Source organism: Meleagris gallopavo, chromosome 2 (assembly GCF_000146605.3).
Source record: "Meleagris gallopavo isolate NT-WF06-2002-E0010 breed Aviagen turkey brand Nicholas breeding stock chromosome 2, Turkey_5.1, whole genome shotgun sequence".
Classification (NCBI taxonomy): Eukaryota; Metazoa; Chordata; class Aves; order Galliformes; family Phasianidae; genus Meleagris; species Meleagris gallopavo.
This window is the reverse complement of record NC_015012.2, coordinates 89,703,995-89,761,692: the sequence shown is the minus strand read 5'-3', so window position 1 is coordinate 89,761,692 and position 57,698 is coordinate 89,703,995. Positions and strand designations below refer to the sequence as shown.

Genomic DNA, 57,698 nt, shown 5'->3' with positions numbered 1-57,698 from the left:
TAAAACATCTTGTGGCAGCTCCATTGCCTTGCCCTTCAGCTCATCTCTGAGTCATCCTTGACAGTTGGCAACAAGTTCCTTGCCATCTGGTTATGTGGAAACTGATGTGTGTCACCTGGTTTTGCTGTGCCTGTTGTCACTGTTCCTGACCTGCTTTACAGGAGGGAGAAAACAAATCAGAAATAGTTGCTTGTTCCTGATCATTGCCCACTGTGGATTTCATTTCCATGTGAGAAAGTGATGGTTAATCATGTGCTATTCAGCACGTTCACATAGTAAAAAAAAAAAAAAGATAGCAATTCAGTATTATTATTTCTACATATTTTATTTATACAGCAATTCAGCAGTCAAATGAGAAATACAAATGCCATCACAAATCTTATGCTTAAGCAGATTAAGATATAACTTTATTTGTTTTTATTGGTGACTGAAGCGTAGAATATAACAGCTTTTTCAGAAAGAATAAAGCTTTTGCATTTTATTTATTGAAGAACTCTATTTACTTTTGAGATTAAAAATTCATGCAAAATGTAGTCATGGAAATTCAATTTACAGTGGCTAAGAATTTGTCTAGTAAAATTTTAAAATCTCATTTAGAGGGATAAAAGCCAAAAGTGTATAGCTAAAGCAGAGCAGTTGCTTGACAAAAAAGCTGTTAGTAAGAGAAGTTTACTTGTAGGCAGACTGCCAACTGTCCCAGATTCCAGCTGAGACATTATTTATGGTCAAACGTGGGAGACCCCTGGTGGAGAGAAACAGTAGACTATTTTTTTGCCTGAGTGTACATAAGCTTGTTTTTCTGCTCAGTAATTGAAATACCTTTTTTTGCCTCTAAAAGAGAATGATTTTAAACATAATATTTTAGCATGAAAACAGTATCAAGTTTTGCTTTTTTACATAATGTAATGGATAGCAACTCAGAAGGTAGGGAGAGCAACTTCATTACCTGGAATAGAGTCTCTGTGGACTTACTAAGTGAATACAAATGATGTTATTTTTATAAACATGCACATTTAGCCCCAGATAGATATACGTTTTTTCCACCTACAAATGTCAGATGTTACTCTTAATCATAAAACTGCAATATTAGAAAAGAGAAGCTGTGCATACTAATGAAATGTAGCTTTTTCTCCAAAACTAAGTTGTCCTTGTTCACAAACAATACTAGATTGACAACCATCCATCTGCAAAGTACAAAACTAGCCCCAGCTTACTGAAAATAAATAAATAAAAAAATCAGACTTCATTATTTTAAAATAAATACTAAAGAGTATATATAAATAGGAGTAAATTAAAAATTCTGGCCACATTTTAAGTATGTTATTAATACCTATCATTAAAACAGAAAAAAAATTACAAACAATTTCATTTATTTTGGTTCACAAATTCTAGATTGTCAGTTTAATACAAGAGGCAGTACAAAAATGAAATGTATCACTTTTAAGGAATCTTAATTAGTTCTTCAATTAATTTCTATGATCTCCAGTATGAACATTATAGCCTTCTCCTTTCATGAGCTGAATCTTTTTAGAATCTTGGAAGAGTGCAATGTCTTTCATTTTACCAATGAATTCCTTCTGAAAGAGCCCTACAGTGACTATACGGACTTCTCTGCCAATTTCAAATCCACCAAAATAACAAATTCCACCATAGTTTAAAGCAGTGTATTTTCTGTGTGGATCGATATCTTCAAAAATAATTAGCTCCTCATCAAGATACACCTTCACACACGTTTGATTTTGAATTACGGTAACAAAATGCCATCTTTCATCAGAACAGGTGAAATCTTTGCTATGAATCATTGGAACAGAGATTCTTTCTCCAAGATTAATCACAACTTTTAATGCTCCATTGGCGAGGCCAATGGCAAGGAAATCATTGTCTTCATCTTCAGCTTTTCCCAGCCACACCATTAAGCCCTCAATTTGATTGGTAGTAAAGTTTAAAGAAATACGGCTGTACTGAAGGTCTCTTTTTTCATAAAGGGGATCTATGTATTTGATGTAGGAATTACCAACAAACTTTGCTGTGAAAAAGCTGATTTTGCTGTCACAGTGCTTACCTGACCAGCCTAGTGCACATACACAGGTGTATGAAAGCAAAGTGGGCTGGGGAATACAGAGAGCTTGAGACCTACATCTGTTCTGTGAGCAGTGAATAGATTCTTCACATGTGTTCCCTATCCATCCTTGTGGGCAGGAACAAGAAAAGCCCGAGCTTTCAACTTGACACGTTCCATTATTTTTGCATACTGAATATCCACAGGCTGTTCCGTCACAGTCACCAATATTAGCTCCACCTTTGGGATCCGTCGCAGTCAGCTTCAGTTCTTTGTCATTTATAACAATCTCTCGTATACAGCCACTGAAACCTGTGGGTTCATTTTCTGTTGCCATTGAATTCACAAGATTTAGAGAAGATACCCCTCCAACATAAAAATCTGTGTGCGTGTCCAGCACATTCATCCCAGCACTGGCTGTATGGGTAACATTGATGCCATCCAGATCCAGGTAGCCTTCATTACCAACTCTTCCTACTCTGAGTACATGCCAGGTCTGTCCATCAGCATGGACCTTCTGAATAGCCTGTAGAACAATTGTTTTGTCTCCAAGATTGTAGCGTAGCTGTATAAATCCATTTACTAATGATATACATAGAAAGTCACCTGTAGAAAAAAGTATGAAATAAACTTACTTTCAGAGGCAGCATGCTGAAGAATAATCCTGATGCTTTCATGCCTGCATTTCTCAATTCCATAACTTATTTCTAGTAGCTCTACAGCATCATTCTTCTGGAGGCTGCCATAGCAGGAAGTGTTAGGCTGAAGTGTCTTTTCATGTACTAGTGGTGTTTTTGGCCTTACAGGCAATATAAAAGGCTTTGAACTATTATAAGCATGAAGGAAAATATCTGGGAATGTTTAGGAAGCAGGAGCTGAAAGGAAGGTATGAAGGGCAGAGATAGACTCCAACAGGGAAAGACAACAGAGGCAGAAGAGGAGAGCAGCAGGGTGTGAAAGTGCATTTTCTAACTTGTAAATGTTTGCCCTCGGAAATTAGTGTGGTTTTTTTTTTTTTTTAAAGGAAAGCTAACTAACTAACTAAATTGATAAATAAGCTTATTAAATTCACATATACTTTCCCTCCTTGTAGTTATCACTAAAAGTTAGATTTTTATGTAATTTCCCAATGAAGTGGAAAGTACAACTTCCTTAAAGATTCAACATTCTTAAGGGTGGACCTGTTTGTAAAATTAATGACATTTGCTTTTGTTGCTGATTGCTCACCTGTCTTGTAATCAAGAGCTGGAGAAGTTGGAACTTCTTCAAGACCTCCTGGCCTACAAGGAAGTTTTTGATAGCTATGCACTGTGACAGTCGTCTGTCTGAGATGACATTAGAGGAGAGTGGTTTACACAGTTTCAGCAGGCTTAAGTTAACCACAGTAACTCTGATGCAAAGCTATTGCTGCCTGCTGCTAATGTACTGTAGTTAACTTTGGAGCTCTACATTACTGCTGAAGCAGATCTGTGTTACTGCATCCGCTTTTAGTGTAAGCTGAGCATTCTGGATTGTTTAACACAGGTTTGAGACCTCTCTTCAGATACAAGTAACTCACTTATGCTACTTGAGAACAGAAAAAAAAAAAGAAAGAAAAAAAAAAAACAAAAACAACTTTCTACCTCCATCTCCCTCCAAAGTTCTCAGGGCACTGTGCTACTTCTCAGGTTGTGTTTTGTCCTTTTCAGATGACGATTTGTCATCTTAGCCTTTGGAGAACAGCACTTTTAGTACAAACTTTATGATGCGCATGCTGATCCCGGAGTTCAGCTCAGTATTTCTCCATGAAGTTCAGGTACTGCGTAGGGACAAATGTCTGAAAATATTTTAGGGCTGGAATATAAGGTTTTCCTGGAGGTAAACTATGGGCTTGTCTTGGTTACTTTTCACTTTGACATTTGACATTTTCAACAAGGGAACTGTTGATCTGCCCTATCTCTGAGGGATGAGTTGCACAGCTGAAGTTTGTGTGGGCTTATGCCATTTTAAGGCTTGCATCACCATTTTAAATGAATAGAAAGCATCCTGACCACTGAATTTCCTCTCTCAGCAGTCTTAGTATGGAACAACACGAAGCAAAGTAGTTGCAACTGTTTTAGGTTAAGCATTATCCCAATTCATCCCATAAAACACTAGCTGGGGCCAAAGACCTGAAGAAGCTTGCTTTTTTAAGTGGAAAGGTGAAGACATCTATGGTTTTTCCAGGACTAGACTTCAGGGCTGGTTCCTACTTTCTAGAAAATACAAGACAAGACACAATTTTGCTTCCACCTTTTCAGATTAGTATCTAATCTAGTATGACTATTTATTAGTATTATCACAAAAGAGCAGAGACTCCTGAGGTAGGCACTTACATTCATCATTTTGCTGTGCATTCAAGCCTTTGCACAACCTGTTGGAGACTGTAAGACAATCTGTCTCAATAAGTTTACATCTTTGGAAATAGGCTCTTTAAGTTCAACTGTAGCCTGAAACAACATGCAGGACCCTGGGTGCTGGACAGAATTTTTGACAATTACAGCTTTCAGTTCTGTTCTGATATACCTTGCCCCATCATCTTCCCAGTTTAGGAAAACAGAACAACAAAATTAAAAAATGGAAGAGGTTTTTGTTGCAGGTGTTGCCTCAAGCAAGAAACTGGGTTTCAAACACTTTTACTTGCATACCAAATTCAGAATTGTCACCAAATTAATGACAGTCAAAGTTGCTCCACTTTAAAGTGAATATTTTCTCTTTTCCATAGAGGAAGTGAGCACCCCATAATAGATATCAACCTTACTTCATTTTGATTTTCAGGGTTTCATCATGAAGGTGTTCAAGTCTTGCCCGCTCCATGTTCAATATCCAAGTTCCCAGAGGCCAAGTCAACTGTGTCCTAAGCAGCCAGTTGCTAAATCTAGGAGTTAATGAGAAGTCTCACATAGGTTTGTCCAGCTACGGCTGTGATATCTGGATTATCCACAGTTGCATCTACTTATGTGACTTCTTATGACAGACTCTGAATGCATCACAAAAATATTCAACTTCTACTATGAGTAAGTATGTAAATCTGTAAGTAGGTTAGAGTCACACAGGCAGGTTTTAAACTCTCCCAGACAGTAGCAATGCTCTTTCATGTTCAGCCTCTATCTAAACAAGCAGGTGTCTCTCTTTATCCCTATCTTAAGTGGGGAGTATGCTTAAGCAGTATCAGGTCACCACAGGAAACTCATCTACATAGTAATGTGTCAAGGCTGTATATTAGGAATGCTTGCTAGCAGTGCCTCACTCTGAGATATCATATGCATGCAGAAGGATTTCAGTGTGCAAAATGCTATGATAGGATTAAGTTTGCACAGCAGCATTGGCCAAAGATCTCTTCAGTAGCAGAATTCACTACCAAATCTGCCTAATGATGATGCATTTCCTAGAAGGACTGAATGTACTATCAGGGGACACTGGGCTGACTGACCAAGGGTAGGGAATCACAGGTGGTATTTTTAGCTCTTCTCTTTTAGGGTGTCTTCCCCACCATGACTCAAAGTCCACCCTTCTGCTCCATACGTACGTGAATGAAGCAAAGCCTCTCTTATCAGAGTATATGAATTTATTCCTATACTTCACTGTAAATTAACGTATGCAGACAGATTTAAGTCTGAGCTCTTACATGAGGGGTTGTCACTCCATTAAGAGTAAAGAGGATTTCCCAATGTTTTTTTAAGGCTGAAGAGGTTTCCAAAGCATCCTTTCAATCATTTCAGTGACATCTACCTTTTTCATGCAGTTGTCATGTGCCTCAGCAATAGAGAGATGCAAATAGAGAGATGACTCCTTGCTTGTCAGAAACTCACTGATAAGTTTTTGTAGTACTGAAGATCTAGGCTTCTTTGCCGAGACTCCTAAGACATCTGACACTTCCTTCATTCTTGAGCAGAAGCCTCCACAGCATGATTTTCTGCTGGGAACAGAGGCTTCAATGATCTCAGTGCTTCATCAGTATCTGGAGGGTACAATTCTCAAGAGCTCCAGTCAATGGTTGCAGAACACTTGTGGTCTTAATTCCTTCAGATCTCTAATGCAGCATTTCTGTTTGCTGCCCTCAGTCTGTGACTTGTATTGCTTTGTTTCCCCTAATTGAGGGCAAGAATGCCAGTTTGCATGGTTGTGATATGAGGGAACACTGTTTCTTACCCCTCTCTTTCCACCTTCTATTTCAGGAACATTTACCTTTTCCTTTCTCCTTTGTCTTGCCTTGCCTGCTCTGCCCTCCCCACTTCCCATCTTATTATTAACTGATCACTGGCACTGTGAGTCCCAGAGCTATGGAGGGAAGGAAAAGCAAAAGAGGGAGGGCTAGAAAGAGGCTTCATACAGGAACAAAGGACAGAGAAGAGATGAGCATGATTCCCACCCTTCTGCAGTCTCTGCTACTAGTTACCAGCCTCAGTAAGGTTGAAGTTTTTACTCTTGTTGGCTTCATGAGCTTGTTAGTTCGACACTGTCTTTTGTCATATCCCTGCATGCACACAGCTAAGCATCAGTCAGATGACAGGTTACAGCAGCTTCTTGCATCTCTTGTAACTTGAACCTAGTGATGACCATAGCACAGTGCCCTTAATGTCTAGACATTCCTTTATAGGAATTACTCCACATACATATAAACTTTTATGGATTATTAGAAAATTATTATACTCCCTGTTCAGAGCTATATTTCATGGAATATGCAAGTCTGAGAACAAGTATCAAGCCAAGACCACTAATCTCTTGATTCAGATAAAAGTCTCCACGTCAGTCGGTATATTCTACGTCTGCTTGGAGCACCATCCCAGAGCAGAGGGACGCAGACAGGATCCAGAGCAACCTTCAGATACCATGATGTTCATTCATCCACAAGGAGTGGGCTATTTTCTCTTTGTAAGCTAAACTTTTCAGTCTCGCATTTCAAAAATGCTGTTCTTAATGAAGATATTTTTCTGTTTCACTTTCACACGTCACACTAGCATATTTCAGCAGCTAGCACAAGTCACCTTTGTTGAGCAATCTCAGTTTGCTTGGTTCTTTTTTGCTTTGGTTGTATAAAGCTATAATACAATGCTGTAATGCTATGATGCAATGGAAAGCCCAACAATGATAGCAGGGTAGCAAAGTTCTAGGCTACAGCAAGTGAGGATGACCCCAAACGTAGCAGCCAGAGATATAGAATAAAAGGAAGAAAATCTACTCACCCTTAAAAGGTCTCAGGCAGGACCTCCAGCAAGGCACTCTTACCTCCTCTACCAACCCTTACATGAGGTCAGGGAAGAGGTGGATCCTGGCTCCACCCCTGGTCACTCAGCAGCATTGCATGCACCTGAGCTCCCCTGGTTTGGCCCTGCCTTTCCACCAGGTGCTCAATTGCTGATTCAAGCTGGGACTTTGCATTTCCGCTACAGCTGGCTATGAGTCCTCATATACAACAGACATAAGGACAATGGGAATGACTGTTCTATCACATAAGCATGTGAATAATTCTGCTTCATAGACTGCTAATTTAGTCTATGTGAACCACCTTAAAATCAGATAAAAAGCAGAAATTATGCCCCTGTTGGCTACAGAAACATGGACACCAACAGCCAACCTAGCCATTGTAAGATACTTTTCTACTCTTCTTTGTCTAAGTATTCCAGCAATTCTGAGTATTTTCAAAGGATTTTAGTCCAATAGCATGATTGAATTTTCACCATAAAAATGTCTTAGGAAATGATGTAGACATCACACACCATACTCACTTTCTCTTAGTTTAGGTTCTTAAAATGAAATGCCTTAAATATCAGGAATTGAGGTTTTTCAGACCAGGCAGGTAGCATATCCTGATAAAAGGAGACAGCACTGTTGTTGCAAATGTTGAGTATTAAATTTAGTGTGAGTCACCCTATTCTGTTTATTAACCTGACTTCCTTCTTAGTCACCCAGCATAACTGTTCTTTCTCATCTCATCACAGAACCTTTCCAGCTCCTTGGCCTCAACTCTTGAGTTGTGTAGGCAGTCTGCAGCATATTTCACTTTTATGAACAAATATAAAGCTTCAGTAGTGGTATGACTTAATGAAAAATGAATGTTCTATGTTTTTTACCCAGAGTGCCAAGGTCTTTGAGTATGCAGAGTGGTTTCCATGTAAATGACTAAATTATACACTCTTCAAGCATCTGCTGGGCATCCAGATGAATTAAAAGCTATTAAATGGGGCTCTGGCACCTTCATTAGTAGAAATGGGACACATTGTACTTGCAAAATGTAAAGTGGGCTGGCCTTCTACTGACACTTAGCTGAAGTCCAAATGCTGTATTATTTGCAGAGATATCACTCAGAAGCAGCACATACAGCTATCTACATCTTCCATGTATTTACCTTGCTGGCATACAACAAGTAATCAAAGCAGGGGAAAAAGCTCTTTGTCTTCCTATCTGCAAGTTTCCAAACTAAAATATGCACATACAGTTCACTTATTCTGGACCTTCACTTCTTCCTTTTTCCTTTTTCCTTTTCCTTGCCTTGCCTGCTTTGCTCTCCCCACTTCCCATCTTATTATTAACAACTATCTATTTAAAATATTGCTAGACTTTGGAACAACTTTCTTAAGAACTGCAGAAATTAGTTAGTTATTAATAATATTAATATTAGTACTGAGTCAAGAAACAGTTGTCAAAGCAAGAAGGCCCATGACTGACAGAATTATGGGAACTTCTGCTAACAGATTGGTGAGATGTCTTCTATTTATGATAATTTATCCAGTGCTTTAAATGGGTATGTTGAAGTAATCACTTTGTTAGAAGAGTGGAGACTAGAATCAGAAGATCAAGTTTTGAGTAAAGACACTATCCACCCTTTTCTAGAGATGCGTGTAATATTTTTTGAAAAGAACAAAACAAGAAGGAAATATTTCAAGGAGAGACTGGTGGTTAGTTCTTTAACTACTAATGCATTTTTCTGATGAGAATATATGCCCTTGAAGTCCCTTGCAGGAAAAGTCCCAGTGTACTATTCACACCGGGTCAGTGTGACATGCTGCAACTCAGTATCATTCCTAAATCAGCTGCGTAGTCAGATCTCCTTTCTTTTACAAAGCAGACTTTGTTGAGTGAGAAAAGAGGAAAAAAGGAGAAAAAAAAAAACAACAAAAAAGGAAAGGAAATGAAAGGAAAAGGAAAAGAATAAAGAAGGATAAAAATAGAAAAGAAAAGAAAGGAAAGAAGGAAAAAGAAGTAGAAAAAGGAAGAAAAATATTCTAATTATTCCCTATTAAGAAATTTAGAAAAAGATCTTGTGGTTTGGACAATCAGTTTATTAAATCTTACATAACTGCACAGAAGAAAAGGATTTATACAAAGTGCTTTGTAAACTAATCCCCACCAGAAAGCTCTTTCACATCTGTTGGCTGCTAAGAATACTTCTGAGTCTTTCATCAGCCTAATTCTGTCTGGATTTGACAGGATTAGATTAAGGCAAATATCAAGGGCCACACGATTAGCTTTTCCTAAATCTTTTAAAACTTTGGGGCAGTGAAAAAAATGTGTAAAGAAAGTAAATGACTCTACAGAAGACATTTTTGTTTTGAAATGAAATTCATACGGTTCTAGAGAGTGATTTTAAGAAAATATACTTTTCTGCACAAACTAAATGTTCCTGAAGGGCAATAGAATGGGGGCACGCAGATGCTAAACCACTCCTGGCCCAAGTTAAACAGGCTGAGCTCTCTCTTTGATGCTGCCAAAGAGATATTTAATTTCTTTATATGCTAGCTGCTTCCATGACCTCTGACTATTCCAGGGTTCTTTTGAAAGAGATCCTTTTTTTCTCATCTATTTTTCATGGCCCATGTAATGATTTAGTTTACACAGGAGACAACTATGCACTGAGAGTCTCAGAATTTGGCCTGTGAGTGATAGAATTATAAAAGATTCATTGTAGAAGACAGAGTTCTTTGAAAATAAATGTATTTATATTACAGATGTGCCATCTATTTTTCTTTAAAGCTGCTTCTTTGTATGCAGTTGTAATTGGAACAAGACAAACCAGCACTTTATGATATATTATCAACCTTACCTAATAGCAGCCTGCCAAAACAGGTGTGCATAGAATAGGAAGGTGGTAAATTGGGTATATGTTTTCATATATATGCACACCTGAGGATGCTAATTCAATTGCCTCAAGGCTCTGGGCCTTGAATGAAGAAATAAAAAAATATATGATCAATAGTTGCATACTTTTTTATCACACAAAGCCCCGTTGTGGCATAACATTCTGCTTAATACAACGGAGCATTTGCTCTCACATCACATTATGAACGATTTGTGATGCTTCTGTTTAAAAACATGCAAAACATTACATAAATGCAATATAAAGATGAGATACATTAATAAAATATAATGCAGAAAATTTACATCTAAAAGACCAAATTTTAAAATATATCTGCACTGGTCGGTAAATTACATTTTTGACATGAAGTTTTAGGAATGTTTGCTCAGTAAAATTCAAAAGACATTTATAAACAGTGGAAATCTTTTATTTACATTTGTTTTTCACTCTGTATATCTGGAAAATGCAGAACTTTGATTTTTTTTTGCATAGTGCGCCAGCAAACTTTTCAGTATTATAGAAGAAATAGTTAAACGTCTGATGAACCTTAGTGCTCTTTCACAGCTCGCTTTTGCATATTTTCAGTTTGATCTGTTTTTATATTGCTTTAGTTTTGTTCATTCTAAACTACTGGGCCAAACTCTCAGCTTGTGAATCCTAGTGCAGCTGCACTACAACTATGGAAGCAGAACCAGTAAACACCTGTTGAAGATCTGGCTACAATTGCTTTTCAGGAGAAAATGATTTGTTGAATCAACTTTGTTAAATCCTTGTTGGCTTTGGACTCATCTAAAATTTTCTTATATGTGTTTGTTCTCATGAACATGATTATTCACAATGAGTTACAGGGTCTTAACATCTCCATCACTTCACAGAATTCATAATATGACTAATGTTGGAAAAGGCCTCCAAGATCACCAAGTCCAACCATCCACCTACCAACAATATTGCCCACTAAACCATGTCCCTCAGTACAACATCTAAACATTCTTTGAACACCCCCAAGGAACGGTGACTCCTCCTCCTCCCTGGGTGGCCCATTCCAGTGCCTGACCACTCTTTTGAAGAAGAAACTTTTCCTAAAATCCAACCTTAAGCTCCTCTGGTGCAACTTCAAGACATTCCCTCTAGCCTCATCGCTAGTAGAAGAGGCTGACTTCTACCTCGCCACAACCTTTCAGGTAGTTGTAGGGAGTAATAAGGTCTCCCCTGAGCCTCCTCCAGACTAAACAGTCCCAGTTTCCTCAGTCACTCTTCATAAGACTTGTGCTGCTTTTTCAGAAAAGCAACTGGGTATATAATTCTAGCAAACTGGGAGTATCCTTACCTGACTGAGTACCCAAACGCTGTGCAGTGTAAAACAGGATACCATCTGGAGAAAGAGGCTGAAACTGAAGTTTGATATGGGTCTTATGTCGGATGTAAAAGGGTGCAAATGACATCCATGATGATTCGTTACTTCGGAAAGATGGATCACTAATGGAAATATCTGAAAATATAGAAGGAAATGTCTTCTTATGAAAGATACTTGAGAATACTGCATCATTGTCACACTAGTTGCCTACAGATATTCTGTGTAGTTCACATATGCTGACATATACTTCCAGTTCTTTCCTTCCTGAAGACTAAAAAGAAGATGCAGAATAAAAGTCACGTAACAACAGGTGAATGCCATTTTGTTTTCTGGGTGCCCTATTTTCATTGACAATCTAACTTGCAGTTTTCATGCAAACAAAATGTGATCTGATTAGTGTTCATTTACATAGAAATGCAAGTGTTATTTTTACATTTTTTAAAAGTTTAAGCAAAAGTACTTTTGTGAGAGTCAAAATAAACAGTCATTTATTTACTATGCAGGCAAAAAGAGCTGAGTCTGTTCAGCCTGGAGAAGAAGAAGCTCCTCTAAACTAATTTATTATTATTGTGTGGTTGTTAGCTTCCTGTATTTGTGGCTTAGTGGAACACCGCAACAGTAGTGGTGACCACAATAGTCAAGCTATTCAGATGTGCAGAGTACTTTCAGATCTTTGTTTGATAAGCTCTTTTCACTATTTAGTTAACAGCAGTACTAAATGTATGAACAGTAAGCGCTGCCCCACACTTTTCTCACAGTTTTTCCACTGAAAACCTGTGTTCCTTCTTGTCTGAAAGACCAACATCTTTTCTCATTTTGATGCTGCAGATTTCCTAGAACTTTTATAGAAACTTGCTTGTGTTATTTTTCCATATTTAATTTTTCTCCATAGCATCTGCCTCTGAATTCAATTCTCATCCAGTTGCACCCTGAACTGCCTATCACAGATGGGCCTTAATTGTTAGACTGGTATACAGGTAGCACGCTGCAAGACGTAATTTGTCTGTTTGTCATACAGCCTCCCTCAGAACAGGATTCAAGGTGTTCCTGGTGGATTGTTTCCAGCAGACAGATGCACCATTATGCAGGATTCAGATCTCTCGTCTGTTGTCAGTACTTGATGATGCCTCAGAAAGTAACCACACAGCTGGCCTTTTAGTTATTTTTCCCCCTCGGTTACAGCTAATACTTCCAAGGAATGTGCATAGATTTAAAATCATGCAATCTCAGTTAAGTCTAAAAGTTTCAACCTTTGTAAAACTGATTATAGTGGATTTATGAAATGGCCTAATGATTCAAACAGAACTTCTGAAGATCTGCTACTAAACCTACACACACGTTCTCACACAAACACCTTGCATTTACAAACCACTCCCATTTTATGCATCGAATAGCAGTTATGATATCAAGGCTACACAATGTCCTTAGTAATAAATTTTGTCAGAAATGTGAATTTTCTGGTATCTATACTTAAAAATGATAGTACTAAAAATACTGTCCTAACAGCAGCAATTACTGAGTAAGATAAATATTAACAAAATTTGTTAAGCAGATTAAGTGATTCAATGTATACCATTAAAATTTTAAAAGCACTATCAGTTACAAAAGACAAAACAAAACTTAGTAATTTTCATACATTTTTATGTGCTTGTATTTTTTTTTTTTATTTGATAAGAGACAGTATTCTCCAGTAGCAGTTAAAGATTCACTCCATACATTGGGCTTCATGTTTAAAAATCACTCTGAAATAATAATTCATTTTGTTCATAGACACTATTGCTTTCTGCAGCAGTCAATCAGTCTTCTACCAATTTTTTTGCACAGCAAGACTAACATATGGAATAAATGTGCCACAGCACAGTCAATCTTATACTGAAATATGTTGTTGCTTATGAGGTCAGACTAAGCGGAGTATACAATGAGGCATCTTCAGGTCTTCATGGCAGATTCAGTTTTACTTTGGTAGTGTAGTTAATTCTTTACAGCTTATGAAGGAAGCATGGACAACAATTAGTGTGAAAGCAAAATGCAGCAGGTGAAATGCTATATTGCTTATCATTAGCGGGTATATGGAATGATGACTGGCATGATAAAAAGCCATGGAGCAGAGGGAGAACAAAGATGAAAAAAAGTGATTTTATAGTATCAATCAGAGTGAATTAAATTCATGTATTTATTGCAAGCAATATTAAAAAACCTCAGCAACAAATGCCAAAATGCCTTAGAAAAGCAGTATCACTATCCTGATGGATATCAAGTAAAATACTCAATTGAATATACTTTATTACTAAAGCTTACTTTATAAACTTGAAAGATGTAGATATTTTATTTCCATTTTGCTAAAAAATGTTGCTATTCTCAATAAAACTATCTGGACAAATGTCAGAGAACAACATATTTTGCAACAAGACTAACTACAGAAAGTATCAGAATAACTTTTAATTTGCATGTGAATTATCCTGTAGATCCTGTAAATATTGACTGAATGCATGAAAAAGGATCTGACTTGACATGCAAGGGAAAAGTCTCAAAACCAAAGGCTGGAATTCTACTGCATACAGTGATGATCAGAATAAAATCTCATTTTTTTTGCAACGCTGCATCTATAAATAGACAAGCTTGTAAGCTGAAAGCTAAGACAATTTAAGATTTTCTATTTGCTTTTATGGCAGACAAGTTCAAAACTAACATGTTAAGTCAAAAGCTGAGATGATACTTCAGCTTTGTTTTCTTGGCAAAAACCTTTCCCCCTAAGATAAGAAAATAAGAAGTTTGGCAAAACTTGCACACCACAATTGCTCCAGAGAAACTCTGCTAAAACAACTGAGATAAATGGATGCCTTCGCCAGTTCAGTAAGCTAAATCTGTAGGACCTCTACTGTGTAACTTTTGTATTACTCGCTATTGCAGTCAGCACTGCATGGTATATGTAAGCACAACAGGCAATTAAGCAAACCTTTTTGTTCTGTATCAGACCACTTCTTGAAACTGAGTACTGGCATTCAATGAAGCTATGCATCTCTGAATAACACCAACAGAATTGAACTCTAAATCCCTTCAGATCAACTAGGGCTATAGGAAGACACAGCAAGTTTCTGCAAGTACTGTTGTTGAAGTTTGCATTTGTTTCCATCCAATCCATTTGGTGTCCCTCCTGCTGCTCTCCCTGAAGTAACCATGCTCATCTGTCCTAAGGAACTGCTGTTATGAACAAAGGTTTTAGGTTATTCTTGCAGCTCAGTTCCCACCATCGAAGAAGTGCTTGTACACATCCCAACCTATTGCCTCAGGAATTACACTGTGATAACTTATTCATGCAGCTTGCTGCCTCAAAACTTACAGCAAGTACATTCTGTCATACAGTCCATGAAGAAGTTCTGCAGCAGAAGATGTAACCATCAACATGAAAAAGTGAGATAAAACATCAAGAAGAAAGCACAGAGGATGTGAAAGCAGGGATGGGCTACCCAACAGGATTACAGAGCCAGCACCTGAGCGTAACAGGTGCTGTAACACCTGTAACAGGAATTAGGAGTCTGCAGGAATAGAAACTGGCATGGGTTATGGAGGAAAACAAGAAAGACTTTCAACAAGAAGACTAAGGAAAATGTGAAGCCACTCCTCAATGGAGTAGGGACCTACTGACATAAGACATGGAATAAGCCAAAATACTCAAAGCCTTGTTTGCCTTTTAGAACTGGTAAGGTCCCTGAGTCTGGTAGCAAAGCCTGGGGAAGTGAAACATACTCTGTGGCAGGGGAAGAATATGGGAGCATGTCAGTCAATTGGGCAAGCAAGGGCAGGGAATTGCTTGGAAATATCCCTGAGAAGTCCAATAACACCACAATGCTTCTTGCAATTGATAAGCTTTGAAAGATCACAGTGATTACAAGAGATTCCTCATGATTCATGGAAAGAAAAACATCACATTCTCTAACAAAGGCAAGAAAGATGATACAGGGACTTTTTGCCTAGTCAACCTCATTTCGCTTAGCAACTATAACGGAGAAAAATCTTTCTAAATGCAATATCAAAGCACATAAAGGACAAGATATTGACAAGGCTAAATTATGAACAACCAGCATGATAGCTTTCTTTGAGGAGATGAATGTCCTTGTGACAAGCCAAGATGAATGAATGCTTGCCTTGGGTTTGGCAAGGCCAACGCTATATCAGCTATACTCGTTTGCCATACTAGTTTGTTTTTCTTCATTCTCCTTTTGCAACTAAATAATCCAAACAAGATTTTTCATAGCAATCTATCACTTATCAACATAAATATACTGTCCTGATCACACCATAATTTTTGCTTCAGTATTTATTTTGTTTTAGTACCTTTAAAAGTCAGGCTTGCTGTCAGGGAGCAGTGAGAGTCTGGAGTGATAACATGGCTATCAAAACTGAGGCCTCACCAGCCAGGGTGAGGTCTGTAAGCCCCAAGTGAGGTGAGCAGGAAAGATCTGGAGGAGCAGTCCTGGTCAGCTCTGGATTCCAGATCCAGGCTGGGCCAGATTGATGAGGCAGAGCTAAGGTCAAGGCCATAAGTCAGCCTGGAATTGGGGTCCAGGTCCAGATCAACACGGCCCACTACAAGGTAAGGCATGGATGTTGTGCTGCTGCAGTTCAACCAGAGATCAAGAGCAAGAGCCTCTATTTAAAAGCTATTCCTGAGCAAAGTGGAAGGATACTCCTGCTGAGGCTTCTTAGCAGAGCTGCCTTCGAGGCTGGACACCTCTAGGAGGTCTGATACCAAGAAGACAAACCACCAGGAAGTAGAGGAAGGATGCACTCAGGAACCTGGCATATAGAGTGCAGCACTAGCACTTCATTGGCATTAAACAGTTGACTGAAACCTTTAAAGTAACAGATGTTCGATGTTCTGATTCCTTAATAGAGTGAGAAGCTTGACCAGGCACTTTTATTTTCATTTTGCAAATAAACAAGTGTGGCTGTACTTCATCTTGAGCTGCTATTTGTTTAAGGTTGCAGCTGAAAGATTACTGATCCTTCCTTCTCTGTCTTTCTATCTTTCTTTCTCTCTTTCCTTTGTGTAGCTATTTGAATGAAGTAAAAAAAAAATAAAAAAATTGTAATTTATCTAAACTGAAATGTGTTTTTCTTTTCAGTTATCACTGTTCATTTAATTTTTGAGGAGCTAACATATACATAGCCAACAAACTAATTCATGTACCAAAAAAACCCCAAACAGTTTAACTTCCACTTTTAGTGCATTAACAGGAATTAGATCATGTTCACAAAAAGTACTGATTACTAGCACAACTCTAATATAAGAGTTAGAAAAACAAATTCACAAATTTTGCCGGACCTGCAGCCATTAGTAAGCCTTGTCTCTGAAGAGATGACTGAGGTAATCATTATTCTCAACAACACTGAACAAGAGATGGCAATTTTATAAGTGAAGTCTGCAGTTATATTTGTTGCAGTGGAGTTGTAATCTCTACTGCTCCCTAACTATGTGTCTAGTTAGAAAGTAACATCTGGAAGCATAGGGTTAAATCCCCAAAGAAACCCCTGGTTTTCTGTAGACTTCCATATGATACATAGTAAGAGAGGAGTGCTTTAGAATAAGCTAAGGGGGCCAGCAAACTATACTGTACTGCATTTCAGTGGTTATAGAAAATTTTCCTACAAGAGATTAGAGGCCATAGGGGATTAATGAAAAAAACATTTAGATGCAATAGGGCAGGTACAAAAAAAAAAAAAAAAGAAAAAGAAAGAAAACCTTACATACCCAATAGCTCAGTGGTACTATGTTTTTAGAGATATGGTTTCAAGCATTTGTTTGACAATGAAAGTGAATGCCCGATCACTAGATATGTGATGAAAGCAAGAGCTACACATGTTTAAGCCATGCCTAGCTTTGATACCAAGCTTCCTCCAGACACTGTGAAGCTCTGAAGATGCTTTCAAGATTAAACTTGCAAGAAGAAACACCCAGTTTGAGAGTCCTCCAATGGAACCATTTCTGCGGTGGAAGCCTTCAGTTGTCTAATGACTAAAGACTAGGGTATTAAGCAGCACTGTGTCTCAGTGCAGCCTGATAAAGTAATTGATAAAGAACAAAATATCTAAAGCTTTATGAGCCTGTTTCCAAACTGAGATCTTCACTTAATCATATCTTGAACTAGATTTAGTTGATAACAGATTGCTATCAACCAAGCCTACAAGTCATTCTGCTCAATCTGGAGCATCCTCCTCCAAGGTTCCATTTGGTTTCCTAAACATAGACACCCATTGCTATTTCACAGCCACTTTTGCCTTACTTTCCTGTGCCATTCCAGAATGGCATAAATGTCCAATAGGTCTTATAGCATACCAGTGAACCCTAATTGGACGCTTTTGGATACACATTCAAATGCCAGAGCATCTCAAGCAACACTAAGTATCTGCCTTTAGACAAATTTCTGAGCAGCTAAATAGCACCATTTCCTCAGCTGACTAGATGTTCATCAACTAATTATGGTAACTAAGCTAATCATAGAATGGACATGCAGATACTCAAATGTAGGTGTCATGTTTATAGGAAATGTTCTACCCTTGTCACAGTTTCTATCTCTGAACACTTCCACAGATTAAGGTGCTTATCGTATTTTCAGCTAATCATTCATTCTTGCTGAGGAAGTCTGAAAATAATTCCAGAGCCATCCTGTTATGTAGTTAGCTGGCTACACTTTGTTTGTACTACTCTGGGTATCTTGCAGGAATCATAGCTGCATAACTGAATTTTTATTGTACTATCACATTACTCTTGGCTGATTTAGTGGCATTACTTTTGTACTGTAGATCACTTCCTTCTCAAGAATAGTTTCCACTAGGGTTTGGATATGATTAATCCAGGACACATTTAAATACACAACTTAGTGTATTCTACTTCATAGTTTGAACTATACAGTTAAATATTACAAACACATATATACTTGTGTCTATGGCCAGCGTTAGCTTTACTATTACTGACAAATCAGAAAGTTCAGATTTTTCTGATTTTGATCTCGATGACTTAACAAGCTAGTAAGTGCCTGTGGTTGTCCTTAAAATGGTTAAAAATTGAAACACAGTAATATTAAAATAGTTTGTATGTAACACCAGTAAGTCTAATTACACTGTCAGATAAATCAAGCAGATCATGCATGTGTTTATACTAAGTTCCCTAGTTGAGCTAAATCACACTGTGAATTAATATTTCTTTCGATAACATTAAATATACATTAAGAAATATTCTAGGCTATGTAGAAAGATCTTTATAGTAAGCAGTATTCTAAAGCCAGTTTCTTCCATTTTATTCCTCCTTTGTGGCGATGAAGATGAAATAGAGACAGAATTCTCTTTAGTTATTTTACAATTGGGTTCTTGGGTGTTTGCAAAATAGTGCTGCATTTTTGTATTGAACAATGGAATTTGACATCAGAATGTCTAGAAAATTTACTTCAACTGGTAAACACTAACAAGGGAAATTTTCGTTTGTTCATCAAGGAAATTGTTTTACTGCTTGATAAGTATCCTATTAAACTGTGAATAAGAACAATAAATATTTCTTTTGCATTTCCTTTCCTTTCAAGAGCTGTGCAGAACGCAGCTGTGGAATTCAGAAGATGAGGTGTAGTAGAATAAATCTATTTTACTCTTATTTCTTTGTTTAAATGGTAGTAGCATTCTAGTATGATGCTTTGAAGTCAAGAGAATTTATTTTAATTGATGTTGTAGAAGTATATGATACAAACAACCCTTTAAATTTGAATGTGGCAGTTTCAGTAAGTCCACTTAAAATTAGTGTTGTCGATATACATGCGAATTGATCAGCAACTGTTTAACAGTACCCAAAGCTTCCTTGCTAAGAAGAGAATTGCTGAGTAATTTAAAATTCACAGAAATGAGATGAAAACTGCTTATTTTAGCTATTGCAATTCTTTACCAATGCTGCCATCTACAGAATCTTTCAAATATTACATTGCTGTCCCCTTAAAAGAGAATATTATCAGTTCTGTGAAATCTTTCAATTAACTCCTCTGAAATTACAGATCTTAATTCCTCGACAAAACCAAGTAAATTATATAGGATATAAATTTCATATGCTTAGTATCTAGTGGAATTCTAGCTTACAAAGAAAGATGATTCCAAATTAATTTTTGTTGACGTTTTCTACTACCTTATTTGATAGTGTTTATGTCAAGATGAGATATTTGTTTTATTAAAAACATGAAAAGAAAATAAAAAATAAAGAAATAGGAGCTCAAATTTCTTTTGATACTAGAAGACTACTTCAGGGAGATGTCATATACAGTTGCTGTATTAATCTTTTCTCTGACAAAACCTTCATTATTGGCCACTACTCGAGACAGGATTAATAAGACTCACAGAGGGTCACTGTTGATATATGAGGAATAAACAGCTGAGGTGCAATTTAGTAAAGAGTGAAATATAAACGCAGAGAGCCATTATCAATAATAAGTATGTTAGGATGGAATACTTGGCTTGAGGAGGTGATCCTTGAATCAGCTTTCTTGGGCCTCTCTTCCATCGAGGGCTTTATCTTAGGATACTTTATTAAGGAGATCCTTGAGAAGGTCAAAACCTTCTCTCCTGAAGTCCAGAGCTGTAAGCTTCTTATGCACCTCCTCACTGTCCTAAGGATTTTGAACTCCACCATGTCATTGTCAAGGTAGCAGAGGCCAAGGATCCTCACATTCCCCAAAAGCCCAAACTTGTTAATGAGAACAAGATTCTGCATAGCACCTCCCCTTGTTGGCTCTTCTATCACTTGGAGAAAGAAGTTATCATCAGTGCATTCCAAGAACCCCCTGGATTTCTTGTACCCTTCTGTGTTGTCCCTCCAGCAGGTATCGGGGTGGTTGAAATTCCCCTGAAGACCTGGGCTTATGAATGTGAAGCTGTTCCTATCTGCTTTTACAGGACTTTATCTGCTGTCTCTGTGGTCAGGTATCCTGGGGCAAACATCTACTGTAATATCTTCTAGCCTAATGTAATAATAACTCATAGAGTCTTGGCCAGCTCCTCATCCGTCCCCAGGCAGAGCTTCATGCACTCCAGTCGGTCATCAACACAGAAGGCAACACCACTCCTCATCTTCCCTGCCTGTCTTTCCTAAAGAGCCTGTATCCTTCCATTACAACACTGCAGTCATTGGAGCCATCCCACCCCATCTCTGTGATCCCAATAAAAGCATCACCTTCCAAACATATGCACATCTCAAACTCATCTTGTTTGTCCCCCATATTGCATGCATTACTTGCCAGATACTTGAGAAAAGCATTCCAACGTGTTGTGCTCCTAGAAAGTGTTTGGAGGATTTCTCCATAATGATGGCTTGTGGGTATTTCCTGGCTAAACAGCAAATGCTGGAAGTGACCTTATTTAATCCCTCTTTTGCTGATTTTGTGATTCCTCCCTAACACTACATGCCACATCCTTTGTGCACTGCTTTGCATCACTCTTTCACAGAACTTTCTATTTACCGTCTCCATCTCCATTTACTTCTAGTTTACTGCCTTCCTTATGAGGCCATCAACAAAAACATCTTTGTTCCTCTTTGTGAGGTACAAGCAATCTCCCAAGCAGATGCTGATCCCAGGGTCACAAAATCCAAAACTCTATCACTTACACCAGTTCTGTAGCCAATTATTGTCCTGTCTGACCAGTGCCCTAGAATCATAGAATCAAAGAATATCCCAAATTGGAAGGACCCACAAAGATTATTGACTCCAATTCTTGGCTCCATACAGGACCACCAAAAAAATCAGATTATATTTCTGTAAGCATTGTCCAAATGTTTCTTGAACTCTAGCAAGCTTGGGGTGAAGGAGCCTGTTCCAGTGTTTGACCACCCTCCCAGTGAAGAATCTTCTCTTAATATCCAATTTGAACCTTATTCTATGATTCTATGACTATGATTCAGGAGATAGTAGTTAGAGGGTGTTTCATCTCTCATGTGAGTATTTTCATAAAGAACCAATATATATTTTAAATGCTTGTTAGGCGGGTTATTATTTTATTTCTGTCTGTCAATATTTATTTACCTCTAACTTCTGAAGTCAGAGTACTATCTCTCATTATTGTGGTTCTAGCTCTACTGCTCTGTTTAGTCATTTCACCTGATCTATTGCTGTGCAATCCACATCATTATACTGTATTTTCCAGTTGCTATTATTTGTAAAACCTGCATTTGTTCTTACTCTTTGTTATTCTCCTCTGATTTTTTTTTTCTTTTTTTCCCCTCATAAATCTCTTCTGTCCTTTTCTCATACTTCTTTCCTTCTTTTGTGCACATTCATTAGTCTCCATCATTCAATTTCCCTCCATTCTCTTCTGGTCCCTTGGGCCATTCATTCCTCTCTGTCTCCTTTTCTTTTGGCTCCAGTAACCACCATAAATCCAGAGATAAGATGTTCAATCTTGATAAACAGCTGTTTTTTTAGCAATTTGCTATCCACTAAAAGTGCAAAATGGGCTTCGAAAAATCTCATGATAATTAATTACTCTGCCAGAGTAAGGTTAAATGCAGGGCAAAGAGTTTATTGAGGACCAACAGACCCTATTTGCATAAAGAAAGCTTTTAAATAAAACAGAGAGGAACCCTCTGATTGCATATGTACCCAACCCACTTGTTTTATGTTTCTGTTACTCTTTTTTGTTTTAACATGTATCTACAAATAAGTTCTGTTACTTATATACATCAACTCTATTATATATTTTATGTGTAGTCGAAGACAATTCCTCTTCACTCATTGTGGCCCAAGCAAGCCAAAAAACTGGACATCATGCAGTGTGCTTACCAGGTGAAGGAATTACTAAGAGAATGACAATCTTCTTTTAAGCTATTGTGGCCATGGATTAAAAATTTTAGAAACCAGAAGCTATATTCTCTTTGATTTCGGCCTACAGACAGCAAATGCTGTCTTTAATGGGATTTTTAAACCGTATCAATGGGTGAGGACTAAACATCAAGTCAGAAACAGTTCAACTCAATTTTGTGTTTGAAGCTTGCACTATGGATACAACAACAAGAGTGGCTGGACCTTGGCAGGCAGATTGAAATGGGAGCTATTTAACAGTAACCAGAGTTCTTCAAAAGATGTGAAGAGAGCATTTTGAAAGAAATTTACATTTCTGCAATACTATCTTGAACCTAAAAGCCTGAACCTTCAGAATAGAAGATGCAACTCTTACTACACCTCTTTGCACACAGAAGCACTTCACACTCTTAGAGGAAAAGTCCCTGAACGTGTAGCACTTGTGTACCCACAGAGTTGGATACTCATTTGTACAATTTCTTATAGAAGAAAACATCTTGATAAAGAATTCCTATAAGTAAGTGTAAGAGACAAAAGGCAGATTGAGGACACATTTCAATGGTGATACACTGAAAGAAAACCAGGGAGAGCAGACAACTGAAGATTATCACAGGGATATAACAGGAAACATTCTGAGCATCCCTATCGAATACCTAGTGAAGTGAACAGCTGCCTTTCCACTAATTTCAGTGGAGGTTGGATAAGATCCCAGATGCTTAGAGTTTCTGGTGTACTTCTGATCTCTTAAGTATATGTCTCAATGTACTTCATTAAGGTGAGCTTGGGAATTGAATTAAGGAAAGAATCTTTTTAACATTGCTCTGGAATGCGTCCTGTCCCCTCCAACAATGTACCCAACAATGCCTAGCTGTCTCTGAGTTTGGTTAATTTGGAAAAAAAACAAAAAGAAAACAAACAAAAAAAAACAAACAAAAAATCAAACAAAAACAAACAAAAAAAAGAGGGAAAAAAAGGTGATGAAAATAAGCGAAGTCAGAAAGCAATATCTAATATTTCATAGTTTTAAATGACTTGTTTTTTTAATAGAAAAGAGCACCACTTACTTTATTAAATAAAATCTGTTTTGTACTGTGTGAATTTATTTCACATTGCATTCATATGCAATGTTTTTTATCTGCCTGGACATTATTATCAAGCAACTCTATGTACAGCATGCTATTCACTTGACATACCTTGTTCACAATAGGTACCACTTGTTCCTAGAGGACAGTGACACATGTAGCCATTAGGCAATGGCACACAGGTACCGCCTTGCTTGCACAGATGTGGAGGATCATGCTCTGGATCACATACTGTCACCATTTCTGTGCAAAATGCACCTTTCCATCCAGCCAGACAGTCACAACTATGGTGGTGAAGTGAAAGGAAAGAATGCAGCATTATTACCAAAAGAAATCAATATTTCAGTAACAAAGTAATGAAGATTTTCAAACCTTGTGTGCCTATATTTAATCTTCTGCTCCAAAACAGCTAACAAAAGAACATAGTAACAAAGCTTATCATTTATCTTTTTTGATGTCTTATTGCAAGAAAACTGTATATAATACAGAACACATTATTTTTAATATTTGAATTATTGTCTCAATATCCACAAGAAACAATAATACTTGTGGATTTTTACAGTGTTTTGCTCCACAAATAACTCAAGAAAGCTTTGGTTGCATAAACTAGGATGAGTCAAAGTGCAAAGTGTCAAATCAAACAAATTTCCTTATATCAGTAAACCAGGGATTCAACCCTGCAGATTCACACACCTAAATCTGTGAAGGTGCACCTGAGAGCAGGTGTCCACATTTAAGATGAGTATCTATTCAATGGAGATGAGAGGCTCAATTAATTTGCCTAATGAGTTAGGCCAACAGAGATGAGGCAGATGTTTAGTGCCAACTAACGCTCGCTGGGGTATCCCATCTGGCCTCTGACTACTGGTCCAGAAGGACAGTAGTCAGGTTCATAAAGGCTTGTATTGGCCATACCAGGCCAGCCCAAGCTACTGGAGATTTCTGGGTATATTTCTTCAGTTTCCCATGTATTGGATCTTAAAGATGCTGAGTAATAGAGGAGATCTCTTAATAAAAGTGACTTTAAACAAAGGCACTGGGAAACTAGAGCATTATGAAATACAGTTTATCTTCATGTTATAAGGCAAAAGTGGAGTGTGAAAAAAATTAAGATTGGAATAAAATTAATGGTATTTAAACAAAGAGTACAGTAATTCGCTGCAAAAGTCATATCTGTCATATATAAGGCTGTCATATCTCACTGATCTAAAACAAAATAAATACAGAAATGCCTTTTCTTCTTACAAACTATAAAAGCATGTCCTTTCACTGAAAATTGATTCTATCCTTGCATTGAAATTTGTTTTGAATGAAATCCAATCTAATAATAAAAAACCAGCTTATTTCATGGGTTATCACTGTACCATATGAAGATAGGATTTAATTTCCTGAGCCCAGGCTGCTAGTGCCATTTGAAATGCTATAGAATACTGAGAAATCCACACGTGTCTCAGACATACGACAGAAAACTTACATAAATCCTGAGCTGTTCAAAGATGCAGCTGAAGGACAAGTGGCCTACTCAAGGGTACCTAAAGTGCCAGTACAGGCTTACATTCAGCAAACCCAAACCTACCCATGATGTATGATGTTCTTTTCAAAGTATAGAGAAAACACACTTTCTCTCTCACTTCAGGAACATGGAATAACCATAACACTTCATAAAATATCTTGTTAGATGTATGTGAGCTGCCCTGAAAGGAATGCCTCCTATTTTATTATGTTAGCCCACAACATCAGAGGCAGAAATTTGTGCTATGGCAGCAGAGGTTTAACCTTCCCACCAATATTCCATTACACTGTTGTTGTGTGACAGATGGCAGCAGAGGGGCAGTCTGAGCAAATGGAGTTTGACACGGAAGCAAAGATGTGTATGTAACAGAATTCCTCCATGTGGAAAAAATTGCACCCACTGATATTCACTGATGCTTGCTGAACATTTATGGAGACCAAACAGTGGATGTGTGCACAGTGAGGCATTGGGTGGTATGTTTCAGCAGTGGTGACAGCAACATGAAACATAAGCCATGATTTGGACAGCCATGCAGATTTTTATGAGCATGGCATGCAGACTCTTGTTCATTGCCAGTGAAAATGCATAGATAACGGTGGTGGCTATGTTGAAAAATAGTGTTTTGTAGCAGGAAATTTTCTCTATCAAATAGTACTATTAAGCTCTTTGTATATGTCGTAGTTTTCATGGAAATAAATAGGAGACATTACTTTTGGAGAAACAATTTTTTGTTGTGTATAATTTCGTGCTATAAATGAAATAGTGGAGGATATTGTTTCTTGAACATAAAATTCTTTACTTTATTATTCAAATATTTCCTCTTAATTCGTTAAACAATGTAGCTTTGCTCAGATGCTGGCCAGAATGTAAAGTTTAATGCTGTATATTACTGCTTTTATTTAAATCAAAGCATTTTCCCTCTAGAAACTGAATCTACAGCTTAATGGCACTGCTCACTTTCTGACAGAGTGATGGAAGCAAGACATAAAAATAGTTCAACGCAGCAAGAAAAACTTCTGAGGAAATCTCATTTCAGGACAAAAATGTCTGAACTCAAATTGAGGACAATGCTTTACGGAGGAACACAGATGATTTAAGAACAGAGGTAAATTCTGCTGAAAAACGCAAGACGTTACCGACAGCTACTATACATCATAGAAGTCATATGCCTGCTACATTCACAGGTTTTTGACAACTAAAAAAAATTTTTTTTAATCGAATTTTTATTTATTTATCTTGTGAGAAGTGAAACTGGTCATTACTGGTATATACATGCCTGTATAAATATAGTCTGTGACAATATAGCTGCCCTGAAATATGAGGGCAGGAGTATAACACAGTAGGAGATCAGTACAGATCAAAAACAAGCAAACAGCTCACCAAACTAAATGCAAATAACCTCCCAATTTTACAACAATCCCTAAAGAAGTCTGCAATAGAAAATATTAATCTATATGAAAACAAGCTTTATCTGCAATTTTAAAGGTTCCAGTACAGCTCAGTCACCAACTGCTACTTTAGGTTGTCACCTGTATTCCAGATGTTCTCTTGATCTTGCTAGTGGTAGTTTTGTGTACCTCACAGACATGGATGGTGCTGGATAAGTTCCTGAAGCCAGGACTTATGCTGGTACAGGAAGACACATGGGAGGTGCATACTTCAGTCTATGTTTCTGCTATTTCTGGTTGCAATTTTGATTTTGTGACTTCTCTAATATCGCTATAAATGTCTTCTCCTTTCTTTTTACTCAGAAAGATCTAACAGGCTGAAAGTTAAGGATTTAATAGTTCTGAAAGGAACATGCAAGATCCAACAGTTGTGACATTGTATAACTCAACAGTTGGAAAGTAATTCCAAATTGTACTTTTCAGAACTTTCAAAGCATATCTTCACTATTGTATTTAAAAGCATATAAATATTTCTTAAGAGAAATGGGGAAGGGAACTGAAGGCTGTGTCTCAGGAGTTAATTTTGCAATATGTACTAAAGCCTTGATAGCTTTAGAACCTGTTTTTTTTCTTCCCAGGAGCTTGAACAGCCCACTGAATTTCTAAAACAGATCCCCAGCAAATGTCCTATCAGTTTTCAAATGTTGGGTTTGGTTTTCATAGAATTGTATCTTAGAATTGGGTTGAATGAGACCTTAAAGCCCACCCAATTCTAAAGCACTGTCACAGGCAGGGATGCTACCCACCACATCAGTCTGCCCAGGGCCACATCCAACCTGGCCTTGAACTCCTCCAGGAATGGGAGTATCGAAATGAAATGAAACCCTTCAATGATTTTCTTCCTTTCTCATATGATAGATATCTGAAGATTTCTGTCATCAAGCAACTAAATTATCATAGTTACTAAGTCTAGTGATCAGTCTGTGCTGTAGCCTAAAAAGAAATTTTTTATACTTACTAAACAGTAGAGCCACTTTCCATGCACTTCCCACCATTTCTGCATTTTATTAAACTGCATGGAGAAGCTTTACATTGCCCAACACTGCGACCAGAATTGGGGTGACCTTCTGGAGTCCCTGGTGATTTGAACTCCTGATTCACGTCAGTGCGAACTTGCACATCAAAAATGCAGCCTTAGAGGTAAAAAGGAGAAAGAAATGGATTTTAAAAAAGGTACAGGAAGACAAAACAAATCAAACAACAGTACTCTGTAATTTGTCACTGAATAGGTTCCACCAGAATGTCTTCAATTGATGGATGGGCAATCATACCATCTCCAAAAGCTGAAGTTATGCTGGCTATTTTCTCTTCAGTACATGGGTGAATGATTATAAGACCCTACATTAATGGCATGTAAAAACAGCAGAAGTAATTTCTCAAGGAGCAGACAGAATGATAAATCAGAGACTAATGAATGATGTGGGTCTAAATTTGTATTTATACACAATCGTGCTTTTACAAAAATGCAACTACATCAGATAAAAATGGTCTTAAAAAAAAGTAGGACAGAGGACAGTAAACCTGTCCAGTGTCAAATATATAGGAATCCAGACTAACAGACTGCAGGCAGAGAACATGGACTTGAATTGCTGAAAAGGGCCTCTTAAGGGGGGTGAATGCTTCAATCCCTGTAATACAGAGATCATATGGAATATGACTAAAACATTTTACAGTATGTATACGCTGCTCCTCTTGGAACTTACTCTCAGAAAATGATTCAGAAGTTTAATCCATAGTAGTTAAGCTAAGCAATGCCAGGGCCTGTTCCTTGGTCCTGTGGGCAACTGACCTTGTGTAGCCACAACTATAACATCAAACTTTAACTAGCTTCCAGAACAGTATAGCTACAACCAGGATGGGAAACGGACCCTGGATTATGTTGTCCCTAAATACATCTACTGATTGTTTTGTCACAGACATCCATGTCAGAGGCCATTGTTAGAATTTATTTGTTGAAATGATTGAGTGTTATTGACTGGATCCATAGGCTGACATTATTTTAATCTGTTAATGCACTGGTATCCTAAGTTAAAAGAGTCAGAGCTTCAGATTGAAGTCCCTTCAGAGAGTCTGTTCTTTTTAGTGAATGCTCCCATTGGGATAGTGATCCTGAAAGGTCTAGCACTCCATCAGCACTTCTGAACCAATATTCTAGGTCCATGTGCTTATTTATATTCTGCTAATCTGAATATTATGGCTATATATATATCTTTTTGGATCAAATTCCAAGTCATTTCTCAAAATATACCTGGACAAGTGATTTAGACCTATATGTAAGGCACCTTTAAGCACTTCTGAAATGTCATCCAGATCTACACACTAATATATACAATTTAAAACTAAAAATCAGATTTTAATCCACTTTACAAGGATTTAAACAGTACAATAATGTATCTGGATATCCAGTGTATAATGGAAATACTCATACATTCCCACACTTGATTTATAACATTTAGCTGAGATTCGAATTGCTCAGAATCTTTAAGAATAGTAGTTATTCAGCAGTGCACGGAAGAAGCTTTCTGTTTAATATTGAACATGGAAAAAGGATGTGATAGGAAGACTGCAACTAATTGCACTTATTTTTTAAAATTCACTTGATACCAGTGTTTTCATAATTCACTGAAATCACTTAAGAAACAAACTTGCATGTGAAAGGCATAAGAAATGCCTAATAATGGGTTTTTCTTCAGCTCCTAATAGAAAAAAAGAATATATGGACTTTTTCTATTATTTATTTCATAGTCAAGGACTTCAAATTAATTATTAAGTCATGTGAGAATTCTGGAAAAAGATGATTGCTTTGTGCCTCACTGTTTATTGATAGAATTCTGATTTTGTTAAGAATGTTGGAACATTTATCGAGATGGTTGATTTGCAAATGCTTTGACTTGCTATAATTTTGGGACTCCTTCCTTTGACCATATTATCTTTATGCAAAGAAGTATTAAAATAGCAGTCTTTTCACCTTTCACTGACATCCTTCACTGACATGAACTTTTGCTGACACTTAATATAACAGTAAAATAAGACAAGTGTGATTTTCACCATCATCTAAAAAGTAATGTTTCCAGAGTGGCTTGACAAATCCTAATACACTTAAAGCTCATTGAACCTAGCTTTACGTAATAGGCCATCTTCTATGGCAATGTTGTTTGAATTTATTTACAAAAAATTTCGAACTTGTATTTATATACATTTGACATGGTGACAAATTATTGATATGTAAGGTACAAACTGGACAACGTGTGGCTTTTTAGTCCCTCAGGGAATTACTAAGTAAGGCACGTTCATAGCAGCTATGAAAAACAAATGCATCTTCTTTAGATATCAAAATACTGAAATATGTATCTAAATCTTATAGCCCTACTTTTCTGTTTTTTTTTCTTTTTTCCCTTCTACTTTTGGAAAACTTGTCATTAGATTACCAGAGTAATCTGCAGAAGATATATTTTTTTAATATAATCATAACTTAGTTTGAACAAAATGTAGCAAGATAACTATTTTAACAACAGTTAGAAGAACTTCAGAATAGGAAGCTTTCTTAAATAGGATTTTTTCTTATTGCATACATTTTGTAGTTTTGTTTATACTGTCACATAATAATTTAAAAACTCACGTTAAGCAATTCAAAAAACATACAACCAAGTTTGATGTTTATTTATTCGTAATCTTCATATGATATTCCTTCTCCTTTTAATGGTGTTGGTTTTAGGCCACCACATAACTCAGTATATCCTAACTTTTCATCTGTTTAGCAGATAAAGCATGTTCTGTTCTCTTGAGTCTTGCTAGAATGCTAAGAAAAAGCCACCCAGAGCTCTGTGTAAACAATGGAAAGCACAGTGAGTACCCAAGAACTGCTGAGGCCATAATGGAAAATTATGACATTCATGACTATGACTTATTTGATTGTCCCAGCAGAAAACTTAGGTCAGAAACTGTTCTCCAGCATTTATAAATAAAGCATATAGTACGTATTAGAGAGATTTTTGGCAGAACTTTATGAATTCAACTGTTTTTTTTCATTTAATTTTCTTATTTCTTCTAACTGTTGGTCAGTGAGATATGAATGAAGGACTTTAAGAGCAATGATTTGTGCAAGCACCATACAACCCTCTATGGGGGGATCAGCTGATGAATGTGCCTTCTTTCTGACCTTTTTTACTCTGGGACAGTTCTGGGCCTCTTCTAATGAGATGCTGCCAAATATTCTGAATAGTGGAGAGGTTTTCTGTCACAGACAAGTTTGCAACAGGAACTCAGAAGAAGAAGTTTCTGACTGTGAGTTGAACTCAGTTTCATCCCAAAGATCAGCATTTGATGCAAGTTAGCTGAAATCAGATGCATTAAGACAGTGAACTCACAGAGGATATATTTCCTACTTTTGTGATTGTAATCTTTCGCCTCATGGCTCCTTAGACCACACTAGCAGCTTTCTATCAACAAATTTTTTACTCTAAATTTAATTAATAGTTTTCATCCCAGTCAAACAGTTTACAAATCACAGACCTTTTTTTGACTCCCCCACCTACAGTGCTATCTGCCACTGCTGTTCATCACATCTTAAGTGGTGCCCCATCCAGCCTGGCTTTGAATGCTTCCAGAGAGGGGGCATTCACAACTTTGCTGGGCAACCTGTTCCAGTATCTCATCACCCAGTAAAGAATTTCTTCCTAATGTCTAATCTAAATCTACCCTCTTCCAGTTTAAAGCCATTTCCCCTCATCCTGTCACTACATGCACTTGTAAGAAGTCCCTCCTCAGCTTTCCTGTAGCCCCCTTCAGGTACTGGAAGGGACAGTTACCAAGCAGATACACTGTCTTTTAAGTCACCCTTGCATTCAGACTTTGTGTTCAGAAGTGATGAGAAGCTCCTCACTATTTGCCATATATTATTATGGCATAATAATTAGCACACAAGAACAGACCTAAAGTTTGTCCTGCCTTTGTAGTCCACTGTCTAGGTTGCATTTTTAGCTCTGGTCTCTATTGTCTTCTCATTTTTCTGGTTTCTTCCTTGATAGATGGACAAGTGGAATCTGATGCATGGTTTAGCAGGGATGGAAAAGAGTATAATCTTTACCTTGAAAGCCGTTCTTAAATCTGGATCCCTTGGGTAGGAGTTCTGGATTATACTCATGATAGCCCCCTAAATAAAACTGACTGAAGACATTGAGTCCAACCAGCCTTCCAGGAGAAGTGATAGTTTTATTCTTCTGATCATCCACCTTTCAACGAAACGTACGTTTGTTACAACAAAGGATTTTTATTTGGAAAATACTATTGAAAACAGCCCTCCAAACTTAACAGGGAAACATAATGCCATCATTTTTACATTTTAATATGGAGGAAAAGAGAAACCACACTATAATCCAAATGTGTGTTCTTCTCCAACAATTTCTTACCTTCAGCCAGCCTTTCTGGAGATATCTGCCAAGGTGGATGACATGAATATTGAGTGTCAGGTCAAGTGGTTTGCTAATGATTGTTGCTGTGCCAGAACCTAGATTGTAGCTATATACTACTCTGCCATCACAGAGGCCTAACACCAAAAAATCATCTCCATTCAGACCTGAAAAGACAAAAGCAGAGTAGCTACTTATTTCAAGATTCAGTGAATACTGACGCACAAAACATCCTCCAAATCCACTGAAAATACATCAGTTTGTGGTGCACTTCCACCCACTTTTGCCAGGCCCCGCTTTACTACCTCACTCCAGATTCTTTCCCTCCCAGCGCCCTGGCTCCTTCTCACAAGGGATGCAAGCCAGTGTTAAGCTACAGATCTGAGAACAGAAGAAGGAGATGTATACACTAGGAGAAGGAGAAATCCAGAGGGCTGTTAGTCTGAGAACTGTGAGAAGTTCAGTCTGAAGTGAGATAGTAGAGCAAGACTTTTGGCTTTGTGGAGATAAGAGGAAGAAGACATTTAGACATGGCTGGCAGTGTTCATGAAAAAAATTAGATGCTGATGGTAATAAGCCAAGTTTCCACCTGACAATTACATAATAATCTCAGAATATAGTATTCCGGTTAATAAAAATGAACCATGGAAGATCCACTAAGAATTTGTTTTAAGTTCAGCTTAGCTAAATATGGCTGCAAGAACAATACTCACTATAACTTTGACACTACAGAGTATGACTTGTAGGCAAGCCTTTCTGAAATAGACTTTGGTGCAAATAAACAGTCAATTTTTTGGATCTATATTATACATATTAAAACAAATGTTCTGCATTCTGCTTTGATTTTTGTAGCTGAAAAAGAAATACAGGTTATTTTTCAACACTGATGGTGTTTATTTTAAATTTGACTTTTTTTTTGACTTACCTGAACAAAGGTAGTGGACAAATTGGTTTTTATTTGGTTGCTTCCTACAATTTCCTTATGAACAGTCTGAAATTCTGCATCCAAGGTTGCAGAAATGTTCATAAATGTTGTGGTTGGTTTTTGTCATTGAAAGGAATGTTAAAAACATTTGCTTGTATTTGTATTACAAAAGAGCTATTTATTATTTATTATTTTTACCCTCACCACTGTGAGGGTGATGAGACATTGGAACAGGTTACCCAGAGAGTCTGTGGATGCCCCCACCTTGGGGCTGGATGAGGCTTTGGGCAACCAGGTCTAGTGGAGGTGTCTCTGCCTGTAACAGGGGGGTTGGAACTAGATGATCTTAAAGATTCCTTCCAACCCAAACCATGATATGATTCTGTGATTATTATTCAAACTTAGTGATGCGAACACTGATTTCTGAAAACTGCTTTCTGAATGACAACATGAAAATGGTTTTGCAGTGACAACTCCATGCACAATTTCTAATTGACTAGCTGAAAATGACAGACAAAATTTCCACCATCCACAATCTATCTCACAGCTCTAAATACAAAAGCCAGCTCATATTCTAATTGCATAAACAAGTATGGTATAAATAAGTAAAGTACTTCTATGATCTATAAATGATAACATTTTCCACCCTGAGTGCTGTATGTTTGCAATAACATTTCACTAATTTTTTCTCAACATTCATCAGTGTAGTGGATCCCATGTTGCCAGTAGTGCTAAAATGGACAAGACACGAGTATCATAATTTACTTCATTCATCTCTGAGACTATGCCAGCCTACTACGTTCAGAGATATGTAAAGCATTGTTAAAATCTCAGTCCAGATATTGTAAGCAGATTTATATAACATGCTTCTCAACTGCGCTATTCAGACCAAGTGGAATACTTTCCTATACATACATAGTTGTTGCAATATACTTATATTGAGTTAACTTGCATTGAGTGACATCAGAGTTAAGGGTTAGTATTTTACATAAAGAACACAGAACCCAGTCCTGGCTGCCTCAGGGGTATATGCCATTCTTGTGGGCCATGGAAGTGCAGCCTCTGTGACAGCAGTAGCAATTCATGGATGCCTCTGTGGCAAGTTGTTTGAGGACATAGGAAGAAGAAGTGACAGGGTGGTTGTGACATGCTGAATAGCTGAACTGACTTTTCATTAAAGTAAGTATCAGTATAAGAAGATTTGAGGCAGCATCTTCCAAAACTGGCCTCCAGATAAGTGCAATCAGTCTTGAAATTTATGCTGATGACTGAAAAAAGAATTTTGTTTACTTCAGAAATCTGCTACCTCAAGCATCAGATTACTAGTTTGTAGTATTTAATGTTAATGGTTATACTTCTTTATGGAAAAAAACCCAAACATTTCTACAATCTGACTGCTTACTTTGCACTTACCAAAAGTAAGTATTGAAGAGATTATCTCCTTCCTAAAGGTGTTATATCACCCTACTTGTACGGGGAATATTTTAAAGTCTGTAATACGCCATAATAAAAAATCTTACCTTGGCCCTTCTGTCCAGTGAAAAATATCAAGTTGTCTTGTAAAGCTGAGTGGTGGTTCAACAACTGAAATTTTAAGTGGAATTCATAGTAGAAGGTGATATTTGGGATCGTAGAATAAGCTAGGAATGAAGTATATCCAAAGACATCTGTGCCACTGAAACTAGGCTGGGTAATATTAATAACTACATTAAAAGAAAAAAATATCAGTGTTAGAGCAAATTCTTTAATGTGTATTTGAAATTTGCATTTAATAGTTTGTTTTAGAATTTAAAAAAAGTAAATAACACACAAAAAATGTTATTCTGCAGTGTTTTACACATGTGTACACCTAATTTGTCTTTTCCTGTGATTTTATTAACAAGCTTTCTTTACAATGTAATTATTAGCAACTACTGCCATCTCCTGGTCTCTATATAGCATTGTTATAAGTAAAGGTACACTGCAATATTTACTCAGAGCTCATAGAGACAAAAGAAAACTCACAAACAAATTCTTGTCCTAAAAGTAAAGCCATTATTATGCACCTCCAAGTGAAAGTGAGCAGGGATGTGCTGAAGAGGTTAAAGAACAGTAATTCTTCATAGGTAGGGAAAAACATCATGAAATGATGAATTTGCTGCACAATAAACAGGACCTACAATGAGTTACATTGTTCCACATTACTTGCTGTACCATTTGAATTGGTGGTTGGACTAGATGGTCTTAGTGGTTTTTTCCAAATTTAATTAATCCTATGATTTCATAAATTGAATATCCAGGAATCAAGTTTATAAAAATGTCTAATTTACAGTACTGGCAAGTTATTTATCTTTTTTAAAAACACTATTTAGGTTCAATTTGATTAAAAAAACACAAACTTTCTGTTAGGCATTAACCAAGTGAAGAATGTAGCATTAGCATAAATACCTTTAAACACCTGGCCTGAAATAAATGGAAGAAACAATCAATTGTAATCATGCAAATTATAACACCATTTTTAGTGTGAGGAAAATCTTTTCAAATTTTCAACCTGGGAAATTTGCCACGTTGACACTGAACACATTATTATCTGAACCTGACAAAAGGTGTAGACATAAGCCTGTGAGAAACTGTTCATGGCACAAACTTCAGGTCCTCAGCAATATAGTGTGTACTGTCCCATTTATTAAGCACTACTTGAGATGTGGCACATTATGCCTTGTTCTGCGATTTTAAACAGGAGCCAGGAAATTTCCACATTAAGTGGTTGTTTTCTCCTAATTACAAGAAAACTGGCAAAGAGTTTGTTCCTCTCAACCTAGTCTGCTTGAATGTAACCTCAGGTCTTAGACCTTTATGAGTAATGTGGAGTGGAGGAGAAATACAACTCCCATATTTAAATTTGGTATTGGCTGCAGTCCACTAGCATTCCCTCAGACTACCTCAACATGTCTACGGAAGGCTCAAATTTTGCATCTGCTTTAGTTTCTCAGCTAACTATGAGAGATAGACAGCTCCTTTAATGAGAAGCCTTCTCTTTCTGTTCTTCCCCTTTCCCTTTCCCTTTCCCTTTCCCTTTCCCTTCCCTTTCCTTTCCCTTTCCCTTCCCTTTCCCTTCCCTTTCCCCTTTCTCTTCCCCTTCCCCTTCCCCTTCCCCTTCGCTTTCCCTTCCTTCTATTCCATCCCATTCCATTCCATTCTGATTTACTATAGGAAAGATACATTTAGATCATTAGCCTTCCAATTGGAAGCAATTTGCACAAATAGAATTGGTGGCAGTCATCTGACCACTGGAGGGCATCTGATGTAGACATTTATATAACAGCTGACTATCCCAGGCTGTATCTTACATCAGTGAAAATATAAAGAACATTTAGGATAGAATTTTCTTCATCTAAAACACATCACTTATGTAGGTCAGATGAACAATATTTTAAAATGCTTATTTGACCCCCCCAAATACAAAAGCAGCCTTGGGTGATAAGTCAGAGGGGGGAATTATAGATTTCTAAAATTATGTGGCATAAAGCCTACCTTGTGTGTGTCCTGCAACAACCTAATAATGATCTGAATCCTTTGTTTCTTTTCTCTACAGCCATAAAAACTGAATGATTCAGAAATTCTGAAATAATCCTCTGTGAAATAAAGAAAACACTTTTTTCTTTTTTCTGGTCTTAAAGAGTGGGAATTGTAGGACACTAAATTAATTGTTCAGAGTCACAAAGCCTGAAGAGAGCTGAAGAATTGAGTACAGAAGTCTCAGCTTCAGGATAGAGCAGTCACTAAGCATTCCTGGCAAACTCAGTTTCTCGTTTTCCTACTCCTGAGTATCTGAGAAAGCACAGCTCCTTTCAAAACTCCTGACAAGATGCAATTTTCTTAATTTCCATCTTTGACTATGTGAACATCTACATTTAACCCATTATGATCTTTTGGTCCAGTTCTGAGTCTAATCATGCATTTTGCTGGGGTCTTGAAGTCTATATATAACATATCCAGCACCGCAAATGCTTGAGGCACCCCTGTTGTCATATGGGTTCAGGATATTGAATAGATCACTGACCAATGGCTTTTGGGATAAATGATTCATCTCAGAAAAACGGCATAGAAACAAATAAAAATCAGCAGAACAATTTCTTTACAGAAGAACAGTAAACCCAGTAATTCACTAGTATGGGGCTAAATGTAGTGTCTGGGCCTGTAGATGTACGTAATCCAGGTTAGCAGGAAGGCCAGCAGGAAGTAGGACATGGCTTCTTCTCCAGATGAGGAACTCAGATCCACTGAGAGATTTGAAGAGGTTCAAATTCCCTATTTGGGTTGCTTTATTGTTGACTTGTGGAAGTGCCATCTGGACTTGTCAACCAGCTGTCACATCACACCCTTATTCCCCCTGGACTGGCTCTCTCTTGAACATACACAGTGCTCAGATGTGACCTGAAATGGTGCTCAACACTGAGTAGGGCAATACTTAGGTACAGTATGGTCACCAAATGCAAGAATATCATACTGAGCAACAGTAGGCTCACAGGCATATTTAGCTTTTCACAGTTTACTGCACAGTGTTGAAGGAGTTTCTGACACCTACTAAAAGTGAGATGCAGCATCTAATTAACCAGACTATCTTTAGCAGGCAGGTACACACAGCAAGTGTTCCTAAACAGCCCCCCCAGGGACCTCTGGGGAGCAAAATGTACTCAGACATGATAATTAATCCCGAGGCAAAAGCTTATATTTTTCACTAATCTAATCTATCTAAATCATCAGGTGATATTTCTTCCATATTTTTTCTCTTTCTGGACTTTTAAAATTGATTTTATACCACATTTTAAAACATGATTCTTCTCTTCACTAAGTATTATTTATCATCAGGCCTTCAACCAATCGTGAAAAAATGAAAGGTTACAGTAAATGTAAAATGTTCGGTCTCAGAGTTACCTTTCATATGATAACCTTCATTAGCCTGAAATTAAAACAGACTAGTTTGCCTCACGTATTTTAACTTTAAAATGCAAAAAGAAAGAAAAAAATCCACAATAAAACAACTTTGAAAAATACAGTGATTGGTAAATTTGTATCAAGCAAGATCACTCCGAGTTAACTGTGCCTGACAGAGTACTTGAAGCCTTTTATCAACTTTCTTTCCCTGATCTTATCCTGTGTTTCTGTCAATCCTACATCATTTACCATTGTCCTCTTCTGCATTTCCACTACTGAACAGGTAATAAAGTACCTGTAATAAGGCACGGTATGTTCCATTGCCTCACAAACAAAAAATGACAAATTATCCCATTATATAAATATATTAATGTAGTTGGCTGCCTACTTCCCTAGGACTGTACATCCTAACAGATGTGAATATAAAAATGGGAGATAAAAAAACCCCACACACTTATAGTTTGAAAAAAAATCTTAACAAAGAGAATAAAGTGACAAGAGAGAGAATAATGGTTTCATTATCTTCGAATTTTCTTGTTGTAAGTTAAAATAAATGCTCCTTTCAACATTCACTGTCAATACATCTTGGACTACAGTTTTACAATTCATTGTAAAAAACAAGAAAAATCAATAGGCTAAAAAGAGGTGAAGACTTTAGGCTATATAATTACAATCAGATAACCCAATACTTTATGTTGAAATTGACTAACTGTGAGCAGCTATCAGCCCAGTGCCTGGCTCCAGGATGAGCAGCCATATACATTTGGGATGAGTACTAATCAATTCTCCTAAATATCAACTCACATATTTGAGAAGGGAGTATTGAAAAGGGAATGGAAATTGCTGGCAAGCGTATTTTTCAGTCTTCCAATCTATAAAAAGGTCCTCATAAAAGTGTCTTTTGTCATCATGAAATTCTGCAGCCACTATTCCTCTTATGGTTTGCAGTACGGCTTTCAATAAACCAGAGCTTACTCTAGTGGATGAAGAGAGTGAAAAATATTTCCTCTGCTGAGTTTACAAAAAATATTTTAAAATCAGATCCTTTTCTTACTCATCACGGAGGCAGCAAGAGTAGATGTTCAAGCGACAGCATAAGCTCCTGATGGAAGAGACTGGCTTAAGAAAGCAAATGCATTTCTACAATTTATTCTATATTCACAGATTTAAATATCATTTTGCTGGCATGGGGCTCTGGCAGAAGCCTCTCTCTGCGCATTGCAGGACATTATGGGGTATTAGAAAAGGGACTGCTGGCTGAAAGGTGAAGGAAGAACTTCCTGCTACAATTCCCCTGTCCTTTGTGTAGAGGGATGGGGAGGATGGGAGCTATCCAGACACCAACAGTGGCAATGAGAGTGAAGGCCTGCTGTACAGGCAAGCAATAGATACCAGCGTAATTTGGGAAGGAGAGGTGAGACGAGGGAGACAAGCTGGTGTTTAGTTGACATGCTTTGCTAGTTCCACATAAAAGCCGTTTTCTTACATAGTCAGCATACCTTCCTCACCAGAAGCTATGGGAAGTGTAAGGAGGAAAAGTTAAAAGGGAGAGGGTGGGGACTGAACTGCAGGGAGGTCCTGTGCCAAGTGGAGCTCAAGGGCAGACCTGTGACGTCTGGAAGGCGACTACAGGAGGAGTCTTCATAATGCCTAATTCAAGTGCATGCTTCACCCTGAAGAAACAGTTCTCAGATATCTTCTTTGTCTTGTGGAATTGGTAGTATAGTTATGTGGTATCCTTATGGAGCCCATGGGCCCCGTTAGCTTAGCTTATCATATGGACTAGTAACTTTAATTTCTAAGTGGAAAATGAGATTCGATATAATAAAACTGATTTAATTGCTCAAGGATGAAGGTATAAATCTCCAAAACTGGTAATGCTGCAGTGACGTTATGTGTGTATATGTGTGTTAGTTTGCATGTTTGTTCTTTACGATTTTTACGACATACCTCATTTTACGACATACCTCATACCTCAGGGAAAGGAAGAAAGAAATTAAAGCTCAGATAAATGCAAATGACTCAGAAAATATATTCTCTTGGGTAGGAAGAAATGTAAGTCTGATCAGCACCCCCTAAAGTCTCCTATCACTAACCAGAAGCCTCATAATGTGGTTTGATTTTATTTTTTTTATATGAGGAAATTCCCCTTGGGCATCTACTGTCACTGAACTGGACAATTTAGTCTGCAGACCTGAACACTCTGAAGGTGACATTGTGTAACAAACATAGCTGCAGAGAACACTTCACTTGCAGGCTGATTTTCACGCCGCAGAGTTTGCAGCAAGAGACTACTCCCACTTCAGCACTTTGAAATGAATTTTATACATGGGGGAATATATTCCATACATGCTAGACCCTTTGGACTGGCAAAAATTACCATAAATGTTGCTCAGAAATGTGTTTCAATGGACTTTTTTTACAGATTGCTGTGAAGCATGCTGGGGACAGAACTCTATGGTATGTGTTCTATGAAATGCAATGCCACAGTTAGGATTCTATTTTATCTTGCCATATCTGCACCTTTACCCAGTGAAACTAAAATAAACACAGTAGCTTGATCTAAAAGACTGCAGTTTATGCAATTATTCATTTTTGCAATGCACATTCCTTTGAAATGCTTTTCTTTCTTTTAAATTTACCTTTGTTTACAAAGTGCATGCCCTTTACTCTTGAAGTATAACAAAATATTCTCCATATTATAACCAAGAAAGTCCCAATTTATTGTGTAATACATAAATATCTGCATCAGCAGTTGAGAACTCCAGGTATTCATATCCATTCCTGGTGAATAAACCATTTGTACTTCATGTTTTTTATAAGCATTTTTTTTACTTATCATTCTTAATCTTAAAAGTTAAAGTACAGTGATATGAATGTATTTGAACTCAAGCATCACCTTTGTGTGGAGGAAACACTACAACTGATACGGTTGGACTTGATGATCTTTAAGATCTTTTCCAAGCTGAGCTATTCTATGATTCTATGATTCCAATTTTTTATTTACAACCGAGATCTTATGAAATGATAAGTCTCTCCTGGTGGCAAGCAATTCCTGTTCTAACCTGATCCTCATGTGTCTCCATAGTAAATTACTGATGCATCTTCCTGACCAACTTTTAAAAGTAGACAAAACAAATATCTAGGTGGTAATTTAAAAATTACTATGCAGGAAAAACCAAACTCATAGCACTGTTGAGGAATGTGTGTTTATTTGGCCTGAAATGGTGCCATTTGAAAACATTTTCATTCACCACCATGATCCTATAACTACTGGAGGAGGGGGTACAGGCACTTTCATTTATAATCCAGAAGAAACATAGTACAAGCCAATTTTTAAGAAATTAAATGTGAAAGAAAATTTATCAGACTAGGCCTTGAATCTTCAATCTTTTAACATAGAACAGCTGAAAAGGCACAGCTCAATAACTGTATTCAGTTTAAATGCTCTGGATCCCTTTAAGTACATCTTCAAAAACATCAGTCACTTCAGAGTCTGAGTCAAGTCACTCAAGCAGACATGATCTCTGATCCAAATTATTTTATATTGATGACGTACAGGGTTAAAAATATTCTAGTTTTCATTTTTCTAAGTGGCTGTGCTCTTCTTTCAGATGAAAATTTGTTTAATGTGGGCTTTTAACCAAGAATCCTGTACAAGCTGCTAAAAGTTCATCTACAAGTGGCTGAGGGAAGAGACTGTCCCACTCCGCTCTGCTCAGTGGCCTCAACTTGAGCACTGTCTGCAGGTTTGTGCAGAAGATAAGAAGGATATAAAATTTTCAGAAGGTGACCCTACAAAGATGGTGAAGGGCCTTGAGGGAAAGACATATGAGGAGCAGCTAAGGTCCCTTGGCTTGTTCAGCTCACATTAGAGTGACTTAAAGTAATTTAGAATTCATGTCTTCCCATATTTTCACCCCCTCACGCTGATCCATTACACTATAGCTATGTAGCTTCATGGGAGAGAGATCCACATATAATGGTGAACTTGCAATCATAGTAACATGGTCATATAGTGAAAAATCAAGAAAAGATGTGTAGCAATAGATAATTGACTTTACTACTTATATATACAGAAAAATGAAAATGTTTCAAGGAATCTCAGAATCACAGAATGGTAGGGGTTGGAAGGGACATCCAGCCCCTCTGCAAAGCAGGCCCCCTACAGCAGGCTGCACAGGTTTGTGTCCAGATGGGTCTTGAATATCTCCAGAGAAGGAGAATCCCCAACCTCCCTGGGCAGCCTGTTCCAGTGCTCTGTCACCCTCAATGTGAAGAAGTTCCTTTGCACACTGGTACAGAACTTCCTATCCACTAGTTTATGGCCATTTCTCCTTGTCCTGACCCCACAGATATCTGAAAAGAGATTGGCGATGTCCCTTTGACACTCACACTCAAGGTATCTATAAACATTAATAAGATCACCACTTCTTTTCTCAAGGCTGAATGGACTCAGTTCACTAAGCCTTTCCTCATAACAGAGGTGCTTCAGGCCCTTTGTTATGTCTGTGGCCCTAAGTAACCTTTATTTGAAGTCTGAACAAGAATAATGTAACCAAAATAAACACAAAGCAATTGCTCCTAGCCTGACTAGATTGCAGCATGCTTCATCTGCTTCAGAAACTGAAGAAAAGTCCTCGTTTGTCCCAGAAACTTCTTTTTCCATATTACACTGAAGTTATCTGTCTATAAGTTTCTGCCATGTTTGTTATTTGTAGTTTTCTCTCTTTTAGAATGCTGTGTATATCCCGCAAATTGTCATATTTTTCACCCCTGCCAATTTTTTTTCTCTCTCTAATAGCGACAACAGCTTTATCATCACTTACTCCTATATATTTGTAAAGTTTGATATTGTTCTTAGTCTGTCTTTAAACTCATAACTGATGGCATTTTGATCTCTAACATGGGCAAGAACAGTAGAAGGCGGTTCATCTGTATTTCTGTCTATGACTTGAGTTACTTTTACTTTGTCTTTTGTAAACAACCTGCACTGGAAGGAGCAGCAGTGCTGGCAAAGAACCTGCAATTCTATTTGGTACATTTGTTATATTCATTTTAACAAACAGTCACTCTAAGGTTTGTACATTTTTGCTGATGAAGACAATAAGTTACTTGATAAATAGTTGGGAGAAAAAGGCTTCTGTGTTTCAGACAAAAAGCAGCATGTAGCATGCACTCGGTTACTAATCTTCACAGGAGAAACAGTATTATTTCTATCTCCTCAACAGGAGAAGATTCATTAAAAATACATGCTCCTAGCCTTTTAAGTTTTATGGACCATTTCTTTCTAATAAAAGTATTATCTGGGCCACTCATTTTCTTAAACAATTAAAACAGGCTTCTAACACAATTTACATTGTTCTACTACTGTAATCAGGCAATCTATCATTATCTCCAGATGCAAAAACAAATGTACGGCTTTGGTGCTGCTAGGGCTATCCATAAGGTTGCACCCAGCATGCACTGCATTGTGATACTGTTTCTTACCTCTTTGTTCAGTTTTAGTTTATGTGATAAAAAGATCTTTTGCAGCTCATTTTAACTTTCAGGCTAACGTTTACCTTAACAAGATTTCTACCTGTTCTCACTTCTAAACTCTTAAGAGACAAGTTCAATAGAAGGCTTTTTCATATTTCAATAATTTTTCACATAATGGTCTTTACGATCCTGATAGATGCACACTCTGTTCTTGTTTTTTCTCCCCCATTTTTCTTTCTTACAGTAATGATTCAGAGAGAGTTTTCCCTCTCCACTTAATAAAAATTCATCCATTCTATGCTTTCACATCCTTCAGGTTTGCAGTCCAGCGAAACTCATGAATCTGTGTACTTTCTCCCACTTTAGACTACAGACATCTGACTACAGAGAACTGTGGAAGAACCTTGCTGAAGGACTATGGGGAAAAAGCACTAGATGATATTCAGTGAAGACAGATATAATTTGAGGTAGATGACAGAAACATTCCTAGCCTGACATACAGGATGGTAGGCTCTGAACTTGCTGTCAGCAAAGAAAGAGGGTTTTAAAGTTTTAATAGGCAGTTTCATGACAACGTAAGCACGTTTAGTAATTTATTATTGGAAATTTCTTCTCATGTAAATTTTAAATGAGGTAAATGTTTATGGTAAAAAGAAAAAGACAGTGTTGTCCTTTGATCTGACCTGAACACTATTTTACATAAAAGTATTAATTTTGAAAAGAAATTCAAATGTACTGCTGAATCAGCTCAGAATCAGTTATTATTTTCTATATGCAGATTTTTCTGCCATTTCTTGTTGCTTCATTCAGTGTCAGGGAAAAGAATACCTTGGATGTTAATACACAGGAAATTCTGACCTACAACAATCATTATAATAAACACAAAAGAAATAAAAAACCTTCATTTGATAATAGTCAGAATGACCTATTTGCTTATCTTTAATAGTTTTCCTTCATCCTGTCTCCTAGTTCATAGCAAGCACTTGGTTACATTTAATTTGTTTCTCTTTTTGATCCAAGGAATTGATCAAATTTTAGCATCTGGCAGTATTTTTACAATCCAGAAAGTACTTTTTATAAACTTCTTTCATGTACAAAATGTCACAATTCCCTAAGTACAGCAAAAATCAAACTACAGGAGAAAATGTTTTCTCCAAAGGAGTACTTCGCTATATCTTTGTCAGCTTCTCTTAAGGTAGATTACTGAAACACCAGTCACTACCCAGTATTTCCTGGCTTGTCTCTACTCTGGGCTTCTCTGATCTTTCTGTCTCTCTGGATGATGTCTTTATAAAACAACGTGAAGAAAAAGTTCTCAATTCGGATCTTCTCTGCTTGGGACTGCTCTTTGGGTTGTGCTGTGTTTACAGGCAATAGCAAAAGCGAGGAGGTGGTTGAGGTGATCACTTACAGTGTTTTGCCTTCAAAGCATTTGATTTTGAGAGCAATGGAACAGGTTGCCCAGAGTGGTTGTGGAGTCTCCTCCTATGGACATATTCAAGACCTGTCTAGATGCCTATCTGTGCAGCCTATTGTAGGGTACCTGCTGTGGCAAAGGAAGTGGACCCAATGATTTCCTCAGATCACACACCCTGCAATTCTGTGATTCCATGACTTGTTCCTTGCCACAGCTTCCACAAATGACAGAAAATATGACTAATGCACACTAAAGCATATTGTTCTTACCGTCATTGCAGAGGATGCCAGATCTTCCATATGGACAAAGGCAAACAACGTCTTGCCTGGACTTTGGAAAACATGTAGCACCATTTCCACATGGACTTTCATCACAAGTCATGAACTGGCACAGTCTTCCTGAGTAGAGTTCAGGGCATTCACAAAACCAATTTTCTGCATCACTGGCAAAGTTAAAAACAAAACAAAACAAAATGTATAAGTATCAAAACACACTTTAAAAAGGATGGGTTTTATTCTCACAGGAAACCAGTGATGTTTGACTTGTGCTTGTAATACATTTCTTTGGTTTTACTCTTCTAACCTTTATTTGCTTGTTTGTTTTCATATGTGGCAGTAGAGATGCCAGAATGCTTTCTGGGTCACATTAGTTGACAAATTATTTTTTGTTTAATTTTATATTTCAATTCATCTTTCTTGGTAAAATATGTGGCTTTTATGATGTGTCGTATTAGCGATTTGTACTGCTTCTTGTATAAAATGGTTGAAATAAAAGTTACAGAAAAATAGCTCTTCTATCATGTCTCAAAAAAAAAAAAAGGAAAGAAAAAAAGAATAAAAACGTAAAAGTACCAGTTTATTTTGCAAATGGAAGCATCATTTGTACATTCAAGCATTACCTATAGCTCTTGACAATACAACAGAATGTAAAGGAAAGCTGAAATATGAATACTTACAGTAGTGATTATATTGGAATTGAACCAGAGTGAACAAGTAATATCTTTGCTTTTGTATATCCTGTGCTCTCAAATATGGAAAAAGTATTAGACTAGACAAGAAAATAAACTGTAATCAGTCCCAAGGGGTAAGAATGTACATATTCTGTTTTCAGCAATTAACTCTCTCTTAAGTCAGGAAAAGGGCAAATATGGTCCAAAACAAAAAATCAGATAGGAAAACCAGGAGTGTAAGGCATTCCTATCTACCACTTACTATAAATATAATTTCATTAAAGGCTTTATTTTATTCTCTCGTTTTATATCTGAAATCAGAGGACAGCCAGATAGGTCAGTTTATGTGATTACTACACATCCTCAGTATTGAGCAGAAACATGTCTGCCTTATACTTGATAAGGTCACATGTGCCTGTGGGTATGAATGCAAAAGAAATGATGTGAGCTATGTTAAACCACAGCCATTATGTTTTTCCTGATAATAGCATAATCATTAGGAATTTCAGTGATGAAAATGTCAAATAAATGTGACTTTTAAAAAATGTGTCCATGGCTTACAATATCCATGCAATCAGGTTAAAGAAAATAATCTGGAGCAGACAGAACTGCTGCATTTTTTAAAAAGGAAATAAGTAAACCTTCTGACAGCCTGTGCATAGCAGTTGATTGGTATATTTCTAAACTGACCACCCGCAGTTCTGGGAAGAGAGAATCTCAGCTGGAAAGTCTACCAGAATGGATCTCATGAATAATGCCTCCAGACACCTTTGGAAAAGAAAATTGCTATCAGCTGCAATAATAAATTTCTGTGTGTAGCCTATTCTATTTATAGATTTGCTGCAGACACCAGGACAGGAATGTAAATGAGATACAGGGTCGCCTTAGTTTGTGTAGCATTGAAAAGCCTGCTTTCTGCTGTTTCAATGTCAACATTACACAGTTAAGTTAATTAAAAAAGCAACAATACACTGAATTCTTCCTGGAAATCTACCATTGACAGTGATGATCTTCTCTAAAATTAGTTTCTAAGTGTAATTTTTTTTTTTGTGTGTGTATATATATATTTATTTTTTTTTTTATAGAGGAGAAGATCATTGCTGCTGACTACCAAAATACAGACTTTAAATAAACCATTTTCATCAACTGCTCTATTGAGCTACATATATCAATATTGGCCATTTATTCTGTGGTCTTATTTTCACTGTTGTACAGCAGACCAAAAATAACATGACTCAAAACATTGTGACAAATTTATTATTACAAAAAGGAGAAATGTCCTAATGTTGTTGTCATAATGCCCTAATAACAAAGAAGGATGAATTCCAATGAGGCAAAGAAAATGGTCTTTAAAAAGTTCTCCAAACTAACACAAGAACTTGAAAATATAATAGTTAATCACATGCAAAAAATATTACAACCAATTCACAATAATTAGTATACTGAAATACAAAGTCCCAAATGGCTTATTCTCCCTCAAAGCAGTCTGCTGCTGTACTTGGTATTGAAAAGGATAAGGTTTCCTATATTTTACCAAGTTAATTTCAACTGGAAGTATCACAAAAATGCTTGAATGACGAGGGAGCTTCTCTCCTCCCAAGTGAGTTTAACAATTTCACGGTATCCTGCTAATTTTCATAAATGCATGAAGCAAATGAAAAGGGACAGCAAATCGGAATAGTAGTATTTTTTGCCTATATTGTGTACTGTGAATGACTCAGAGAAAAAGTATTTTGATAATTACAGATATGGGCTAAAGAAAGTGCATATTGCTTTTCAGAAAAAAATGTGGAAAATACTAGAATTTTGAGCCTACAAAATTGGAAACATAATTAGAATGTTTTGCTGAAATGTGTTCAGTGTCTATATTGGTATTTCAGTTCAGAATCAGAGCGTGATTTAGGAGCAAATCTCCTTGTCATGCCCATTTGAAATGCCCTAGTTCACATTACAGAGTGGTCTCAAGAGTGTGTAAACTCAATTTCAGATGAGCCTAAACCAGAAGTCTGTCTCACACCTCAGGTACTGCAGCTGCTAACGGGCATCCATTTCATGGGGTGAGACCAGATTCAGTGTGATTTAAAGATGCTTGAAACGATGAGCAGTAAGGATGCTGGGTCCTGAGCACTACCCCATTTGTCCTGTAAATCTACTCCTATTGAGCTACATTATCTGTTAATACAGATACAGATTTATAAGCCATCAAAAAGAAAAACTAAGTTGCCATGAAGTGTAGTATATATCCAAAAAAGTCACAGATTTTAAACAGGACAAAGTCCTGAAGTAGATGAAATAAAAAAAGTCAACCATCCATAATCATTTGAAGCAGGAATGTCACAAACAATAAGAGAAAAAGGGAGCAGAGACAGAAATTGAGTAGAAGAGACAGGTACAATACTCCTAGGGCACCATCGCCTCACATCACCAACCTTATGGGATATGAACAAACAAGTGTAGAGAGGATGAACTGTTCTTCTATCTTTTTACAGTCCTCTTCTGAAATGGTAAGGTATACACTTTTCATTACCATTTCCCATGTGCAAATTTTCTTCTGATTTTTGGACTAGACCTTAGCTTAGAAAGAAAATCAAGAAACACTTGCATTGTGTGACATGATACCAGTAATTCAATAACATAACTTCTTCCACTTTGGTCATTACTTGATATCAGTGCTCAGATTTAATAAAACTAAAGTTTTGTATCAGTGACACCTTTGGGATGACAACACAGGTTTTGATAGCTTTTTTTTTTTTAAATGTTGCACAATTCAGAAGAAATAGGATTATAACAAATACACAACCTGTGATAATGCAGTCACAGTAGTATTTAAGCACTTTAAAACTAGGTATCTTTTTGAAAACAATATTACCTTTGTACAAGGTATCACAGACATTACTTGTATTATGGTGATACAGTGGTGTGGTTCTCCACAGAACAATCTATAGGCCTGTGAATTTTCTATCTGTAAAATGGGAATACTACTACTCACAGAGCCCTCAGCTGTCCTGTGACCCCCCTCTGAAAGCACTGTACTTGCTATCTGTGTAGCCGCATGTGAGAGGGCTTCCTGAAAGGAAATGCACTCAACACTCTAATCATGACAGCGCTAAGGTGAGAATTTCAAAAACTACTTGTTGCAATGGGTTTTGTACTTAATAACACAAGTTCTTTTTACTGCTAACTGATAAAAAGATAAAGAAATTGGAGGGAAGTGCTTCCCAGGCTGCTTCAGTGAAGAAATAGTAGATGTGGTTCCATTTATTTTCAAGTTATTACCATTATGCGTTATCAATGCCATTTAAAAAAATAATGGAAACTTAAAGGAGCATCATGTTTTATCAGTTTAATTTAAATTACATTTCATGTAAAGAGCTGTTAAATCTCTCTCTAGAACGTGCTAGAATAATGTAAATGTGATTAGACCTTCATCTAAGAGCTTTGTGTAATAGCCAAATCCACAGAAACATATTGTAGCCAGAAGCATATCCCTATCTCATCAATAATATTAAAAATATCAAAGGACAATAGATAGAAGAGGCATTGCTTCCTTGTGCACAGCGGGTGATTTTCTTGTATATAATATAACTGCCAATCTTCCTTGGTATTACAAAGCTCCAAAAAATCAATTCAGCTTTCCTGCTGCTTTAGGACTCTCACTCAGGTTGCCTCAATTATGGTATCTTCTCTAGATCTGAATGCTTTTGTTAGCTTTACTGTTTTGAATCTTTTTTCGCCTATCAGGAATTATTATTCTGCAAGCTCTGGTGATTCACTTTAGATTTCCTTTCCTTTCACTGAAAGCACTTTCTAAACTGCTTCTCTTTATATAAACAACTACTGACAAGCTCTCTTTAAACCAAGCTTAAATCACTTCTGAACTAAATTGCTTTTGAAAACTCCCAGGGAAAATACTTCCAGATTGCTTGGGTGCACTCATGAAAAAAGCTTTTGCTTTGAATTTTGTTTGAGGCAGGCTTACACTCAGTTATGCTGGCTCAAGCATGGAATAAACAGCGCCTGATTCTACTGCCGAGCCCATATTTAGCCTATACCTCCAAGTTCTTTGATGCAGGTGAAAAGCATTAAAGTGGGAAGGTTCCAGTTCCACTTCAAGAAGGAGAAAAAGAGAAACAAAACAGTTACAGTACCTTCTTTGCCTGCTGCCAATATACAAGAGCCTTTTGCATACAAAATATTTCAGCTCAAACAAAAAACAAATGTACAGGATCCAATTAAGAAATTTTATTAAACTGATGCTTAATCCATCCCACTCAAACAACAATAAGCATCTGTTCAATCTTATCATTTCTAAGCATACAAAATTGCCTGAACAAGAATTTACTCCTGAAATGCTACCTAAACCTTAGAAAGTTCACTGAAGTAGTATTTGCGTTGGTTATCACTTGGGAACGACTGCATTTGAGTCATGAAAATGGTGAAAGAGGAGGAACTTTTACTTCTTGGCAGAATATCTATTTGGGAGCTGTGAAGATGTCATTATTTTCAGAAATCTAGGTCTGTTAAAAGTTATTTTAAAACATACTAATTCAAACAGCTAACACTGTAGTATTCAACTTTTCAGGACCATGATGCCTCTTATGGATTCTTGTATAAAACTTCTTTATCCCCATCATGCGAAGGATAGGCATCCATTAACTGCTCGATGCATAGATAGACCCATAATGTGGCAACTGCCATCACTACTGTCACATAAGAAGATACACAGTTGTGTTACCAAGCACTTTTGGACACCTACTGCATAGTGGTGGATGGTAATAGATCTCTCAGCGAAATGTAGAGCAGACAATGGTTGATGGTAAGAGTGTATGTGGGAAGCAATTCATTCCCTGGACACATCTCAGAAGAAGAATAGGATCTGTCAGGCTGAGTTCACGGCAAGGGCTCTGAGGCTGTAATTACCCTTCTCCAGTTTTCTGGGATTTCTCAGTTCTTTTCTGTCTTTCAGGTGCATGAGAAGAATTGTAAGCACATGTTATTATTTGTTACAAGATATTTATGAAAATGAAATGAAAAATTAAAAAATTGCTGAAAGGATGATTAAATTGATAATAAGAAAACAGCACTTCATGAAAAATGGCCAGGTAAACATATCAACATTTTCATCAACATAAAGTGGGAGCCAGATCTCTAACTCATGAAAACACCGCCTAACTTCTATTTGTCCTTTGCAGATCTCTCATAATTCTTCTATGACAGCAAGTTTGCAATTGCTCCCAGCAGTCTCTAGAGCCACAAACAGTTTTGCATCAATATATTTACTCCTTGCAAGCAGATTCACCAGTGCTGTATCCAGAACAGTAATGCTGATCATTTGCATGTAGCATATTGCTTCTTGCTCTGTATTCCTTAAAGAAGCTTTGTACACTGTTACTCACTTCTGTTAGAATTTTAAAACAATCTTTTAGCACGGAAGCATTCATTACTGAAATGTTAGACGAATTAATAGGTTGTAGAACTCTGTAATTTAGTCATTTCAGAGATTTCAGTTTCCTCATGCAGCAACAGTAGTTTGCTATGCTGATCTTGAGGAGACGGATAATAACAAAATTGAAGACCAAAATTGTGAATTGTTTTTAAAATAATAACATTTACTTTAAATTCACAATATAATAGTTTTGAAATGATTATAATCTAAATCTAGAAACAGTATACTGTGAAAGAGACAGTTTATGTAAATCCAATTTTCATTACACTTTCTCAGTTTCTTCCCAACAGTATTTTCTGTTTCTAAAATAGATTTTTGTTTACACAAATGCTACCCAACCCATTCTGAGTTCAACTAATGGAAAGAAAGTTTCATAACCACCTCTTCATTGTGGTGTCCCTAGTTCTTCTACCAGTTTGAAGCTTTAGCAATCAGTGGCACAGCATTTTCTTCTTGTCTTTTTAGCATCGTTATCCTTTGTATCCTCATTTAAAAATGTTTTTAATTGTATGTAATTCAACACTGGTATTTTCTTACAGGCCTGGTCTATGCATAAGACTGAAAGCCAGGAACTGGTAGAAAAGAGTAAGTCAGTCTTTGAATCACACCTCAAAGCAGTAAGCACTTGCAGACAAATATTCTGCGTTTGCACAGTGGCTAGTGAAAAGTTCCTTCTGCCTACACATTATGCTTAAACAAAAATAAACATATATTAAACAAAGCATTTTACATACATTACATATATTACAATGCATTTTCTTGTACTATTCCATGGTGTAGTTAGTGTATATGAAATTCTTCAATGACCTAATTAATAGTGACAGAAATATAAGACATTGCCTGTACATTAACTTATTCTTTGAAATAAGTGACTGAAGTTTAACTTGAGATACATCCAAAAGTCATTTGCCTATGGAAAAGATTCCTTCATGCTCCTGAACTAATGGAGTGAATGGCTACATACATAACACAGAACATAGCAGATTCCCAAACACCAGCTCCATGGAACGTTGTGGGCTGTGCTCATGTCTATTAACACCTGAATTTGGATCTATTATGAAGCTTGAGGTGATATGTGAACGATACCAGGAATTGCATTTGCCATATTTTTGAAAATTTCAGTGTTTATGAAAGGTGTTCAGTTAACGAAAATTCTGGGGTTGGCACAAATATGATAAATAAGCATCCTAAGCATCCTTATAAATGACCAAATGAATTTATATGCCTCAGAAGGTAACTCAGGTTTCTCTGCCTTTTCCATCTGTGGCTTCTTTGAGAAGAGCTTTAGCTTGATATAGATAACACCTGGAAAACTGAAATAAGGATATTGCTAAGTACCCAAAAAGGTTTGTGAAGCCTTCAGATAGCAGTAACAACTTACAGGTGCTGATAATTCATCATCAATCATGTGATATTTATAACTCAGAAGCAACTGAAATGGGAAGTTGTGTTTGAAGATCACTGATTTTCAGAAATCTCCTCATATACAGTGGGAAATAAAGTCTAGAGTTAATTCTTATTTCAGCTTGACAATATTTTTCATAACTGGAGATACATTCAGTATCTAAATGGGAGCTACAGGAAAGAGGGGGACAGACTCTTTAGTAGTGTCTATGGTGATAGAACAAGGAGAAATGGCTTCAAGCTCAAAGAGGTTACATATAGGTTGGATATAAGGAAAAAGTCTTTTACAGTGAGGGTGGTGAGACATTGGAACAGGTTGCTCAAAGATGTGATGGATGCCCTATCCCTGGAGATTTTTCACGGTGAGGCTAGATCTAGCTGTGGATGTTCCTGTTCATTGCAGGGAAGCTGGTCTAGATAACCTTGAAAGGTCCCTTCCAACTGTAAGGATTCTACGATTCTAGGATCCTGTGATACATCTAATTACACTTTAAGCATGGAATGTAGGCTGCTGTAAAAGCAACTCACAAACATTTCCCGAAGTCCAGGAAAAGAAAAAAAAAAACAACACAAAACACCCCAAACCTCTAAGAATAGTAAAGTTGGCCTCAGTCAGGCACTGCACACTTGCATCGAGTGCAGTATGAAGACTTTCCAAAACAATAAAATAATGTTTTTCTGACTTCCAAAACAAAGTATCTCACAAAGTTTTTGGATGTCCAGCCTCTGCTTGTCTTATTTTTCCACCTTGCTTGAGATTCACTTAATACCCCGCACTACTCCAAGTGTCTTTCTGTACCATTTGTAGTCAGAGAGAAGAAAGGCACAGCAGTGTTTCCTTGTGTGTCCTTTCCTTGGGGTGCAACCAGCTTTCAGAAGTGGCAGGAAGTCCCTGCAGCACAGGATTTATTTTTATATATTAACTGAACTGTATGGTGTTAAGGAAAACTTCACAGTTTCCCTATGCCCATGCTTTATCAGAATATACACAATAATTCAGATTAAGCTATCTCTTTAAATGATAACAAAGGTAGGTCACAAGAACTGAAAACAAAATCCAGTTAGGAACATAAGCACATTTGAAGGTCCAAACCTTCACCCGTCTAACACATTTTTATCCTTCTGAAAATTTAAGAGAACATATAGTAGGCTGCACAAGCCTCTTACCGGGATTAATTACTCAAGTTTCTACAAGTATTTGAACATAAGGAGTGCAGGAGAAGGGCTGAGTACTGGCACTATTGACAACACTGATTGAAGTCAGAAGTTAGCAGTCACAGTGTGCTTTCATTTTTTTTGCAATATAGTTTTTATCAATAGCTTGAGTTGTTCTGTTATGTAGGTTGACCTTTCACTTTGATTGCCGCCTCAGCTCTGAATTTCACACATTCCTGGATGATGGCTATGAAGTATGAAAGGTATAAGGTGCCCTAAAACCTGTGAAATCAAATGCTTTAAAACATTGTATTGGCATTTTTCAAATGTGCAAGAAATGCAACCATTAGGCTTGTTCCATTCTTGAAAATTAGCATCGCTGGATGACACACGAGGCTACACTAATGCAGACAGACTTTAATCTAATTAGCACAGATACCAGCTGTAGTGAAAACACAGCTGAATGCTTTCATCCTAACTGCTAATATTTCACAGAAAGCAGGGGATGTACTCAGTTTAATATATGTATGGATATTGCTACTCATTCTATCTTCACATAAATTACCTTTGCTGTGCCTTTTCTACAATCATTCTCTGTTTTGCTTTATAGGCATGCCCTGTGTGTATCGATAGAAATGAGCACTGAAGGAACTGTAATGCCTTGTGGTTATGTCAAAGTTACCACATAATGGCAGCGAGACTGCCTAAGAAAAGAAAGAAAAAAGGCGTGAAAAAGTTAAGACAGAGAGGTAATACAACCAGCAGAAAGAATACTTTTTAACACTTTCTATTCAGTTTCTTCAGTCAATTTATAACAAGCATAGGTACCAAATCCATATCAGCTGAAATATTAAGCCATTTCTTCTTTTGATATCAATGCTCCGATCAGTGAAACATACAGAGCTAGTGAGCTTTTCCAACAGTTCAGCCAACAGCCTGGGGAAAGAAGTTAAACATCCTGCTTCTGGGCACACAACAACTTGCTAATGGCAGTAGATGCGGGGAGTTTTCCCAGACTTACAGGCTCAGTTGACTAAATCAGGACAGCTCCATTGAAATCTGCGGTGCTCTTGAAAAGTCATAGTTTTGGATGTAGATTGTAGTAAAAACAGGCATAATTATGAACAGAAACATAATTCTGGGATACTTAAAAGAAGGCCATTTCCTACTTCTGGATTTCTTATGCTTCAATATTAATAATTCATTGACAAAAAGCAAAGATTATCCAGGCATACCAACTAGAACCTCAGTTCTCTCTATTTTCGTTATTTCTCTGATCAGAGGCAGGGGCCAATCCCTATTGATTATTCTTGGTCCAAAGGAAAATATTCTTTCACTTTGCTAGTTACAAAGTTCTACACCTGTGAAGAGAAGGTGAAAAGTGCTCCCAGAAAGCTTCTGAGGCACTCCTGTACCAAAAGACTAAATTAGAAAAAGGCCCGGAGTCTAAAAGTTATTTAAGATTGTAACATAACTTACAGTAGAATCATGAGATAGATTGCAGATAAAAATACACAACAATGTGCTAGCCAAATAAATCATACAATTATTTACCAAACAAGAAAAAAATTCTTTATCAACTGATTTCATTTTCTGATGTGCTTTGGAAAGCCTTTGGAAGAAGTTCAGGACTGGAAGGCAGTTCTCTGGAGTTGAGGTCCTCCCACAACTGAATAGCTCCAAACAAATAATATGATTCTCTCGAAACTCCTACTTTTGATTTAATCTCCAACACAATAGTTTTAAACTTGCTGAAGCATCAGTCCAGCATCAGTGTGAATGTTCTGTTTGTGACTGAACCAGATGACTGGTTTCAAGAGGATCATAATCTTCAGCACAGAAGCAGAAGCTTTAATGCAGACAAAGACCTGTAACCACTTAGCAACTACAGAGGCTTGTAAAACAGATGAATTTTTTGTTGCACATCCTGTTCCTACAAAATAGTAGTTTTGTTTTTACTCAAGGGCTTCAGAAGTTGATACACAGAAATATGTTGTTACATGTCAGAATGTGCTACAAATCAAATGACTTCCAAAACAAAATAAAAACCATTGTATTTGTATGCACACCTAGTAAACTATTTGTTTGTGTGTGTTGGATATAAAAAAAAGGCTTCAGGAAGGTTGGAATTCATTCTGAGGCACAGCTATGACTGAATTTTAATCTCTGTGATATATAATCTGTGTAATAAACTGAAGTACATTCCTGGGTAGAGAAGTAGCAAGCAATATATTGTCAACAACTAAAGTCTTCCATTTGTCTTCATTGTGATTTTTTTAATTTGATTTCTGAAACTGTGACATTATTAATATCATGTAGAATGCGTAACATTGATTCATAACCATCCCTGAATGTGTTTAAAAACCTTTTGGATGTGGTGCACAGGGACATGATTTAGCAGAGGGCTGTTATGGTAGTATGGTTAGGTTGCGGTTAGACTTGATGATCTTCAAGGCCTTTTCCAACCTGAGCAATTCTGTGATTCTATGATTCTATAATCATATAGTATAACATAATAAAAACACTGTAATTTCTTAGGACAACTTGATTTTGAGTCACATATGAAATAACGACTGCTCTTTACTTGCAACTGATATAAAACATGGCTGGTTATAAGCATTTATTAATCATTCAACTACTGAATTACTTAAAATACATAATCAGCCATAATAGTTAATTTGCATATTTGATGAGCAAATTCTTTTAAAATCTCACTTTCCTTCTGTACTTACACTGCCATTTATTTTTTAATTTGTCAAAGAGATCCGTGACTGAGCTGTTTTTAAATATGTTAATACTCCTGATCTTTTAATTTGTCACACAGCAATAATATTCAGATCACAATGGTATTTCCGGGAAGAGGATTTCTGGCAGTAGTTTCTGCTAAGGCAATTGAACACAAAATAACTGTGTGATTGTAAAGAAAGCAGAAAAAGAGCAGCCAGTGTTGCTAAGTGTTGTAAGAAGGATTCAGTCCTTTAAGGTTCTATAGTGCCTAAAATCTTTTCTGGCAGAAATTCCTGTAACTCGGATGGCTACCTTTAAGTGTATTTTCTGTGTCTAATATAATTCTATGTGTGCTAGTATAAACCAAAACACTGTTTATGCCAAGGTATCTTTTATGTGTGTCCCATGTTCCAGCAGTTGGATTTATGCTAGACTAGAAATTGCAGTAGTGGAAGAATGGAGTTATTCATCAGTGTTTCTATGGTGAGCTTTTCTTCTGCTATAATTGTTTAGTTCCACAGGTGGTAGCTATGGCAGCATCAGTTGTGCAGAGAGAGTACCATGTAGTGTCTGATGCTTTAAGGAAGGTAGAATTTTTTACTGCTAAAAGCAGTCTTATGCAGTACAATGCTTATATATGGCATTAATTACACTGTTTCTATTAAAGACTAACTCAGGTACAAAGAGAATATCTGAAATAAAAGCAGTAAGAAGGAGATACTATAAAGACACTTAGTAAACAAAGATTATTTGAAGCTTTCCAAGTAAGATTTATAAGAAACATTTGAAGATACATTATACAAAGTGGTTGGCAAAAATATATATAATAGACAATAATATATACAATATACTCCTACAATAGACACAATTATAACTAGGATTTTGGTAATTTGTCTATTTTGTCTAAGAGTCAGACTTTTCTCTTTATTAGTGTGGTTATGCTCCAAACACACAAGTTAATCTATTTTACATAAAATTGCACAAATCTAAAATTTCAGAGAGGAGAGTGGGGCTGCTTCAATACTCTGTTTATCACGTTTCTTTTTGCATACATAGCCGTGTTGTGCTGTTTTTGCAATGCAGCAAGATGCAAGGAGCACTAGCCCTATGAATTCATCTAAAAATCACCCAGCACAAACCACACAGGATCTTGAGTCATTCATCAGTCACACATCACTCCTTTGCACCACCTGCCAGAGCACGGCCAGCAGTGTGCCTCCCTCCTTCTTAAGCAGCTGCCTGAAATAGCGCTGTGTCCTGTTTTATGAAGGTTAAGTATCCTGGAGAAAAGGCATTGTCCTCTTACTACCCAAGCTATTAAAAAGCCACGTCCTCCATTCATCATCATTTCAGTACGCACTTTGCACTGCCAGTCACTGAGTACTCCTGCCTGCCAGGCAGTACAGCTCTGCAGAACACAACCTGCAGTACATCGCTACCACCTGTCACATTTCAGCAGCAGATATTTCCCAGATCCACTCGAGAGACTGCA

At 37.0% G+C, this 57,698-nt stretch overlaps 1 protein-coding gene across 1 annotated transcript; it reads right to left on the bottom strand.

Moving 5' to 3' along the window:
* Nucleotides 1-1,466: 1,466 nt before the first annotated feature.
* Nucleotides 1,467-44,987, bottom strand: LOC104909952 (protein eyes shut homolog). The gene is made up of 8 exons (XM_010707848.3): nucleotides 44,795-44,987; nucleotides 34,231-34,413; nucleotides 31,786-31,952; nucleotides 31,464-31,608; nucleotides 27,336-27,510; nucleotides 23,528-23,700; nucleotides 11,482-11,643; nucleotides 1,467-2,665 (listed from the first exon to the last, which is right to left on the bottom strand). The coding sequence occupies exons 1-8, from the start codon at nucleotides 44,904-44,906 to the stop codon at nucleotides 1,467-1,469; spliced, it is 2,316 nt and encodes a 771-aa protein (XP_010706150.1). The 5' UTR covers nucleotides 44,907-44,987.
* Nucleotides 44,988-57,698: the final 12,711 nt, after the last annotated feature.

Bases quoted from the DNA above. Each gene is read 5' to 3' on its own strand.
- LOC104909952 (XM_010707848.3), bottom strand. From the start codon at position 44,906: ATGACTTGTGATGAAAGTCCATGTGGAAATGGTGCTACATGTTTTCCA. The intron at 31,609-31,785 runs GTAAGAAATTGT...TTTCGTTGAAAG, and splicing joins TCCAGAAAGGCTGGCTGAAG to GTGGATGATCAGAAGAATAA. The intron at 11,644-23,527 runs GTATGTCAAGTG...CTATATTTTCAG, and splicing joins TGGTACCTATTGTGAACAAG to ATATTTCCATTAGTGATCCA.